This window comes from Candoia aspera, chromosome 10 (genome assembly GCF_035149785.1).
Source record: "Candoia aspera isolate rCanAsp1 chromosome 10, rCanAsp1.hap2, whole genome shotgun sequence".
NCBI lineage: Eukaryota > Metazoa > Chordata > Lepidosauria > Squamata > Boidae > Candoia > Candoia aspera.
Window position 1 is genome coordinate 9,031,214 of NC_086162.1, and position 72,089 is coordinate 9,103,302.

At 43.7% G+C, this 72,089-nt stretch overlaps 1 protein-coding gene across 2 annotated transcripts; it reads left to right on the top strand.

The window, feature by feature from the left end:
* The first annotated feature begins 18,496 nt into the window (after positions 1 to 18,496).
* Positions 18,497 to 53,526, top strand: MFSD2A (MFSD2 lysolipid transporter A, lysophospholipid). 2 transcript variants are annotated; one of them, XM_063312379.1, is made up of 15 exons: positions 18,497 to 18,625; positions 20,553 to 20,560; positions 20,707 to 20,830; positions 23,057 to 23,181; positions 32,279 to 32,402; positions 33,190 to 33,268; positions 35,359 to 35,531; positions 37,059 to 37,149; positions 40,209 to 40,330; positions 41,268 to 41,351; positions 48,069 to 48,152; positions 49,191 to 49,303; positions 50,614 to 50,757; positions 52,329 to 52,505; positions 53,140 to 53,526. In XM_063312379.1, exons 1-15 carry the CDS (start codon positions 18,536 to 18,538, stop codon positions 53,198 to 53,200), a joined length of 1,599 nt encoding a protein of 532 aa, XP_063168449.1. In that variant the 5' UTR covers positions 18,497 to 18,535; the 3' UTR covers positions 53,201 to 53,526. The 2 variants fall into 2 exon arrangements, with proteins under 2 accessions (XP_063168449.1, XP_063168448.1); XM_063312378.1 differs by lacking the exons at positions 18,497 to 18,625; positions 20,553 to 20,560 and having other exon boundaries at positions 20,679 to 20,830.
* The last annotated feature ends 18,563 nt before the right edge of the window (positions 53,527 to 72,089 follow it).

The window sequence follows — 72,089 nt, forward strand, 5'->3', positions numbered from 1 at the left end:
TTTTAAGTATTTAGATTTTTTAAATATTGTTTGATTTCTCATACAGTATTCCTCTAGAAAACGCTTGGGTATCTAAATCACAGCCTTGTAATCCTTTTATAAAACCTGTTAAAAAAGCTAGGTCACTACAGTGATACAACTCCAGTGCCAGCATAAGCTTTCCTCACCCTTATTAAATGGTGCAGAAGCTGGGACATCTAACCCTCAGAAAAGGAACTTGAGCTACTGTGGTGGAGAAGTTTCCCAGAGGAGATATGGTGGCTCGGTGTCGGAATCAAGCACAGATCTGAAGATGAAGCAAGACATTTCAGTTGACTATGCCAGCACTTAAAGCTTGCTTAAGGATAAAGGAGAATCATAAGTCAAGGTTCCTTCAAGCTTTTGATGGCCATGTGGACATTCCATGCCACTTCCTTGACAACAACATGCACTGGAGTGCCATTGCTTTCTTCTGGAATGTTTTTCAAGGTGGTGTATAAATCAGTTCAGTAAATGAGCTTCCTCCAACCCGTCTCACCCAGCATTCTTTAGTGAAGCAGTACAGCAACTTCATGACATTAATCCAAGTTTATGGTTCCATGTGTTGAGTGAACCTCCTCAGTCAATCAGCACCTGAGAAAAGGGGCTTAGGACTCCTTGATCCCTGCTGTCATACCTTTCCTTGGCCCCATTTTCCTTCTGTGTTGTGTCTTCTTTCATTGTAAAAACTGCAGACAGGGATTATCCATTTTAGATTATTATATAAACTGCTCTGGAAGGCTGAAGAATGGGATATAAATACTCTAAAGCAGAGCAAACAAACAAACATTTGGGGCCAGTGGGTATACTTGGCATTTGTGGAGCATATTGTGGGTGCTCTTACAAAAAGATTGCCATGGGGTTGTGGGCACAAACTCCCACTTATTTTAGGAAAAACTGGTGAGGTGCCCTCTCCCACAACTTCCTGAAGATCCCATCCCAGGATACCTCCTATCCTTCTTTTTCCAGCTCACCTTTCTTCTGAATGGGTGAACTCAGGAGTATCCTTTTTTGACATGATGGCAGCCACAATTATGCAATCAAAACCTGTCCCCTCTCTTATACGCACTGCATGTCCAACACATGTAAAATAAGAGGCAAGCTTCAATTGCATAGTCATGGCAGCTATCTTGATTTTTTTGACCCCTAGGTGGGGTGGTCCTTTATCTTCAGTCACATCGTTGTCAACAGGAATCACATTTCTTAATCCCTCTTCACATCCATCCATCCATCCAGCTGTTCAAGCAGAATGAAGACATTGAACCATTTGAAACAAAGTATGTACATCTGAAAGGGAGATGGGAAAAAAATCACCATCATCCAGAGCGTTTGCTCAACATTTTGAAGCTTTCTTTGAAGGTTTCTGTGACGGTCATCATAATTCACCCTTCACAGTAAGCCATAATGTGGCTTATTTTGCTTTGGCTTAATGAAGCTGGTGAACTCAGAAATTGTGGATGGGGAATTGTGGTTTTTGGCTTAACATGCTGGGGTGAACCCAGCCAGGTATGACATACAGTATTCAACAAGCCATGGAGTTGGACAGACCATGGCTTAGCACAATGTAGACATTCTGGGTTGCTCCGAATGAGGATAGCCATCTGTCTCCTTTCATGTGTTTTCTGGTCATTTGACTCCAGGGATGGCTTTGTCCTCACAGTAGAAAAGCTGTCTTCTTCAGCTCACACTGTGTTCAACCCGTCCTGTTCCAGAAAAAGTTAACAGGTCAAAGTCAGGTTTTAACCCTTGTCTCCAAGGCACTAGTTTTCAAGATGCAGGGATGCATTCTGTCCTTTCAAACCTTCACTTACCATCATAGCTCCAAGAGAAAGAGGCTACCAAAGCAGCTTTTCTGAGGCACAGGGAAGCAAGGGATCATTGGGGGTGCAGTTCACAGCAAGACATGGGGTAAATTCCCAAGCCGAGGCAAAGGCAGCTGAGCTGGTTCCTCAGGTTTGCAACGCAGAACGACGACTGCCAGCAGACACCTCATTGACCTCCATATTCTAATGCTTACCATTTTGGCAGGAGGATTAAAGGCAATATTTGATAATGGGATTGAAGGGCCTGGAGCACAAATCCTCACTCAGATATGGAGCTCCTTAAGAGATCCTAAACAGGTAGGTAACTCATCCTGATCCACTTCGCAAGATGGTTAGGAGGACAAAATTGAGGCACGGGAGTCAAAATGTGATGCCTCTCTGGAGTCAAGACAGATTCCTAGTGACTACCTGGATATATTCATGTCTTTTGCTTGGCTGCAGCACAGAAACAACCTTCTTCTGGAATGCTATTTTGATTTCCCAGTCTAGCCAACAACCCTGGGATTTCCTGGTGGTGTCCCATCCAAATACCAATCAAGACAAACCCTGCTGAGCATTTAAAAAAAAATCAATAGGAGGGAGAACCATGTAACTCACCTTGAACTCACTGAAGGAAATGTGAGACGTAAATATATTTTAAAAATAGGCCTCCAGACTAGGGGACTCTGTGCCAGGGTTTAAATCTTGCTTCTTCTGTCTGCGGGGCTGTTTTGAGAGCCTCCCTGTGTCTTTAGCCTTGGTGTCTTAAGCCAAATGATGCAACTGCCTTCTCTGCAGGAACAGAAAATGATTCTTTAAAATGAGTGCAGTAATTACAGATAGTCCTCACTTAATGACCATTCATTTAGTGATGGTTCAGACTTATGACAGTGCTGAAAAAAACTACCTACAACACTTATGACCCTCGATTTGTGCACTTGGCAACTCATTCACATTTATGATCATCACAGCATTCTGTGGTCACATGATCGCCATTTTTGACCTTCCCAGCCAGCTTCTGGCAAGCAAACTCAATGGGGAACCACATGATTTGCTTAAGGACCACGTGTTTTGCTTAACAACCACAGTGATTCCCTTAACGACCGCTGCAAAAAAGGTCGCAAAATCAGGTCAGATTCGCTTAATGACCATTTTGCTTAGCAACCGAAATTCCAGTCCCAATTGTGGTCATTAAGTGAGCACTACCTGTCATGCTATTAAGCACATTGCAATGTGAGAGAAAATAGCCCAAGATATTGGTTTCTCAACAGGCCAGGCCAGATCATGTTTTTGCAGTTTGTCTGCAGCCTTAACCACATTCCCCATCTTAACTGGGGGAGGGGAGCAGTCATGGAGGAGGAAGACAATAAAATTGGTAACTTCAGATGGCTTAGAGCAGTATTTTTCAATCTTGGCAACTTTAAGATGTGTGGATTTCAACTCCCAGCAAGGCTGGCTGGGGAGTTCTGGGAGTTGAAGGTCACACATCTTAAAATTGCCAAAGTTGAAAGACACTGGCATTAAAGGGTTTAGGACTTGGTTTGTTATCACCCCCCAAAAATTGGACTCTGCAATTAGGGTACCGTGATATGCTAAGTGCCAATGCAGCCTGCCATTATTTTTCCTTTCTGTTGGATTCTCTTGACCACCCACCACGCAAATGCCCTGGATTCCCTGACCCCCACCCCACCCCACCCCACCCAAATCTCATGGCAAATCTTATGCCCCACCTCAAAAGGGTAATTCACGATTGCAATGCGTATCGGAGGGCTCAGTTCCCAAAAAAAGCCACAATGATTCCGTCACATTAACAGTTTGTTTCAAAACGGTCCTATGATTCATCCATGGGATGTATCCGTGCTTGAACTTTTGTTTCTTTCAAAATAAGCACCACAACCAGTGACTGCTTCAGCGGCAACTTCTTTTGAATTGCTCCTCCGAGTTCATTCGTTGGCCGTTTGACCAGGAGCTTCTGTATGTAAGGGCTTGTGCGGCAGAACACGTTGGACAAGCCACTCGGTTCCTCATTTTCAGACTGGGTCGGCTGAGATTCTTCTCCATTTTTCATTTCTGCACATGTATCCGATTCCGTTCATTGCGCCTGAGAATTTTTCTAAAAAGTTGTTCTAAAATTTATATGCATTGTGGTAACATTTCTCCAAAACTAGGCAAGTTTTGCTGACAATTTTCTCTAATGTACGTAGGTTTCACAGCCATTAATCCTAACATAATGCATTTTTCATGTATCATTCTCAAGAATATATTTATTTGTGAACAGACTTTTCCCTAAGATAGATAGATAGATAGATAGATAGATAGATAGATGATAGATAGATAGATAGATAGATAGATAGATAGATAGATAGATTTTGAATAATTATTGTGAACTATGTTGTAAAATTTGGAGAACTGCAAATCTGAATGATAATTATATTTTGGTGGGTGAGGTGCTCCAAAAATGCAAATTTCCTTACACTGGGAAACTACTTTGCATTGTTTATATTTCTGTAGGGTCATCTTGAAGATTTCAAGACACAAGTGAGTGGGAAAGGCAGGTGCGCAGAGCATGCCTGGCTCATTTCCAAGTGCCCTCCCCATGGGAATCCTGTAAAATCTCCTTCCTTAACCTGGTGTCCTCCAGTTGTGTTGGCTGACTGCAGATTATGAGAATTGTTCAACACATCTGGATTGCACCAGCCTGGAGGAAGCTGCTTCACAGCACTGTGCAACCCTAACCCTAACCCTGTGATGGATTTTGAAGCTGCTGCTTATTTTCAGGAAGGAGGGAGTGCATTGCAGGGAGATAAGAGGACTTGCAGTCTGGAAAGCCTTGGCAGAGAAACAAAGAAAGTTAGAGTAGCCCTGCCGCAGAGTCTCTTAGGTTATTTCCCTTTAGGTTAGTTAGGATAGCTTTAGTCTGGCAAGATTCTGTCTGTATGGTGGAAGCAATAAAGAACTGGAGATTGGAATACACTGACTCAGTACTGTTCTTGGGCTGGCCTGACACCCTAACCCCAACCCCAACCCCAACCCTCTCCCTTTCTCCTTCCCTTCCCTTTCCTTCCCATAAATCAATGGGAAGCTTATTCTCCCCATTTTTTTTCATTGATTTCCCATCACAAAATGGCAGGAGATCAAATTTCAGCAGTGCAGCTGAAGGGGGCTCTGAGGCCACCGAAAAGGGTCCAGGGGTCTACAGGCAGGTTGCCCATTCTTGATCTATACCATCTGAACTGAGGGATCTGATGGACCTTCACACGTGCCAAATTTACTTCACAAAACCAAAGAAAAGTCCCTTGAAACAGTCATAAAAACAACAAAGCATGTTCTGCTCCCTTCTATAACTTGTGCAATAGCAGTTCCCATAATCATGTTGTATGACTTTGTCCCAGCTGAACATCACAGTCATTTACAGTCAAGGCAGATGTTGCCCAGCACAACTGGGAGGGAAGCTGTGTTGCCATTTGGCTGGAAGACACTGGAGCCTTGCTTATCAACTTTCCCTTATTATCCCCACCAACAGCACTGTGATCTTCCTGAAAGAAAGCCATCTCAATGGGCAGTTGCCTCTGCCCAGAGCCTTCACGTGCCAGGACCTTTGCACCCCTTGACGGTTGCCTGATTAGAGCAAAGGTTGAAAGCAGGCATAGATAATGGCTCCCTCCCACTTAAGGAAGGAGAAATGTCTTTCTTCTTTCTTCTTTCAAAAGCAAGAACTCACATGTTTGATTTCAGAAACCGGCAGCAAAAAATGAGCAGCAGCCAACCATGATTTGAAGATGCCTCCTTGTCTGGATTTGCTAATTCGACCCTGGGGCATCCATGGGTGGTGGGTTTGAAGTTTATTTGCAATCCAAGACTAAGTATCAATTACAGCAGTTAAAACACATACCTATAATTTTTTTTTAAAAAAGTGTACAATAAGCCCAAAACTATTCATAATATGAAGAGGGCATCAGACAGCTTCTGTAAGCTATAGCTGTTGATAAAAAATTTGCAAGCATCTTGGAGGTATCTAAAAATTGGTCACAAAGGAGGAGAATGGTCACAGTGTCATAAAGGAACCAAGTTTTCTGACAATAGGCTGTATAAGGTCTGTTCACCATTGTGTACAGAGGAGGCTGTGGGTTAGCAAAACAGTGGCAGCACCGGGCCAGCCTTGCTAGTCCTTGGGTAAAAGACCACAGGAAACTCCAAGGGTGTAGACTAGAATGGGAAGTTAAATATCTCTTTCTCTCTCTCTCCCTTCCTCCCTCTCTCCATCCATCCATCCATCCATCCATCCATCCATCTCCTGGCAGAATTCAGTGGCAGATGACTTCTGCACTGCTGTCATGAAAAATGGATGTGTTCTTGAAGTCAACAGGAGTCACACCTGACTTGAAGGAGACTTTACATTGACAAAGCAAAAAGGAGCATTGTATGGGCATGAGATATGCAGTTTGCTTCTTTTGTGACTAAACTGATATCAAAGTTTTGCATATCCTCTAGACAGACAGGGGGTTCACCTGCACATTTGATGGCACTTCACTCCAAAGTTGCGTATGACAGTTGCAGGTGGCTGCTAATAACACAGGAGATGGAATTCTGTGGGATCCCCTGACTCAAACATATGAAGCCAAGCAGTGATCCCCAGAAGTAATCTGCAATCAGCCCTCCAGCTGGAATGCTATCTCTACACCACAGTGTTCATTTCCACCCCTATACTGAGAAACCCCCAAAGTACTGTTCAGTTCTCCCTTTGGATGATGAGAAGTTGGCAGGGCTGAAGAACATACTCAGTTTGTTATCCACCAAAAGGCAGTCATAGGTGACTTGTGACATTTTACAATATTCGTGTTTACTTAGAAGTATATTGGTTGAGTATATGAAGATGTACTTGTCACGCTCCCCAATCAAATGTTCCCATAACATCTTATCGGACTCGCATCCATCTTCGTGCAACCCATGTCAACCAATGAGTCGCCATCCAGGAGGGGGAGATGGACAGGAGTGTGAATTTTGTTGTTTGGGCTAGATGCCCCACGACCCAAGGTCATCAAGAGAGAAACCGTTCTGGCCATCTGCTGGCACGGGGAGGAGGGGCACATTCCTAAGAGGGTAGTAGGGGGGGATCGAAAGTTTGTGATTTTAAATCGTTGAACGCACGGGAAACGCTATTCACAACTTTTAACTTGTACTGGACGCTTCACTTCATTAAACAGATTTATAAGTAACCACTTATGGGTCATAACTGAATGAAAGCTCAAGCAGACAGTAACTGACAGTACTGACCATCTAACACCAGATCTTCAGAGAAAGGCAGCGACCACAGCTTGCTGTGTTTACGGTGCTCAGAACTGCCCTCTCTGCCACGACTTCTGTATCTCACTGAGTAAATACAGCCTGCCCTCTTCCTTTCTTCTCCTTAGCTGGGGTCAACAGAGGTTCTGTCTCCTTCAAAAGATTAAGACTCGACATCTGCCTAAGAAAAACGCACCTGGCAACTTTGCCACCAATTAGCAGTAGGGCACTTCTGACTCTGTTAAGCCTCTCCTGGCCAGATGCTTCAGTCTTACAATCAGGGCTGGTCCTAACATTGGAGCTAGTAACAAGGTTTCCTTGGGTTGCTGGCTGTGATGGCATGAACAAACAACAAAGGAATCATTAGATGATTGGTTATAGTCGCATTTCAACAGCTAGGGGAAAGGAATTGGATCTTCTTTCTCAAGCACCGAAGTATTTGGCACACTGCGGGTACTGCTCCCTCTGACTTTAAAGAAGGGCATTTGCCCTTCTGCTCAAGCAGCAAAATATTTTGGGCAACACACCTGTGTCTGTGCTGTGGCTGATGGTATCAAGTCACTGAGCATTCCAGATTTGGCAAGATTGAATTCTCTCAAACCTCCCAGTGTGGGTCACCTGTCATGTACTTTCCATGACCAAGCTGTTTTCAAACCAAACTGGAATGGAGCTGTGCTATTTGTTTCATCCCAGAGTGCCTACACCTTATTCATCCAACCCACCACCCATTTTGCCCAGGGCAGGAGTACTTTGGAATCAACAATATTTGTCACAGATCTGGAAGTCCAGAAAATTTTTGAGGAGCCATCTCTCCTGTGGGCTTCTAGTCCTGGTCAAGACTGGACTTAGGTGCCCACCACCCCAAAATGTGGCAGGACTAGCTTTCTGCATTTGGAAGGAATACATCTTCCTGTGCATTACTATTTAAAACACACGTAAGATAATTAAGTGTAGGATTTTAAATGTTTTTGCTACACCACTGTTGCCCAGCCTTGTGTCTTCCAGGTGGTCCAGCTGGCTGGGTTGAGGGTAGTCCCACATCCCTGAAGAAAGTTGCACAGGGGTAAGATTGACTTGGAAAATGTTTGGTTGGATCCTTCTCATCTCCTTCAGAAGGTCGAAACTGAGATGGGCTTATTTACCTTAGTTATAAATTGAGCCAATCAGTCATACCTCCTGGAAAAAACACATAAAGAGGAAGATGGCTGAACAGCCTTCAAAGAAAAAAAGTTTGCTTGAAGCGTCTAGAGAATTTCTTCGTTTTTGCTGGCATCAAGGATACCTTTAGACACACAGATGCAGAACGTATTATTCCTTGGCAAGGGGGACATTATTTTGAATGCTGTTTTGACCTTAGAAAGACTGTGCAATTGTTCCTGTTGCTTTATCATTACCAGAAATGCTGAATTTCTTTAAAACTATTGTCCAGCTGTGATACATCCAAAGACAGAGAGAGAAAGAGGGGTTTCTAATTTGAATATCTATTCCACGCCCCACTTGGAGGAGAAATATGGAATGAGGCTGTTATGGGGAACCGCCTCACTCTATTGTTGGTTTCTTCCTGTTGCCAAGGAAAAGGATTTTTTTTGTAGGTTTAGTTCTCCAGGCTCCTGGGCTGCTGGGATGATGTCTTTCTTGTGCTTGTCATTGTTCCTGGGAAAAAGGAACAGGCAGTCATGTACAGGCAACACCCCAACTCTTTCCCTGATGGGCATAGACCAGGAAAACAGCTGAGAGATCTTAACCCAAGTCGCAAGGAGGAAAGAATTAAGCAGCTCCTCCTCCCAGCCTCGCTACTCTCCAAATTATCAAACACAAATGGGGAGAAGCAAAGGCAATTCTTCAGGTTTTAAGCAGGAGTTCGCCGTATAGTGTACTCATTCACTTGCTCTCTGGGACACTCATTAGCTAACTCCAAGAAACTGATTGGCTAGGTCTCTGAGACACTAATTGGCTAGCTCTAAAAAACTGATTGGCTAGCTTCCAGGGAGCCCTCCCCTCCATCCCGTGACCAGTGTTACACTGTGTAAGAATAATTTTCCTTTGTTGTATATAAGGTGCTGAATGAAAAACTGACAAACACCGAGGTAGCATTTTAGGCCATTAAATAAGATTAAGAACATATCTGAAGGAGGAAAGGAGAGATGGTAAGAGGCTGAGAACTGAGCTAGAACTTGGTTTGCAAGCAATGCATGTTTCAGTTGCAGAGCAGCTAGGCAGCCAGGCTCACAGCTTTGCTACACTCTTAATTTGAGAATATCAGAGAACAAATTTTCCAATAGGCATAATGCTGTTGATACAATTAATTAACACACTGGATAAGTTGGCTGTCATGATGCCTGTGATCCAGACTCCCTGTCCTACACGACTTCCTTTTATCCTAATTTTTTTTAATTTTAGAATAAATTCATATATTGGAAGCTGGCCTTCTGCAAAGCAAAATGCAACAAAATTGTTTCCCAAAATGCCTCTGGGTTTACATGAGCCTCCGGGGCAATTTTAGGGAGTAAAAATTGTAGGTGGCTACAGCCCAGTCCAAGAGACCAAGCAGAAGAGTACATTCCCAAAAGAGAAAGGGCGGCTGAGAACATCACATCACACACAGAAAACAACCTCTGCAATTTACCTTTGGTAAGTAAGTGTTTAGGTGTGAGCAATGGAGAGAGAGAGAAAAACAGAGGGGACCGCACCCACCATGGCAGCCATTTTGTGAGAGTACCGGTGATACAGTATAGCAGCCTTTCTCAACCTTTTGACCCTGGAGGAACCCTTGAAATATTTTTCAGGCCTTGGGGAATTCCTGCACATTCAGGCTTAAATAGAGGCCAGAAGTTACAAAATGATTATATTTGTTTCATGGGTAGGCCTGTACATATGCATCAACAGTGTTCCTAAAGTAAAAAATAAAGAATGAAAGTTACCTCTTTAATGTGAAGTTGCCCAAATTTGAAATAATTTTTTAAATAAATCGTGATCTCCCAGGGAACCCCTAGTGACCTTTCATGGAACCCTGGTTGGGAAACCCTGTTCTAGTGAATCAGGGAAGTGTCTCCTTGACGGCTTCCAGATATTATCTTGCTTGCCAGGGCTTAAAGAATGTTCCATCCCTCTTTGCCTAGGTAATAGTTCTTGCCTCTTTCAGTCAAGGTTCCTTCCTCACTCTCTGCAGGTGGGCTGAGTCTCCCCTGCCTCTTGTCAGTTTCATCCTGCTTCATTAGGGTGACTAATATTCCTTTCTTTCTGGTCAGAAAAGATTACGGCGGGGGGAGGGGGGTTGTTTAAGGGCAGAAATAATGTATTTGGGTCTGACAGGATTATGTAAGGTGGGGGAACCCTGGTTGAGAAACTCTGCAGGATAGCCTCTACTTTCCACTTGCATCTGTTCCTCAAGGGTGGCGGTTCAAAGGTTCTTGTTTTCCTGAATAAGGCTGTGAAAAATTCCCTTGAAAAATCAGCTTATATTCCCTCACCATTCAGCTGGAATTCAGCCTGCAGCTCAAATTCAGACACTGTTCTTCTATCTTGCCTCCCCTATCTGGCATCTAATGCCCATCCACCCTCTAGACCAGTGTTTCTCAAGCTTGGTGACTTTAAGATAGGTGGACATCAACTCCCAGAATTCCCCAGCCAGCACAGCACAGCACAGCACAGCTGGCAGGGGAATTCTGGGAGTTGAAGTCCACCTATCTTAAAGTCGCCAAGGTTGAGAAACAGTGCTCTCAACCAGTACGCCCCACTCTTGAGAAGCGTCACCTGTCCCACTACGGGTCACCCAATCGCAAACACTGTCCTCTTCCCCTGGGCTAGTACATAAAAGTTTTCCAAAAGGGATGCAATAAACAAACAAACAAAGCGTTCTTTTTATCTGTGCTTCTGTGTAGCAATCTGCACGGAAACAGATTTTTGCATCTTTACTTTCAGTGCCGTGAATGTGAGAGATCTGTTGTAACAATATTCTTATTTCCTGCATTATGACAATTGGACGCAAGTTGTGTAAAGCTAAAACTTCTTCCCTCGGATGACGTCGGTGCTCAATCTCCACTCAGCAGGAAATGATTGAAATATTCCATCATAGGGAGGAAGAGATTTCTGATTTAGATCTTCCTGCCCTTGTTCCTTCTTTTCCTCTTGTTTCTTTGATGTCTCCACCTAGCAACATATTCTGATTTCTGCATCAAATGCCCACTTGGAGAGAGTGCCTTTTTTTTTTCATGCAGAAATTGTGCCTTCCCGTCTCCTCAAATCCAACAACCCGGAGAAAAAACCCGAAGGTCAGCTGAAGGAACAACTGCTAGGAAAGAGAAGCGTGGTGCTGGGTGACACCAAGGTCAAATGGAAACTCAGATTCCATAAGGGAGGTGACATGTCCGTATGCGAAAAGGCATTTGCTCCCTAAGCCCAGACAGGTGGAAGGGGCGTAGATAGGATCACCAACTTCCAGAGAACTATGGCCCAAAGATACCCCCAATCAAGTTCTTCTTAAGAAACTCTCTCCCAAATTCCTGTGCTCTGGTCCAGCTGTCAGTGTTCAACATTTTCCCTATAGAATTCTGATGCTTAGTTCCTTGGAAGGGGAGGCACAGGGTTTCTTCCAATTAAGAATATGTTAAATGAAGATGTTAGTAACCAGTGCAGAATAAATAAGCTGCCTGTAGTGGCTGGAATTGTAAGGGTGGGTCAGACGTGAATCCCCGTTAAAGGAGTGTACATGTTCATGTGCAATAATGGTATGTGGGAAAGACCTTGGGAGATGGAGTGAAGAGATGCTGCCTAGGGAATGGTCAGATAAGAGAGGGCATAGCCCACAGCTGCATAACGGGTGGAGAAAGAGGCTCAGAAGGGACCCTCCTTAATTTCTCAGGCTGTAAAGGAGACGGTGGGAGAACTGTACTTTCAGACTTGCAAGATTGTGTTAATGTGGGTTTACAATAAAGTAGAATTAGCTCATCTGGCCGTGTTTCCTGTCTGATCCACCTGGTAAGACTGACACCATCCCATTAGCATTCAAGTACAGTAGATGGAGATGTGGCTGAATTGGCTATCATGTCCAAAGCCCTCCAGCCCTAGACATGTGCCTTCTACTTTCTGATTGTTGCTTGAATGCATTTTGAATTTGCATTAATGGTGCCTGAAAGGACTCCTCTGGAACAAGGCATTTTAAACTTGTTTAATGGTCACGGCACACAGCTGGGGGTTTTCGCATTGCTTTCTCAGTAGGACCTGGATTAAGGATACTTTTCAACTCAACCGTATGAAAATGAATGGTTTTGTGTTTAAGTAACCAATAAAACGTGCAGTTTCCAAAGGACATCATGTCACTTTGTATGACAGGTGGTAATTGAAAATTGAATTTCTGAAAGGGCTGTTGCAGAAAGAATACCTGCACATGTTCAGAAGCACATTGCTTAATGGAGTTTTTTTTAAAAAATACTCAAGGCAAGTAGTCTCTGCACACTCAACGGTACTCTGCCTGATAGATGTATTAATTGTTTGTCTTTCTATCGAAATGAAAAATTGATGTATTATTGTTTGTCTAGGGCCCTTGTCCTGTTTGATTTTGTTTATATGTAAGATTATTTCAGTCTGGGCTGTCCATTTGGTTAACATTTTTATCGCCCCGAGTCCATTAGAGTTGGGCAGCTTATAAATTCAAATAAATAAATAAATAATAAAGTGATAGACACATCTCAACACAAAACTTCCTTTTTTAATATATAATTTTATTAAAGATGATTGAAAGTGTTAACAGACTAAAATCAGTTTCCAGACTTCCTGGTGTCCGCCGTCGAATGGACTGCTGTTGGACCAGAAAGGAGGGGCAAGTGTCATTTTCTTGCATATGAATAAAAACAAACCTATCATGCTAAGCCATGGTTTTCTTAATGTCAGTTCTGCAGATGAAATCATATGTGCTGTGTTCCTCTGAGATGCTTCTATAGGATTAACGGAATCAAGTTGTACTCTAGTTGCACAACACAGAGAATCAACCATACCAGACGCTGAAATGGGGTTGGTTTAGTTTCTTGGTCCCTCTGAATTGGGTGATTGTGAGTTAGCAGGCTGTATGAACTGAGCCACAGGATGAAAGAGCAATTACTGTGCAATTACTATATGTAGAGATCGATATATCGATACCTACCCAGGAATGATTGTCGTATCATGAGGCTCTGAAGATGCTATCACAAGTCAGAAAGCATTTACAACTGTTTAGAACAGTGTTTCTCAACGTTGGCAACTTTAAGATGTGTGGACTTCAACTCTCAGAATTCCCCAGCCAGCCTTGCTGGAAGACTGACCAAGCCAACCCTGGAATCTCCCTAACTTTGGGAAGCAAACTTTCTCCAACTTTCCAGGAGTTTTCTTTCTACAAATTCCTCCTGTTCCAGGTGCCCCACATCACAGGGTGTCCCAAGACTTGCCTTCTTGCTTGATCAAATTTCACCTGCATGGAAATGGATAGCAAAGAATTAATGTTCAGAAACTTGACTGGATCCTTTGCAAGGGTGCTCAGCTGAAATGTAACCACCAATCCCAGTTCAGCAGGTAAGGGCAGCAGGTAGAGTGGCTGTATCTGCTCCAGCTAGAGGGAGATGGGTTACTGAAAGGCAGTCTGGGTGCTCTTGGGTGCCCTCAGGGGACATGTGTCATCTTGCACGCCATGATATCATCCTACAAATGACACGGTCGTGTAATCTGTGTAATGACATAATGATGTATGCAACTTTCACTGTAGTATCTACCACACGTCTGAGACTGGGTTGATAGACACAGCCTGACATAACCCATTCATTCAACATTCTTCCAGGAAAGACTTGGGTGATGAGAGAGTTCCAGAGTCTAGATGTCCCTAGGGAGAAGATGGTCTGTGAGCAACACCAGACAACAAGCTGCAGTTCTTGGCAACCCACCAAGATCTTCTGGCACCTCAGTGATCAGCCACAAAAAGCAATTTCTTAAGGACATTGACCTCACATTGTTTAGCGTCTTGTGCATCACAAGCAAACCCTGAAGTTGACTTGGTCATTGGCATTGTGCAACTCGTGCAATGGCCAGGTGCCCCAGGCTGCCATATTGTTGGCAGACCATCCAGACCAAGCACAAGGGCAGCCCCACACAGAGCGTAGAGGTTAACTATGTGCCACTGCATCAGGACTGAGCAACTGCACCGTGAAATGCCCACCATCTTGCCCTTTCTTCTCTGATCCTCAATTCTGTGAAGCAGAGTTGTTCCTTCAAGTCTATCATCTGCTCACATCACATGCCCCAAGAATGCAGCCTGCTGATCACCGCCTCATGGAAAAGACAGCCCTTATTTGCTCTAGGACTGAGTTCTGGGTTCTTCTTCCAGATCACGGGGCTCTTAGTAACTCTCTCCAGATTCATAATTCAAAGGTATCTTTTTCCTTCTTGCACTTTCTTAGTCTCTAGCTTGGATAGCTCTACATTAACAGTGGAAAAACTATTCTTTTAACTATTCTGATGGTTGCTGTCATAAAAATAATCCATTTCCTTCATGAGCTTGTCTAATCTGCCATCTCTCCTTTATCCTCCATTACAGAATACCCTCCCACTTTATCTATTCTTCATCCCAAGAAAACAAAACTATCTACTATCTTTGCTTCTTCACCATCAACTTAAGGTTTTACTTTTATCGTCTTTACATTTAAATAACCCTGATTGTTTTGCTTTCCATTTTTACTCCCATCATGGCTGTTGGGGCTTTCCAGCTAAAAAAGTACTGTCATCTACCTTATCTCAAATTTCTAGGATTCTGGCCTCCAATTCTGAGTAGCTGTCATCTCTTCCTCTCTTCTTATTGTTGTATTTGCTGAAGAAATTAGAGACAACATGCCATTCTTATCTACCTTCCATCTTGAACTGCTCTGTTCCTCTCAATTCTGTCCTGTACATTGTGAAGGTTCCTCAAAAGAATAATCAGGAGTTCTGTCACCAGCCTTAATATATCTCAAATTCTAGCATGATCTACACGATCAAAGGCCTTGCTGTGGTCAATGAAGCCAAGGGAAATCTTCTATTCTCTTGTTTTTTCAATTATCCATCTTACATTAGTTCTGATCTTGAGTTCTGCCTTCAAATCTTGGAATATAATGAATTGAAGGTGACCTCATAGGTCATCTAATCCAACTCCTTACCCAGGGTAGGAATCCAAGACCACAGCAGCAGCCTCTGTTCAAGCACCACCATTTCCTGAGACAGAATGTTCCACCGCTACACAACTCTTACCATTAGCTGATTTTTCCTCAAATCCAATCATACCTTGTAACTGAAACCCCTTATTTCTTATACCAAAATGATTCTGGACAATTCAACTCTTCTACATGACACCCTTCAGATACCTGAAGCCAGTGATCATACCTCCCTGTAGTCATCTCTTCTCCAGACTAAATGTAATCAATGTTTTCAACTGTTCCTCATATAGTTTTTCCTTCCACGCCCCTTATGATTTTGATTGCTTTCCTCTGAACGTGCTCCAGTTTGTTAGCGTTCTTCCCAAAACGGGGTGCCTAGAACCGGATGCAAAATTCTAGATGTGGCTGGACTGCTGCAGAATAGAGAGGATCAGTGACTCTCTTGATCTTGAGACTATACTTCTGTTGATGCAGCCTAGGATTCCATTCCTTTTTTGTAGATAATCATCCTGTTGGCTTAGGTTCAGCTGGTGATCCACAAAAAACACCCAGATCCTTTCTTCACAGATTGGAATCCAGTTTGGTCAACCACCACCCCCATCTATACTAATGCATTTGATTTTTCCTACCCAGACATAGGACTTTGCATTGTCCTTGTTGAATTTCACCTTGCTAGTGTCTGTCCAATGTTCCAGCTTGTCAAGATTCTCCTGAATCTTGATAGTGTCCTCTAAGGTTTTTCTTTTCCTTGCAAATTTCATAATCATATCTTTCTAATTCCTCACCCAAGTCATTTATAAATACACTGGAACAGCAAAAGGCTTCACTCTATGATGTACATGCAACACTTCCTTCCAGCTTGACGCAGAGCCACTGATGGGTATAATTATGCAACCAGCTCTGTATCCATTTAAAGGTAGCATAATCCAGCCCACATTTTACTATGTTCTCTTCTGGGATCTCACAGGAGACTATCCTGAATGCTTTGCTGAAATCAAGGTATGCTATGTCCACTGCACCATACTGGTCATCCATTCTGTTTACTCTATCCAACAAGAATATCAGGTTTGTTTGTCTAAAACCTGCCTGCTCATATGGCATTTCTGTTTTCTAACATTTCTTCAGGAAAAGTAATTTGTTTGAGGAATTAGTGCAAAGTTTGGCAATTTGCACATTGGCTTGCCTTGTCAGAATAGGTACATATGCCAATCTAGACCACAATCTTGTTCCATATTTGTTAACAGAGATTTGTTAGCACTTTAACTGTCTGTTTCCTTTAGTTTTCATGAGGCTACTAGCACACGGTCAATGGTGGACTGGCTGCCTCCATCCATGGAATGATGATGAATGCTTACACCATGGAATTTATTATCACAACATCCACTAAACTGAAGGGCTTTTAAAAAGGAATGTGGCCAATTTATGGAGGAGAGTCTGCTAGTCAGTTATGGAAGGGCTGGTTTACAAATAACGCTAAGTCAGATTTTTTTTAAACCATCATTTGTTGTGTTTCTTTTTTAATCCATTCAGTCATGTCCAATTCTTGGCAACTGCCTGGACAAGTCCCTGCAGTTTTCCTGGCAAGGTTTTTCTGAAGTGGTTTGCCATTGCCTCCTTCCCAGGGCTGAGAGGGAGTGACTGGCCCAAAGTCACCCAGCTGGCTTTGTGCCCAAGGCAGGACTAGAACTCTCGGTCTCCCAGTTTCTAGCCCGGTGCCTTCACCACGACACCACACTGGCTCTCTATCATTTGTTGAAAAATCTATTATAGCCTGCAAGGACACTTTATACAAAGCCCAAAACAAATGAAGTTCAGGATTTAGCCTGAAGGCCAACAGTTCAACACCCACAGGCATAACAGCATTCACTAACTTCCAACCTTACTTTGAAGTTTTTTTTTTAATTGAAAATTCCCAAAATCTCACATTGAAGCTCTCTCTGTTCTCAGAAATCCCTGGTTTAAAACTGGGATCCTTAATCCAACCAGACATTGCTACTGCTCTTAAACCCCATATATGGGCTTCTCAGAGGGATAACTAACTCATCTAGCAAGGTGTTTCTTGGCCATTTCATAACATGATTAACAGAGATAAGATTTACTCAACCCATTTGGGGGAGTTGCCTAATCCACTGAACCACAGACAGACCAAACTGACTAGGTGTTCACACAACAGGCTTGCTTAAAATATCCATAAGCTAGTTTGTGCTTCAGCGGTCTTTTTTTGTACAACATGCTTAATCAGGTGAGTGAAAAACTTAGCAGCTGTAACTTGCAACCTTGGTTAGTTTTAGTCTTGGTTTGATTGCAGCTTCATGGGTTGATTCAACCACCAGATTAAGCATGATGGGTGAACGCATTTCAGGATTAAAGTGATGGTCAAACTCAGACCCTACCCTAGGGTTAGTTTACTCACTTTGGGTGAAAATCCAGAATATGATATTAATTGCATTAATGAACAAGTAAGCATGCAGTACAAACACAGTATCTCAAAGAAGTCTGCATTATTTGGGTTTAAATACACAACGTGTAAGAGAGCCAGTATGTTGTAGTGGTTAAAGGCAGCAGGCTAGAAACCGGGAGACCAAGAGTTCTAGTCCTGCCTTAGGCACAAAGCCAGCTGGGTGTCCTTGGGCCAGTCACTCCCTCTCAGCCCTGGGAAGGAGGCAATGGCAAACCACTTCTGAAAAACCTTGCCAGGAAAATTGCAGCGCCTTGTCCAGGCGGTCTGCGAGAATCGGACACGATTGAACGGTTGATTAAAAAAAGAATACAACGCGGACAGACGGAAGGAAGAAGTCATTTTTCGCAGCCCGCTTGGCCCGGACAGAGGCTGCCTCGGAAGGCGAGAGTGGACAGCTGCCTCGCCCGGAGTGGGAAAGGCGAGGGTGTTTTCAGAGGCGCGGCTCCGGATTGGCTCCCTCGGTGCAGAATTTGGATAGCTGTACTCTAATTCCGGGAGAAGTTGGTGGGCTGGGCAAGGGACGCCCTCCCCCCCCCCGCCCCTGGGAGGAGCCGCGGCTGGCGGCCCGCGAAGTAAACTCCGTCCGCCGGAGACAGGGTCGCATTCATTCATTCTCCTCCGCTCGAGGCGCGCAGTTTGGAGCGCGCACGTCAGCCGTTCGACGCGCCCCTGAGCCCGAGACGCGTCTTTTCCCGCCCCGGGAAGCAAGCGGGGCAGAGACGTCTGAAAGCGCACTGAGCGGCGAAGAATCGAGGAGGAAAGGCTCTGGAGCAAGGAGGAGATCAAGTGGATTTATAGGAGCCGTTCAGCTGGGTTTGCCAATGGCCAAAGGAGAAGGAGCTGAAAGTGTCTCGACGGCTGGCCTGTTACAACCCAGCATCTTAAAACCAGAGGAGCTGCTCTATTCCAAGGTAACGCGAAAGTCAACTGCCGAGCGGGAGGGCGAACGCTGAACAGACGGGGGAAAAGAGTCGCTAAGGCAGGAAGGGACTGGAAGCCGCGCGCGCCGCTGGTTCTGCTTGGGAGCCAGTGAGATTTACTCCCGAGGAAGCACGGCTAAAAATAGCGGGGATCACTATCCCCCAGGCTGTTGGGGGACCTAGAGCGGCCGGAACGCCTGTGGGCGCGCTGCTCGCTCGCTCCCCGCTCCTCCCGGGCAGAGTCGGGGGAGCATGAAGCGCCCCACCACTACCACCACGCAGAAGCGGGTCCTGGGAGTAAAGAGTCCGGTGGCCCGTCCGGATCGGGGCTGGGGTGAGCGGGCGATCCTTCCTTATAAGGCTTGGAGCCTTCAAATTAGGGCCCGGGCGATCCGTCCTGGCTCTGTTGCAGACGCTGGCTGGCCCCTTGCGTTTTGTCAAGGTTAGCCATTCCGGGTAGGACGTGCGGACGGGTTTGGGAGGCAAGGGGACGGCGCGGGGAGGGGGAGCAAAGGGGACCGGGGGGAAGGGAGGTTGAGTTGCACCCCGAGGAAGCCAGCCGCCCGCCTCGCCTCGCTTAAAAGAGCGCCTCGCTGTGCTGTGAGTCGCCCGCGGAGCTGTAATGAAATCGTTACGCGGCCTCGTGCAGTTCAAGTTCATTCATAAAGTGGCCAGAAGGCGCGTCCCTTTTTTGGGGGGGTGTGACTTCCTCTTCGGGAAATAAATGAAAAAAAGCACTCTTTCATGCCTTGCAGCCAACGAGACGCAGTTGGCTTCTTTCCTCTTTTCTTTTTTTCATTTAATGGGGCGGGGGGTGGAAATCAGAGGACAGACTTTCACCTTGAAGCGTTTTTTCAAAGCTGGGCGGGGCGGAGCTTTAAGAAACAACTGCGGGACGCTACGAAAAGGCTGTCCGAATTGCAACGTGCCTGTTCCCTACTAAAAACTCAGCTGAGAGGTGCTTCCAGAGAGAAAGCCTGGTTAAACCTAAACAAACTCTATTAAAACAATCCATGAGAGCAGGGATGGAGTGTTGCAAATGGACTAAAAGATTTTCTCTAAAGAAAACTCACGTGCTTTCAGACAGTACGTTTACCCTGATCCTTCTGAGTTTACACCACTTGCATTTACCAATCTGCTGGATTGGGTGTGGGATTACCAAAATTTTTTGGAGATGATGCCCATTTGCTACGTTCAGCCAACCCAACATCATCAGCTCTGGTAAAAATCCAGCGGTGTGCAAAACTCAGCTTTAACTTCTATGATTGGGTTGAGCAGGGTGGGAGGACCTCAGAGCTGCATAATTTAACGCCCCATCTCAACTGTTTCACCTGTAATAATTATGGATGGCGCTTCCAGAGTCTGTTTGGGTGAATGGGGAGGATGATATGGTGTTCTACTCTGCTGGCAGTGTGGGAAAGTGTTAAACTGGTTTTCTACCCCAACTGGGGTTGAAAGCATGAACAAGCACAAGGCAAGCAATGCTGCTTCTGAGCCAGCTTCTGTTATCTGTTCTTGGTGAGATTTATTGCCCATTTGAGCCTGAATATTTGCAAAGAGTGAACAAAGCAAATTGTTGCTCAAAAGTAGGGGTTGATAAATACCTTGGGCAGACACATGCAGATGTTGCTAAAGTTTCTAGAAGGTTATGCAAAATCCTCCCTTTCCAAAATCGAGTACAAACCAAACCATTTGGCAAATTTCTTGTTCAGTGAATTGCGTGAATCCAGAAAATAAGTTAATTCCATAAACAGATTACTGTGTTGGGTGAACTTAGCAATGGATTGAATTCATAGACTATAGAGCAGTGTTTCTCAACCTTGGCCACTTGTAGATGTGTGGACTTCAGCTCCCAGAATTCCCCAGCCAGTACAGCTGGCTAGGGAATTCTGGGAGTTGAAGTCCACACATCTTCAAGTCGCCAAAGTGGAGAAACATTGCTATAGAGTCTTCCAAGGAGTCTTTCTGCACTGTGTGGACTCAGCCAAAGTGCTGTTTGATCTTCAGGGTGGAGCTTTGACCATTGCTTCCAAGCGAAGTGGGCTAATTCCCTTGCCTCCTCTTTTCCAGAGAGAAAGCAAAGCAAAGCTATCGATATGCAGCAAAGTGTGTTATGCCATTGGTGGGGCACCCTATCAGATCACTGGTTGTGCCTTGGGATTCTTTCTGCAGATTTACTTACTGGATGTGGTTCAGGTAAGTCTTAACTGGCTTGGGTGGTGGTGGTCAAATCAAAGACCTATGTGGGACCTGTGTTGGATTCGACTCCAGGCCAAGCTACTTCCTCAGATTTGCACCCAATATAGATTTTCTTTAAGGGCTGTTTTCTTTGGTCTCATGTTCCCCAAGAGCTTTGATGGAATGCATTTCCAAGCAAAATTTCTTACACGCCCCACTCTGTGTAGAAACCTAGCTTTTCAAGGAGGCTTCTTGCCTTGCCTTCTGCTTGATGTGCTAGCTTTCTGTATGGAGCAGCCTTTCTCCACTTTTTGACCCTGGAGGAGCTCTTGAAATATTTTCCAGGCCTTGGGGAACCCCTGAACATTCAGGCTCAAATAGAGGCCAGAAGTTACGAAATGATTATATTCGTTTCACGGGTGGGCCTGGATATATGCATTAACTGTGTTCTTAAACTAAAAATAAAGAATGAAACTGACCTCTTTAATGTGGAGTTGCCCAAATTGGAAATAATTTTTTAAATAAATTGGGATCTCCCAGGGAACCCTGAGCGACCTCTCACAGAACCCAAAGGTGCCACAGAACCCTGACTGAGAAACGCTGGTATGGAGAAACCTCTTCATTGCCCTTTCAGATCTGATGTCAGTGTTGTGTCTAGTCCCCACCTTACAGGCAGCCCTCCTTCTTGCAACCCCCCTATTGAGCTCAAGATCCAAGGGCTTCTGCAGGGCTGTGGATGCCAATGATGTCAACATGGTGGACGTGACTGGACAATTGAAGTTGTGCCCCTTTTTAATGTGTGTCGCAAGCATCAGACACAGGTCACAATGGGCATGATTTCAGTCACCTGATCAATTTGACACTGTTGACACTCGTCTCCATAGGCACGTCCGACAGGATTTCTGGATGGGGGCATTGTGAAATGCCCTGAGCCAATGCCAGTGTTGGATTAGTGTTTTATAGTTCAACAAGTCAGTGCAGCCTTCAAACCCTACCTAGCCAGGAAAGTAAGTAGGAGGTAGAGTTACTTTCGCCAGAATTCTCCTATAGCAGGTTTGCACAGCTCAGCTTTCTCCCATCCAGCATCTTCAAGATGTGGTGAAATTGCAATTCCCGAAATTCCTAGCAGCACAGCGATTACTGATGTTGTTTGGGAATTCCAGGAGGTCCTAAGCAATTGCAGATGTGCTGCCCCATTCATCCCGAGGGCACCAGTTGGGGAAAGCTGCAGCACCAAAACCTCTCCTACTGGGAGGGAGGGGACTTTTCTGCCTTGCTGGAGCTTCGTGCTCCCCACTCATGTCTTCCTGGGGCACCGAATGCTTCTAGAGTCACTGACCTAATGTGAACTGAAGCAGGGCTGAGATCCAGTGCCTCACCCCACTTGTAGTCTTGATAATACAACCACACTGTTGAATGCATTGCTCAGTCAATTTTACATGCTCCTGGCAAGTGTTCTCAAATTAAGAACATCTTGCTTCCTCATGCTGCATTGCTTGCCCTGGATTATAAGTTCTGGGTGGCATTTCACTTTCAGTAAATAACTCCTGCTGGGAAGAGCAGCATGTTTGCTATTGCTTGGGAATCACTGACTGAGTTCACACATCCCACAAAGCCCTGGCTTGCTTTAACTGTAGTTTGTGGAATAAGCCACAGTGGCTTGGTTCACCAGTCACCAAGAGACCAGCCAACTGATTTTATGTACAACGGGTGAACTCTGCTGACATGTGGCTCCATCTGTTTTGGGGCCCATCTTCCCTGGAAGCCTGCATAGCATGTAGAAGCTCTTAGCTTTGGGTAAAGAATTCAACGTGCCTGGAGTCTCAAAACTCAGAGGTTGCAAACCTGAAGATGCAATCCATGTGACTTCACCATCTGATAAAGCATCTCCAGGCTTCAGCTAGAAGCAGGACTCAAACCACTTAGAGAAGCTCAGGAGAAAATATCAGAACTACAGAATAAGCCATATTTATTGGAACAGATAGAAAGCTGCTACCAAGAGAATTTCAGCAGCTGCAGCTGCTCAAGAAATTGGCTTGGGTTTATAAGATTTGGTTCAAATATTGAGTTTTCTAGTTTACAGCTCATGGATTTCTTGAGCTCCGCTTTCCAGTGGATTGGCTTGTTTCTACTTGTCCTTTGTTTCTGCAATAGGCAGATTTGCTTTTCTCTCATTTATTACTTACAATGGGAGAATGAGCTCTCACACTTGAATTGAATGGAGGTTCTTCTTTTATTTAACAGATGGACCCCTTCAATGCATCCATCATCCTTTTCGTGGGCCGTGCTTGGGATGCCATAACTGATCCCCTGGTGGGTTTCTTCATCAGTAAAAGCTCCTGGACTTGCTGTGGACGCCTGATGCCCTGGTAAGCATGCACTGATGTGGAGGGGGGAAGATAAAGCCATTTTCAAGCAGAGTTTCATGATGTATGGTGACATCTGTGGAATTTTCTTGGCACAAAACAGGAGTGGTTTGCCATCACTTTCTTCTGAGATGTTTTTAAAAACTATTTTCTTATCCAATGCCGTGATGTTTCTTGGTGTCTTCCCATGCAAGAATCAGCCTGGTCCAACCTTGCTTAGCTTTCTGAAGATCAGCCAAGGTTGGGTAGGTGCTGTGTAGGTGCTTGGTGGCAGAAGAGAAGTGGTTTGCCATTAGCGTATGAGATATTTTTTCAAATATCCAAGGTGGTCTTCAGATGGGAAAACTAGAAGGAGATGCTCCTGTAGTCACTAGAAGTTAAGCTCCTTTCAAAAGAGACTTTACCTGACTTACCAAAAGATGCTGGGAATTAAACTTTTGGACAGTATTGTAACCCTGTTATTTGCAGTTCTTGTTTGGAGAACGTCAAAAACAGCAGGAGGGTTCTGATCCCCAGTGACCACAGGTGGACAAGCTGGATTGTTGGGCTAGCTGCAGGTCTCTTTCTCTGTTGGGGTCGTAGGAGAAGCTACTAACAGTGGAGGAAGTTGGTTGGTGTTTATCATAGTCAAGTGGGGAAAATTCAAGAGGTGCATTTGAGGGTAGCAGGAATATTGGCAGCTCATTATGTCCCCTTCCTTTGTGACTGCAGCACTGTGGATCCATTCTGCTCCTTCCCCACTCTGGGTGGTATTTCTGGGTCCTTGTAGAGGATAGGATGAAAGTGACTTGATGAAACCGAGACAGCTTGCATGATGTGAGTGTGGGAAGCAAGACCTGCCAGTTTCATGGGCCCCGAGGGAGGGGTCAACTTGCACTTGGGGCAGGAGGGAGCCCAGCTCAGACTGGCTGGTCCTTGAAGGGTTTTGCAAGTGTAGGTATAAAACAATGGGTATCATGCTTGTTCAAGCTAAGCCTTCTTTCTGGACATTCCATTTTCCTTCTTTTTGCCTCCTTCCCCCATTTCAGCAGTTGGTGAGCATTTTAGAGATAGCACACCCCAGGTGGCTTGGAAAACACCTGTTCTCTTAATTTATAGCAGGCACGGGCAGAAGACTTTTAGGGATGGTTCCAGGTCTTGCGGTCCATCATTGTTGACCATACTAGTGCTGATGGGAATTCAGCAACTGCAAGGCACTGGATTGCCTACAAGGACAAGGCACTTCTAAACATACAGTGTGTTTGCCTAGGAGTGACAGGAAAATGCTTCCCTAATCCAACACCCTGTGAGTGTGCTTTGGCCACTTCCCCAAACTCCCAGCCAATGTGGCCAACAGGAAATCTGGGTAGCATAGACTTTGCTCCCTGGAAGACATCAGGGCAGAGAATTGTGGACTGTAGATCTGCTTAGGCTTTGCGGTTATATTAGTTCAATGCCTCTGTGATGGACTGGAGGGGACCTGGTGTATATATCGAGGAAGATTCCTTCAAGAATCCAGGTTGCTCCTCCTAATACGTTGGTCTATTCCTCTTCCCTATCCCCAGTCACAGTGCAGGATCCTTTTTAGACCAGGCTGATAGTGGTCATCCAAACCCAAGCCAAGCCCCCAGTGATAGAAGTATAGAGCCTGTCATTGATGTCCTTGTAACATTTTCCCTGGGAACAGGGAAATAATACATTTTAAGTTCACATTTTATTCTGAAGAAGGCTTGTGTTATCCAGTGGGTAATGCCCCGAAACTACCATTGCCTTCTCCCATCTCTCTCAAAAAGCAAATTCTTAAACAAAACCTGTGAAAGCTTATTTCATAGAATCCAGGAATCATGGAGTTGGAAGGGTTCTTAGAGAGGTCATCTAGCCTAACCACCTTTTCAGGTCAGGATCTACGAGAGCAGTGTTTCTCAGCCTTGGCTGCTTTAAGACGTGTAGACTTCAACTCCCAGAATTCCGCAGCCAGCATGTTTGAACCCGTCTAGGGAAAGAGAATTCTCACGGGACAGCCTTCCACTGACTGACAATTCATACAAGTCAGGAAGTTTGTTCTGATGTCTAGCCTGAAAAGTCTGTAAAAGATCTAAAGATTATGAATCCAAGGAAGAGCATGAAAACCTCAGCAAGATACAATAAAATAGGACTGGACAGGGTTTTCTAGGTTATATATGAATTTTAGTCATTCCCTAGGGCTGCAGCCAAAAAAAATGGTTGCTTGATGCCAAGACAGTCAAAATTTGGGTTGATTTAATTCATTTTATAGGAAATTAAAACTGACAGTTCAGAACAATTGGCAGTTGGAGCCCATTCAGCCTGTGGATTTAGCTATCAGTCAAACAGTCAGATTTTTTTCAGGACTGGGATGGTTTCAGAAACATGAGGTTTCCACTGCTAGGCCAATGAATCAGGAAATTTTAATAACTGGCTGGAATTATTCAGTCCTCTGGGTAAAGTCATGTGTGCCCTCCATGTGTAGATTGGCTCTTAAAAGGAAAAGATTATTAGAGCAAAGAGGAATGGTATATGAATAAAAGACTTTACTCAGCCAAGCTTTAGGGAACCTTTTGAAAGAGGTTCTTGTAAATGCTTTTCCTGACTTTGGGTTCAGATAATCACAGTAAGCCCACGTGAATAAAACACAGTATCTGGGTTCTCATAATATACAACCCTCCCCTAACAAAAAATATATTATGTTTCACCATGATGGTCTAGTTCAGTGTTTCTCAACTGTAGCAACTTGAAGATGTGTGGACTTGAACTCCCAGAATTCCCCAGCCAGCCATTCAGTTCAGATAATCTACCAAAATAATCGTTGGGTTGCCACAACATGGTAAATCACAAATACCTTGAACCTATTTTAGCCTAGCCTAGCTTGCATGTGGTGTGGACCAGGCAGAGAATCTCTTAAATCTGCTTTGCCCAGTGCCTTCCAGATATCTTAGTTGGCAGCTGCCTTCACATTTACCCAGCAAATCTCTGGGCATGCTGGCTAGGATTGATAGGAGCTGCACAGAAGGCCCCAGGAATGTGGGAGAGGCTACATTAGTAACAAGCAAGAATATATTTTATTGCACCCTTGGTAGCTTTGCTGAGCTGAAATTGTTGGGAGCACTGTGCTAGAGGAAGGCAGGTGTATTGAGTCGGGCTGAAGTGCCCTCCTGCACCAATTGTTTCTCCGCTTGGCGTCCGCCCAGGGCAGTTGCTGGCCTAGTTACTTCCTCTGGAAGGCCCGAAACAGCCCCCTTATCAGCAGCTAAGTTTAGCGTCCCCTGATGCAAGCAGCAGCTGGGGTTTAGGAGGTCATGTCCTCATGCCTCTGATTATGTGCCTGTCCTTCGCTCTGCAGTACACCCCGATGCACGTTGATTCAGAAGCAGATCCCCATGTAGGATGTGCTCTGTGGGGGCTGCCTCCCTGCCAGATGCACGTTGCCACCCATAGCTTTTGGAAAGGCACCCCCCAGCTCAGTTTTTCTCCTTCGCTTTCTGCAATCAAGCCATGGGAAGTTTTGCAGCCATTTCAGATGGACATTTTTTTTTCATACTTAAGATTTCTTTTTTTTTTTTTTAATTTTTCAAGATATAATTAAGACACATAATGCAGAATATAGGACTGATAGAACAGAAGTCTAAAAAAGAAACAGGAAAAACTAAAATGGTGCACAAATAAGGAAAAGAGCCTATCAGACCAGTGGCTTCTGACCTTTTCCAGCACAGGTATAAACAGTACATAAAAGTTAATCTTTTACTATTAATTAAGCATTTAGTAACACTGTATTACTAAAATCAAACCATTCAGTCATCAAAACCTAAAATCAAGACTTTATTCTTTTGCGTTACAAATGAGTAGTCGAAGAGCAGCTTCCAGGTGGAAACAGATCTAGTTACAGTGTTTTCTCTTATCAGCGCTGTCAGTTTAGCCATTTGCACCAATTCCATCAATTTATCATCCAGTCCTCCATTGAGGGAAATTGCATCCTTCCACCTTTGAGCACCTTTGAGTCTTGCTGCTGTTATCATTTATAAGAACAGAGTCCCATGTTGCTTCTCAAGCTGTTGGTCCATCAAACCCAAGAGCAACAGCTTCGGTTTCAGTTGTAAGTCCCCTTTAAGAATCTTTTGAGTAATGCTACATATTTGATTCCAGAATTTCTGGAAAGTTGGTCTGCCCCTCCGTTATGCATGTTCTTTCTGAGATACTTGATGTAAAAGATCACCAGGCCCACGAGGCTCAGTGGGCAGGCCAACAGAGCATGCGATCAGTATATTTCACGTTCTTTTGTGGCTGCAAGAATTGCACAACAGTTGTAAGAAAGCCCGTGACACTTGCTACTTTGTCAGACTAGGATGGGGGAGACAGCCAGCCTGTGGAAACTCAGGGGTGACATTTGCACAATCTGCTAAACTTGGTCAGGGTTTTGTGGGTGGACATGCACTTAGTTGAGTGGAGTCCTTGGTGCTCTCTGAGCCTTGGTTGTTTTCTTGCAGATGTTTCATTGCCAGACTAGGCAACATCTTCAGTGCGAAGAGGGAGGGGGCCTTGCTCTAGTTGAGTGTTCAGGCCATTGAGTAGTGTAGGGCTCAAGATATTGTGTGTGGTGCAAACCCAGAAAATGGGCTAATTGAGTACAGTAACCCCATTCAGCATGTTGTATGAATCTGGTTATTGGTCCGGCCATTCTCACCGGCAGATTGTGGTGGGGGGTTGAAACTGGAGGTTGCAGCGTTAGGGGCCTGGAGCTCCTGAAGGAAAGGCACAAAGTAAATCTACCCAGTGAATCACAGGCAGCTGCTCTTCTTTTCCCATCGGTTTCTAGGTGGGAGGCTTTAGTATAAAAAGTTTCCAAGCTGTTGTTATGCTAGCCGTGGAGCCTGCAGCATTTTCAGCTCTTTCATTCCCTGAGCTTTCATGCATTATAGTCCACTTCGTCAGATGCAGGAGAAAAGGGCGCTTGCTGGGTGTGGGGAGGAGGGGGAAGGGAGGACGGGCATCTCTGGGGGAAAATTGACCCAACGTGTGCCCCAACTTCCCAGTGCAAATTCTGTGACTTAGGTCCTTGCATCCCATCTCGGAATGTAAGTACGAAAGCCGGGATTGGCACTGTGAGATCGCGACGCCCGTTTTGTCATTTTTGCGTCATTGTGGTTTGTCCTGGATGCCCATTGAAAAAAGATGATTTGCCATCCCTTTACCTTCTCTTCTCTCCCGCCTTCCCCACCCACAACATTTTCTCTGGCGTTTCTTCCCATGTATTTAACAGAAGTGCCTTGGCATCGCCCAAAGCCAAGGCTGCAATTAATGCTCATCAGGGCAAGAAGCGGATTCACAAGCCAGCAGCAGAGACCGGGTGCCTTTTCAGTTTTTTCCTTGACAGGTTTGCATTGCGCTCAGACCACTGGCCAGCTTGGGTTCCCTCTTGACTGGTTCTCCTTTGAGGCCAAGCAAACGGCTGATGGGCGTCCTTCCTCTTCCCAAGAAGAGAAACGGTTAAAGCCGGTTATGCAATGGGAGGGGGGTGGAGGAAGAAGTGTGGCATGGGAGAGGAGACGTGTGCATGGAACACACCATCCTCGCTCGGCCAATGGGGAGGCAGGGCGTGTGTGCTTGCTAACATTCCATCTGGCTCCCTCCCACCATCTGGTCTGATGGCCACGCCTTGGACTGGAGGTTACTCCAAGTCAAAGAGTCACCCTTGTGGGGTGAGTGGGATGTGAGACCGGCTGGGCTGGGGCTTGCTTGTGAACTGCTCCGCTCGGCTCCTGCTCTTGCCAAGAGAGTCCCTGGCCGGAGGGATTCCTGAAAGGGCATTTCCCCCTCCTTCCCCTAAGAGAACCAGATTTGCACCGCTGGCCACGTCAGTTTCCTTGCCAATCTAGTAACAGTTTGTAAAGATAAGCCAGCTGGGAAGACCATGGAAACACTGAGTAACTAGCAATCCCTGCGTATATCAGAAGCAACAGGAAGAAGGGAGCTGCTCTGGGTTGCAAGAAGCCCACCTGAGCCACCTGGGGTTGCTTCACCGTTTGGGACACGTCATTATTGTGTTCCACAGCACTGCAGAGAACTAGCCAGGAGGCAAACCCACATGTCCAGGATCTTCCTCTTTCACTTCCTGCTTTCAGCCTTACCTTTTTGGGCAGGATGCAAAAGAAATGAGAAAAAGGAATCTGTTTTTGTGGGACATAAAATTATCTCTGAGGCCCTCAGTGCAGAAATAGAAATGACTCTTAATGTCAGAAATCTGTTTGAAATCTTCTTTCCTTCTTTCCTTCCTTCCTCCTTCCTTCCTTTCTTCCTTCCTTCTTCTTCCTTCCTTCCTTCCTTCCTTCCTTCCTTCCTTCCTTCCTTCCTTCCTTCCTCCCTCCCACCCTCCTTCCTTCCTTCCTTCCTCCCTCCCTCCCTCCCTCCTTCCTTCCTTCCTTCCTTCCTTCCTTCCTTCCTTCCTTCCCTCCCTCCTTCCTTCCTTCCTTCCTCCCTCCCACCCTCCTTCCTTCCTTCCTCCCTCCCTCCCTCCCTCCCTCCTTCCTTCCTTCCTTCCTTCCTTCCTTCCTTCCTTCCTTCCTTCCTTCCTTCCTTCTTCTTCCCTCCCTCCTTCCTTCCTTCCTTCCTCCTTCCTTCCTTCCTCCCTCCTTCCTTCCTTCCTTCCTTCCTTCCCTCCCTCCTTCCTTCCTTCCTCCCTCCCACCCTCCTTCCTTCCTCCCTCCCTCCTTCCTTCCTTCCTTCCTTCCTTCCTTCCTTCCTTCCTTCCCTCCCTCCTTCCTTCCTTCCTCCCTCCCACCCTTCCTCCCTCCCTCCCTCCCTCCCTCCCTCCTTCCTTCCTTCCTTCCTTCCTTCCTTCCTTCCTTCCTTCCTTCCTTCTTCTTCCCTCCCTCCTTCCTTCCTTCCTTCCTCCTTCCTTCCTTCTGTCCTTCTTCCCTCCATCCCTCCTTCCTTCCTTCCTTCCTTCCTTCGATAGACCATTGTCTGACCATTGTCCTGGCACTCATAAAATATATCTCAAGCTAAAATGGATCTGCTTCCTCCCATGTGGTAACTTCTCATGGTAACAATGCTTAGAGAAGTTAAACTATGCATGTCTGTGTGTGATGGGTAAAATTTGCTCCCATGTGACTAAAAAAAAGACGTAGATTTGTAAACATTCTACTAGCAAGCAAGTAGTGTGCATCTGAAGAAGTGGATTGTGATCTACCGAAACTTACACGGTCATTCATTTATTTGTTATGAAAATGCCCCAAAACAGTTGCTTCGGCTGCAGAAATTTCACTTCCTGGATACTCTTATCTGAACGTGCAGTCCTGCAGGGAAGTGAAGTCAGCTAAACATATTCAGTCCTTCTAGTCACTTGAATGGAAGGCTTGGTTCCTCTCTTCCCTGTTCCCGTTTTGCACATCAGGCATGCACACTTGTTCTCGCTCTTCTTTCTCCCAGTCTTGAGGAGACCAACTTGGCTTTTTCCTGTCACTTGCAAGTGGTGTTTAAACTCCTCTAGTCCTCTTCTGTGGCTCTTCTGGAGAAACAGAATCTTTGCAAAACTTAGCTCTGCTTTTGGTACTTTCTGGTAACTTGCCCCACCAACCTAGCCAGCCAGCCAGCCTCCCCTGCCTTCCCTGTAGGTCCTGGGATATGTTAACTCAACGTCACCTTTAAATCTTAGAACCCTTAGAAATTTACAAGAGCATTACAGCCATTGACTGGAGAGAATCATGCTTAGCTGCATTTCCTGTCTGGATCCCAGCAATATGGTTTAGCTTAGAGATAAAAGGCCAATCTTACTCCTTTTAGTTCATATTTGAGGCTGGAAGATCATGCCTCCCCAACTATATTTAGGACAGATGTAAATTTACTGTTTAAATTAACAGTAGGCGTCTTGACATCCTCCAGATGTTTGGGTATGTCTCTCCTACAGTCTTTTTCTGTTGGCCATGCTAGCTGAGACTGGGAGGAGCTGAAGGCCACGGCGTCTGCCGAACAACAGATACTGTACGGCTTGGGAAGGAGTCTAACCAGGATTTGACATTTATCTTGGGTGGGTTCTTTGAACAAGCTGCAGTGGCTTGGCTGGAGAGTGGCTAAGCGGTAGTTCGTGATTCAGACCGATGACTGGAATCCTGCAGGGCACTAAGCCAGGGGTTCCGTGCCTTCCAGCAGTTTGATGTCATCCCGGGTCTTGTGAGCCATGCTGAGAGCTGCACTCAAAACTGAGAGCTGCAGTCAAAAGAGGGGCAGGGTCTCTTCTGAGTGCACAAGGAGCTTCAAGGGGTGCAGTGGATGCCTGAGGCCCCTAGAAGTCTTAAGACGTTCATTCTGCAATTAAAAAAAAAAAAGGCCTCACTTCTAGGGCAGTGTTTCTCAGCCTCAGCGACTTTAAGCTGTGTGGACTGCCAGAATGCTGGCTGGGGAATTCTGGGAGTTGAAGTCCACACAGCTTAAAGTCACTGAGGCTGAGAAACACTGTTCTAGGGGCACCAAAAGGGATGCTCACAGACCATCCTCTTGTTTATTCCTGCATTAGGCCAGAAAGAAGCAAGCCGCTTTATGTGTTTGAGACTCATGAGAGAGAGAGAGAGAGAAAGGCTGGATTAGGCCAAATAGGGTTGGCTGGTTTGTGGTTCAGCAGTTTGTGGGCACTCAGCTGTTGTTTAGCATGCTGGATGAATTAAGTCATCATATTAAGCCACAAGATGGTGTATTTCTGTGGCTTTGCACAGTGAAGCCGTTATATTGGGTTGAGTTGGGCATTGTGAGAACCTGGCCAGAAAATTGGCATTGGGTAGAAACACAAGAGAGTTTGTTGTGTTAGTGGTTTTTCTTAAATCTGGTGCTGTCTTTGCTTGTTCTCAATGAAACACTCCATAACTGCTGTTAAGTCTGGGTTTCCAGCTGGGGTTACCCAGCTAGAGATGCAGCCAATGGGATTGGAGCAGAGCTATGAGGACTGTACCCCACATGGGTTGCAATTTTGCAGAGATGGTGCTGATCCGTCCACCTGGGACCTTAAACCAACTTAACGTATGTCAGAATGGTGTGACATATCAACCCTGCCTTTTTTTGACTTTTCTCCAAGCACCCAAATATATTAATCCTTTCATTTTGCTTGAACCCCCAACAGGATTGTCTTTTCCACTCCCTTTGCTGTGATCTCCTACTTCATGATATGGTTCGTGCCCGACATCTCTCAAGGGCAAGTGATGTGGTACATTTTCTTCTACTGCATTTTTCAGACCCTTGTGACGGTGAGTCTGTCCTTTTGAGATACAGATTGAACTTGGATTTTGGTCCTTCTTCTTTGCTGTGTTCCCTTCCTCCTTTCCCTTTCCCTGCCCTTGTTTGCTTTGATCTTCTGCTCCATACAGCACCTTCACTGGCCATCTTAAGACCAGCATGTAGGTAAAATGCTGGATTTAAGATTGTAAAGATGGGGGGGGGGGAGCTGAAATAAGCAAGAAATGAACATTTTAGCAATGAAAAGCAGCCTTGAATTGACCATGCTGTGTACTGTATATTCTGCTATAGAACACGAATCTCTGATAACCTGTTTCTAAAATAAGATTTTAGTCCTCATTGTTCTATTGCAGGCACATCCCACTCTAATCCCACTGCACGGAATCTCTTGGCTTAATTTTTCCAATCTTGGGAATCTTTTCTAGTCCTTGTAATTGTGTGGGGTGGGGGGGAGGTGGCATTTTTGCCATAGAAGGATCCCAATCAATTCAGTCAGCATAGCCTGCTTCAATCTGAACCAGATTTTGCACGCTGAATATGTTCTCCCAACATATTTTTAGAATTAAGTTTGTCCTGTTGGGCTCTGCGCTCATAAGGTCCCAAAGTTTGTCCAGCTGGTTCCTCTCCCATCCCAAAATTATTTCTTCCAAAAATATTATGTACTTTGCATCTGCCACATCAAATCAAATCTTTATGACGATTGTGGCCCAGCATCTTGTGCCACATCCTTTTATATTTTGCACTTAAATGCTGAATTTGTATGTGCAAGCTCAGTGTCTTTTTTCTTCTCCTTTGCAGTGCTTCCATGTTCCTTATTCTGCCCTCACCATGTTCATCAGCAGAGAGCAGAGTGAAAGGGATTCTGCCACAGCCTACCGTAAGAAGCCCACCATCTCCGTTTATGCAAAACTAAGATCAAAAGGCTTCCACCTTTCTAACTTTGGAAGCTGGCTCTTCCCCATCTGACCCACTGGACTGTGAAACACCATGATTTGTGTGTGTGTGTGCGTGCGTGTGTGTGTGTGATGGCCCTTCCTGATACATATACAGGCTTGGGAATCTATTTCTCAACCTCAGCAACTGTTTCTCAACCTCAGCAAGTTTAAGCTGTGTGGACTTCAACTCCCAAAATTCCCCAGCCAGCCATGCTGGCTGGGGAATTCTGGGAGTTGAGGTCCACACAGCTTAAACTTGCTGAGGTTGAGAAACACTGCCCTAGACTCTCGTGGCTTCATGGGAGGTCTATTAGCCCACTGATGATTAGTTGTTAATGTCAGTGTTTGCAGAAACATGCACAAAAGTGCATGGTTGAACCCAAGGAAGATGGCAGGAAATTACAAGGTTTTCCAGTCTACCTTTTCTTTCCATTTTTCAAGGGCTGTTCCTAATATTTGCCCCAGTGATCTGAAGAAATGTAAAGGACAGGGCAGCTTGATCCTGTTGCACTGAGGTCATTTTTGCAACAAAAAGTGTGGATGTTTACTTCCTTATGTACCAAGTTTGTATTGAGTGGAAGCGATAGAAAGAAGCTTGTTTATAGAGTTCTCCAATAGCTGCCTTCAGTTTCCAATGTGGTGGCCTCTTCCTCCGTGCAAAAACCCAGGGAGTAATACATAGCGTATTTAAGGTAGCCCTTATTTTGGTGTGCTAGCTTGAATCCTTTATTCTGGTAATCCACTCCACTCACCTAATGTGTAAAGAGTAGCTCACTGTTGTCCCAGGAACTTTCAGACCACAGTCAAAACATGACCTCCATCAACAGTGACATAACCCAGTAGTAAAGGATTAACTAGGAATCCTATCTCTTCCCCTCTTTTGTAATTCACAGCTCAGATCTCATTTTCCCCTGTTTGGGGAAAGAATATGACCTAATAGCTAGGAAATACAGGTGCATTTTTTTCTCTGAGAGATACAGGTGCATTTTTTTCTCTGACGTTTGGGAAACCCATCTTCAATAGCTGCTTACTTGAACATGGCTCCCCTGGAAGCTTTCAGATGAATGGGTATTGCTTGGAGCACATTGAGTGGCTTAGAGATTCGGCATTGCCCACCACGGAGGGATGGTTGGTGAAACTGACAGAACTTGCTGAGATGGACAAATTGACTTCTTCGATTAGAGAAAGGTCATTACTGACCTTCATCAGTGACTGGAAACCCCTTATGGACTTTTCGCCTGAGAAAGAAAATGATTTTGTGGTTTATGGTTTTGAGGATTAGAAAAAATAGGTTATAGAAAGAAGGGAATTAAGATGAAATTGGAGAGAGTGGTTTGATTAGAATGGTATGTATAACTGCCGAGAGGGATATCAGAAGCCATTTCTTTATATTTGTCTTTATATATTTGTTATATATCTGTCTTTTTATTTTCTTTTTCTTTTTTCAATCTTCTTTTCTCTCTGTTTTTTCTTTTTTTTTCTTTTTCATGCTTTCTTTGCTATATTTTTTCTTTTTTCTTTTCTTTCTTTGAATGTTTTTCTTATTACCTACGTAAAACCTTTTAATAAAAATTATTTTTTTAGAAAAGGAACACATAGACTGGGTTCGCCCAACATGCTAAACCACAGACCCTGGTTAACAAAACATAGTGTCTGCATTCACATAACATTCTATCCCCCCTCCCCACCAAAGAAGCACATTATAGGTTAACAGGATGGCTTGGCTGAAGCTGGTGTTCACCAGGTGATGAACCAGAAACTCCACTGTGGCTCAGTTGAGCATGTTGGACAACCCTTAGGAGTTTATGAACCCAGCCTTGCCATGTGTAAATTATGCTTCATGGCCTGGTGTTGTAAGTGAAATGGACTGGATGAAACTGCAGTTAACTTAAAGCATGGTTTAGCTTGAACTGTGAGCGCTGATATTCAGGTGCTAAATGTGTTAAAACCAGCATCTACTGCTACCTGTGAAAGGTGCCTCAAACCTGCATTTTATTAGTCTAATCACAGCCTCTATCCCGTTTTTCCACAGGCATGACAGTAGAAGTGCTTGGGACTGTCCTAGGAACAGCCATCCAAGGGCAGATTGTGGGCAAAGCAGATACACCGTGTATTTCCGACCCACCCTTCTTGAACACGAACAACTCATCAGTGGTCTTAGAGGAAGTCAACATCACCCATGACACTGGTTCGCTCTCTGACACGGTATGGACCCTTTTGGAGAACTCTGTGTTCTCGCTACAGTGGGGTAAAGGGTCTGGCTGAAGCCCATGACTCAAGGCTGAGTTGAAAAAAAACCAATCCTTATTTTTGTGGCTGCTTTGTGTGGATGACCAAAGAGAACAGACTGATGCTCTGGCTTCAGAGCTGGGATGTCACTGAGTATCTTCTCCTAGGGAGCAAAAATGGGACAGAGCTGTTGTCCAACTTCTTGTTTATTCCCAGAGGTAATTGGGAACAGATCAAAGTAACATAAGAGATCAAATATTCTTTGATTCTAAGGGGGCAGAGCTGTTCTGATAAGCTGCATTCATATAAGATGCTTCAACGGATTATTAAATAATACTCTTATTTTGGGTTTCCACACTACATTGAATACTGAGTAAATTAAATAGGCTGGATTTGCACAACATGCTAAGCCACAACAAGGTAACCCCCATTAAAACAAACTAAGCTTAAAGGCTTGCTCTGAAGGTATAGCCGTCAGGTGTGTCACTGACCTGGTTAAAAGTTTAGAATCTTTGGTCCGTCCGTCTTTCATTTCCCAAAGAAATGGAATTTGTGTCAGAAGAAAAAGGAAAACACCGTAATTTACTCTAGTATATCAAAAAATATGCATGTAGGGTGTAAATCCCTTTGACTCTGTAGAGAAACAATATTATAGACACACAGTTTCTCAGACCTAGCTACTAATCTGCAAATCTTGTATCATCCTCACCAGGATGTATATTGTAATCAGTGTTTGATTTTATCTGGAAGAATGTTTGGGATTCTGGGATTATTGATGTTGATTAATAGTTTGACTTGGTGTTTCTTAACCTTAGCAACTTTAAGATGTGTGGACTTCAACTCCCAGAATTCCCCAGCCAGCAGTGTTGAGAAACACTGGTTTAACTTGTAAAACACTAGAACAAGATGAAAAATCCACCCTCTTAATGGTTCTGAGGACCATCATTTAGCTAAAAGAGCCAGTATGTTGTATGGTCTAACATGGTGAGAGACTTAGAGCTAGGTTCTGGCAATCAAATACGGTCTATTGGCTTTTGGCTTACCATCCCAAACCATGCCATACGAATTGTGGAACCAGTCATGTTTAAAAGAAGCCATGGTTTACTGCAGTGTGTGAAGCCAGCCGGGATGTTTGATATGTTGCTGAACTTTTATACTGTGCCCCAGTCAAATTCTCAGGGTGCTTTTATTTAAGAAACCGCTTTTAACTGAATTTGTTTTGGGGGGGAGGGGTGTTGCTGGTTAAAGGCCATAATAAATTGAAATTGCTTTGGGAAGGATTAATAATACAACACAATACAATATTGTTATTTTTAATATAACAATAATGACAATTGAAGGCTGTTCTCCTTTCCTGGAGCAGATCCTAAAACTTTTAATTCTTCATGGCCAATAAGTATCCAATGATGCTTTTCGGCACAGATGTCCTGCTTGAAGTATTGCATCTCATCTGGAGTATTTTGTTCTTTTTTTTTTTTCACCAACCTTTCCATCCTTTTACAGAGAAATGCCTACATGATTGCAGCCGGTGTCATCGGTGGGATTTATATTCTTTGTGCTACCGTTCTGTCTGTAGGCGTGCGAGAAAGGCAAGGTAAGGCAAGCGAATCAACTAACACCATGTATTATTATGCATTATGTATGGCGACTTCTACATGTGTGGACTTCAATTCCCAAAATTCCTCAGCTGGCATGGTCCTTGCTTAGAATTCTGGGTGTTGAAGTTCACACAAGTTGCCAAGGTTGGGATAAACTGGCTTCGATACCTGTCTCTAGAGCAGGGTTTCTCAACCTTGGCAACTTTAAGACGTGTGGACTTCAACTCCCAGAATTCCCCAGCCAGCATGCTGGCTAGGGAATTCTGGGAGTTGAAGTCCACACGTCTTAAAGTTGCCAAGGTTGAGAAACATTGCTCTAGAGGGCAGGGGTCTTGGAAGTGAAAGGCCCAGCCTAATTTGTCCAGACAGTCACTGAGATCAAAACAGATGTGAATCCATAATCAGGGTGGAATAATCTGATGAAATAATATATTGCATCAGAGAGGGACATTGTGGTATACATGGACACCTCTGTTGAAGCCTACAAGGCCCTGACCATCTGACTTTAATGTTTTGTTAAATATGCTTTTACTTTAAAATAATTAAATCAATAGGAAGATAGTCGGCCACATGCCAGCCTTTATTCATTTCAGTCCTGCCTTTTCACTGAGTGTGCAAGGCGTCTGACATAGGAGGTGCCCCTAAGTGTATTTCCACAACTACAATCCTGGAAAGTAGATTGGACTGAGAGAGAGAGGAAGATTGGCTCAGAGTCATCCAAGAGGCCCATGGTTTAATGGGGACTTGAACTTGCCAAATGGAGGGCTCCAACTTCCTCACCACTACCCTCCCTTAATCCGGGCCAACTCCTGCAACCTTTTTGTAAGCAGGCAAGCTCCTTCAGGACAGCCACTTTACGAAGACCTCTACATCATCCTTTCAGAAGTGTTCACTGGCCCCAGAGATTGCTACCCTGAGACATGCCAGCACCCCCATGACACCCTTTGATTAAGCGTGGATTTTTTCTCTTGCTGGATACAGGAGGCATGTTCAGTATTGCTGCCTCCTATTGATTATGTAAGCAGACCCCTCGGAGGGTTACAAAAGCCTCTTGCTTGCCCCTTGCGACATCCTTATTGTAACTTTTTCTCCAGTGGCCACCCCTGTTTAATGCCTGGGTAGACGCTGAGGGAGAAAATGGCAGTCTTGGGCAAGAACTGTTGATTGCATAAACCTGCCCTGCCTGGCTCAAGTTTCTCATGGGGAAACCCCACATTCTGGTTTGAACCAGCCATTGGGGAGCGGACGTTGGCTCACTCCCTGGACCTATTCTCTGCTTTTTCTTCAGTGGGACGTGACGTTCTCTTCAACCTTCTGACAGAAAGCCCTCCCAAACCCAAGGTCACTTGGAGGCCTTGTCTAGAGGATGCTTATCAAAAGAGCCACTCCTCTTCAGCAAATATTACTTTATGCCTCACCCTTGTCCAGAGGCTTCACGTCTGAGGAACCTTCCTTGGTGTCTGTTGAAGGGAAAGTCCTAGGTCAATATTAAGATTAGCCAGGAGAGGAAGTTTCATGGGCAAACTTCCAATGATGGCACTGGCGTGATGACGTCATCAGGGACAGGGCTGGAACATTTGACTCACTTGTGGTATTAACTGAAGGCATCACACATTTATCCCACTACCTACTTTGTCCAAGGTCTTCTTCCATTGATTTGGCAGCTTGTCACTCAATTTTGGTACAGTGACCTTCGCTGGGGGGGAGAGCACCAATAAAATGGTTGGGAAGCAGCCTATGGACTGCCATTGTTTCCCCCTGAGCTAGAGAAGGGGATGGGCTAAAGGAAACGCACGCTAATCGTGAGATGGCCGCTACAGAAATCAAATAAATCAAATGAAGAAATATGCAGTTAAGGAAATAGGTCCTCTTGAACAACCGTGCTGCTTGTGGCGTAAGGGGAATTTGCATCATCTTCAGATTGCCTACCCTGCATTTTTAGGGAAAACGATGAAGGTTTCTACATTTCACTGGAGATACTTGAAAAGGAAATTCTCCCAGGAAACTGCTGATTCGAGCTCATTACTGTGAAGGAGGAATGGCTTGCTCAAGGCGGTTGTCCTTTGAAATTTTCTTGGACATCTCGCGTGGTGCATTTGATACAACTTTTGTTTAGAATTTGTGACCACTGCAAGTCAGTCGTGCTGACTTTTATTTAGATCTTTTATCTTGGGCCTTACAATTTGCGTTATTCTTATCGTGTGACATGCCTGTCTCTGGCACTGCGTGTAAAATCTATATGCATATATGATGCACACATAAAACCAGGCACACAAGTCAGCGTATAAAAACTCAACCACCATCATCTCTCTGGGGGAAAAACGCACAAGGTAAGACAAAGCTTCAGGAGGGAAGAAAAGCAAAACAATATGGCAATAATAATGGAATTTAGTTCTTTGAAATGTCCATCTTCAAAACGGTAGGTAGGGTGGGAAAGGGCTGTCCTTTCTCCTACAGTAGTCCTTGACTTACAACCATTTGTTTAGCGACCGTTTGAAGTTACAACGGCACTGGAAAAAGTGACTTGCACTCGGTCCTTGCACTTACGACCGTCGCAGCATCCCCATGGTCACGTGATCAAAATTCAGGCACCTGGCAACCAGTATGTACTTATGACAGTTGCAGCATCCCAGGATCACATGATTGCCATTTGCGACCTTCCCAGCCAGCTTCTGACAAGCAAAATCAATGGGGAACCATGTGATTCACTTAACCACGTAATTTGCTTAATGACCACATGATTCAGTTAATGATTTGCTTAATGACTGCTGCAAAAAATGTAAAATCAGGTGTGGTCATGTGATGCTTTGCTTAATGACTGCACCATTTAACAACGAATTTTCTGGTCGTAAGTTGAGGACTACCTGTAATTGTCTTCTCCTACTCTGGCTGGCAAAACTAGGATAAATCATGCAAATGGGAAAAATTTTGGAATTGCACAGAACATGAGAAATAACACATGGTATGTCCCAACAACGAGGTGGCCAAATACCTGTGATGCAGAACGTCCACAGAAGAGAAGGGAGTCACCTGCTCCTTGTGCTTTGTTCCACAGAGTCTTCTGAACTCCAGCCTGCTAAGCCAGTTTCCTTCTTCCAGGGTTTGAAGTTGGTGATGAAACACGGACCCTACATCAAGCTGATTGCAGCTTTCCTGTTCACCTCCCTGGCTTTCATGGTGAGAAAACAGCTAGTCTTTCCCATCACACCTTCTAGGCTTTTTCATCATCAGGCTTCCATCCATGTGAATTTTTTTAACTACAACAAAAACTGAACCCACATTCACCCAGAGCTTGAATCTACCTGGAACACATTTGCGAGAATATCTTGAGTGCTTCCTAAATGGGCCCCAATCCCAGATCCTTTCTCCTAAATGTTTAACCTAGTGAGGACCAAGCTCTCGTTTATAAACTCATTTTGCTTGTCTGGTTCTTGGGCAGAGTTGAAGGACCTTACACGTTCCAAATGCCGGATGCTTTCTAAGAATGCCCACAGCCTCAGCGTTTTTGAGAATGTACTGCCCAGACAGCAGGAATGATGCTGAGGTCACTGCTTGGCTGAATACTCTGCTCTGTTTTTTGCTTCCACTTCAATAATGGACAATGAATTCCACTCCCCCACTTCAAACCTCCAGGAATGTCATGAATGTTTGTTGCCCCTACCTCTTCCCTTCCTGGTGGCCATTATCCAGTGGCCTTCTCTTCTTTGCATCCCTACCCTTAACTAGTCAAAACAAAGGAGTATTCCTACAGACTTTTGCTTCTGGGATTTCATAGAGGAACTTTATCCTGGCAAGGTGTATTTTTCAGGTCAACATCTTTTTTTAAACAAATTCTCATTTCATGCCTGGAAGAAACAATCTGTATGTGGACCTCCTGTTTACTTCTTGCAACTATCCAAGAACACAGAAACTTAGGGGTTAAGGCAGACCTTGGTTTTGTGAAAACTGGGACAAATACCTATGTTAAGCTTCCTTTGGGCTTTTCATACTTCCTTTAAATTAACTGCCCCTGCCTTAGCTCGGTGCAGAAGTCTTACAGTTATCTTGACGAATCAGATCTTTCCTTTCCAAAATGCGCCTGCTTTTTCCACTGACACCTCTTGTTTCTTCCCAGCTGTTGGAAGGCAACTTTGCCTTGTTCTGCACTTACACCTTGGGATTCCGCAACGAGTTCCAGAACATTCTGCTCGCCATCATGGTACGTGTTCTGCAGGGCATGCGATGACCTCCCTCCCTCTCTCTCTCTCCCATTTTCTACATGGGCTCAACTCTCTCTGGCATGGAGGGTGGGAGTTACGAGGGAGGTTGGATGGTGGTCTGGATTCCAAAGAGAGCTGGAGAATCCGTTTTCTTAGTCTGTCCACCACATTTTGCAATGTGAGAACACAATGCTGCTTTGCCTCAAAGGACTCTTATATACAGGTAGTCCTCACTTAACAACCACAATCAGGACTGGAATTTCAGTTGCTAAGCAATGTGGCCATTAAGCAAATCCGACCTGATTTTACGAGCATTTTTGCAATGGCCGTTAAGCAAATCGCACGGTTCCCCACTGATTTTGCTTGCCAGAAGCTGGCTGGACAGGTTGCAAATGGCGATCATATGACTGTGGGATGCTGCGACAGTCGCAAATGCAAACTGATTGCCAAGCACCCAAATCAAGATCACTTGACCGCAGGGATGCTATGATGGTCACAAGTGTGAGGACCAGTCATAAGTCAGGTTTTTAGTGCCGTTGTAAGTCTGAGCTGTCACTGAATAAATGGTCGCTAAACAAGGAGTACCTGTACTACCACAAGACTGCATTGACGCAACAGGCATAGCTGGATCAGTTGTAAGCCTCACAGCTGGTTTTATATCACTTACTAAGCTTGCTTGGTTAGTTTTCATGTGCCTTAATCTGTTGGATGAACTTAGGCCATCTGGTTAGTTTATGGTTCAATATACTTTCCAAACCCCAAAGTTGGGTTATTTATTTATTGCCCAATATTTATCCTGGTGGACCTTGGGTGGGCCACAATATGATAAAACATGATACAAGAAAACAAGAATGAAATGAAGACCCCACAATGAGGCGCCTAAGGAAAACTAATGGCCCAAAGGAAATTCAAATAGACCTGTTTAAACATGTTTGCAAAACACCAGCAAGGTTCAGACCATCCATATTTCCAGGGGGAGAATATTCCAAAGAGTGGGGGTCTTATCCTTACCCCATGAATCTCATGAAGATGGGGAATCTCAACAGGTCCTCTCTAGAGGACATCTGGACCGGAGGGTAGGGCCTTTCCTGACAAGGCATTGCCCAATGTATCCCAGTGCTGGTCTGCTCAGTAGTCAGGTTAGAAGTGTTGTGTGAATGCACCCAGAAGTATTTCAGTTGTCAGATTCTGCAAGGGAACTGGAGGACATTACGGGGAATGCAACCTTACAGAAGGCCTGGGCAGTTAACCGTGTTCCTGGAAAGACAGAGTCGGTGATCGCAAACAAGGCTTTCTTTGTGTGCTTTTTAGAGCTGTCCTGAAAAGAGATGAAAACCAAAAACCAGGCTAGTCTTTTGTCCGAAGCCTGCCATTTTTCCCCCCCTGCCTGCCCTTAATCATGAGGGAAAAAGGAGGCTTGAGTGTTTATCAGGGAGAGGCTCTGAATGAAAGTCTTGGAGCCAGTTTGTCTGAGAAGGCCTTTCCAGGCTGATGAATGGAAGGAGGGGAAGGAGAGATCAGGCTGTCTGCCAAGTGAGAAATGGGTAGAAACCCCCTCTCTTTCCAAGTACTGAGGAAATTCGCCTATGTGGGGGGGAATCTGCCGAATGCGCTGGATCGTAAACTAATCAAACCCTCTGGGGGAACCCAATATCCAAAGCCATCAAAACGTAAAACGTGCCAACCCCCCCCACCCACAAACTCTGCAAGTCATTTCACCAGACTTAGCACTGCAAACTCCCACCCATAATCCGCTACTCAGAAATTACTTTCCTTTTTTGCATTCTCAAAAAACGACCCTCCAGTTGAACAGGGAATAGAGGAAAATGTTAACATCATAGCCCCCACCTGGACAGACACACGCCCACTCCTGGCTTTACCAAGTCAATTATAAACCTAGGATCTGCATACGCAAAACTTGCAGAGTTTGTTTTGAGCTTACTTTGTGTTTTTGATGGCCTTAGAGACTGCATTTACCCAGCCTATTTGGTTAATTTATGGTCTGGTACATTCTGCAGATCCCCAAAGTAGGTTTAACTCAAGAACCAGGTTCAGTGGGTTGTTGGAACACTACCAGCAGGTACTTATGTCCCTCTGATGCACAAGCAGTGAGGGATGTCAATGAAGGGGAAGTAGCATGGGATGTATGGGCACTGATGTGTTCCAACCACTATTAGTGTCTGTGATAATCCTTATTTCAACCAATTCACTAGCCAGGTTAAGTGTGTTGTGTGAAAAATGCACCAGACTGAAAACATGCAGATTAAACTGTGATGACCACTCGCTTCCTCTGTTGTGTGCCACCACCAAGCCTGCTCTTGATTCCCAGAGCAGAAATGTCTTCCTGCACCCCCTTCCTATTCCTAAACATCTGGACAGGTACGGCTAGTTAGGCAGCCTTACCTGAAGCAAAAGCACACTTTCAAAGCAGACTTCAGATTTCTTTAATGGCAATCAATGGAGCACAACCCTCTTTAGGGCTGGACTGGCGGTCATGCTGAAGACACACTGGCTTTGAGATTTGAAGTATCTAGCTAAGGATGAAGGACCCTGCACTGATGCTGTTTCTTGCTTTGACCTCTCCTGTCTAGTTCTTAACAAGCAGGACAATTGCAACAAAATTTAGAAGCTGTGAAATGCTTTATAGAGTGGCCCAAACTGCATTTCAATACAAGTGTGAGTAAGGTTAGTTTGGTGATGTGCATAGGAAAAGGAAAGACACTTGGGGTGGGAAAGGTGAAGCTTCAAAGCAGGGAAAAACATAATTTGAGAGTCTTTTCCCTGCAGATAATTTAAACAGGCCGCTTAATCCTAATGATTTGTAATTACTGGTTATCTGTGACATTCTGACGTTTTAATTGTAACAAGCACCAGTTCAAAAGACACTGTGCCTTACCGAAACAATGATTGTTAGTAGTAGTGATAGTATTGCTATTGTTATTACTTTGGTAGTATTATTATTCCAACAAAAATGCTAGGGGTTTTTTGGAGTTCTTGCAAGTCTTAAGCAAATTCTCATCACAAAGGATTCACACAGTGCCCAAGAGGAAGAGGAAATAAGGAGCAGAAAAAAGTGATGGACCAAACTTACCATTATGGCATGGTTTTACATCTAAGGGCTGGTTTGTGGAACCATTCCTCTAAATGCTGTAGAAAAGATCACAGAAGCAAGTATGTTACACACACATATATATGATATAAAGTTAACATTTATTTTTAATCTGCTCGATCATGTCTGGTTCTCAGAGGTTGCCTGGAGAAGTCCCTGCAGTTTTCTTGGCAGGGTTTTTCAGAAGTGGCTTGCCATTGCCTCCTTCCTAGGGCTGAGAGGAAGTGACTGGCCCAAGGTCACCCAGCTGGCTTTGTGCCTAAGGCAGAACTAGAACTCACGGTCTCCTGGTTTCTAGCCTGTTGCCTTCTTCACTAGACCAACTGGCTCTCAGAGTTGACATACATAAACCTTATATACTGAATTAGTCTATTCCCATAGCATTGGCTCTGAATGTAAGATCTTCTCTAGGACCACAAACAAAAGCCATGTTGTTCTAAGATTAAGCTGAAATGGGTTCAGCAGGGTCCTGTTCACATGTGCTCTGCCTTATTCCTTCATTTTGACCAGCGATTAAATTTCACACGGCCATTATAATAGCACATACCGTTTTTTAGCAACTAATTTTGATTCCCAATAGGGTTTTTTTCTTGCTTGGACAGTCCATTTTGGCCAAACCTTTCCAGCAAAACCTGCTAGCAAACCAAACTCAGATCCATCCCAGAAACAGAGAATGTGAAAAGGAGGGTTGTCCCTCCAAGGTGGTGGTAATACCCTTGTGAATCTTTAGAAGTAGGTCGGGATAGAAACAGTGGGGTGTATAAAGGTTGTTGTTGTTAATTCGTTCAGTCACTTCGACTCTTCGTGACCTCATGGACCAGCCCATGCCAGAGCTTCCTGTCGGTCGTCAACACCCCAGCTCCCCCAGGGACAAGTCTGTCACCTCTAGAATATCACCCATCCACCTTGCCCTTGGTCGGCCCCTCTTCCTTTTGCCTTCCACTCTCCCTAGCATCAGCATCTTCTCCAGGGTGTCCTGTCTTCTCATGATGTGGCCAGAGTATTTCAGTTTTGCCTTTAATATCATTCCCTCAAGTGAGCAGTCTGGCTTTATTTCCTGGAGGATGGACTGGCTTGATCTTCTTGCAGTCCAAGGCACTCTCAGGATTTTCCTCCAGCACCACAGTTCCAAAGCATCGATCTTCCTTCTCTCAGCCTTCCTTATGGTCCAGCTCTCGCAGCCATATGTTACTACGGGGAACACCATTGCTTTAACTATGCGGACCTTTGTTGTCAGTGTGATGTCTCTGCTCTTAACTATTTTATTGAGATTTGCCATTGCTCTTCTCCCAAGGATTAAGCGTCTTCTGATTTCCTGACTGGACTATAGCAAAAATATCCATAAACTGCTAGTCTCCTCTGCTTTTTATTCCAAATGCAGTTGGGAGTGTTACCACTCCAGGCAGGAAGAGTGGATTCAATTTCCCACATTAAAAGAACATCTCCCCATCTGTAGTAGACCAGAATGTCACAAAAGAGAGATGCTAATATGCTAGTTTTCTGTATGCAAAGCTGCTGCCACCTTCCCATCTGAATCCTTGCTGTCCAAAATTCTGAGATGCCATTAATATGTAGAGCAGCCATTGGGGAAAGCCAAACTGAATGGGAATCGAAACTTCAAAGCAGCCATTTATAGCTCACTCCTATGGAGGTCAGGGGCTAAACTTTATATTTTAGGAAGTCTGGTCATGAACGTAAGAGAAGCGGCTGGGGAAAGTTTAAGCTGTTTCAGTCAAAGAGCCATTGCCGTCCCCAGCCGCCCGTGCCCCCCTTCCCCAGAAGATTAAGAATCGGTCTGGGCCGCCGCAGCAGGAGAATGAAAAGGCCTGGTCTGTCATCGGAAGCAGTCTTGCATTATTCAAAGAGTAGAGGGCAAATCTCTTCTCGCGCTTTGCTTTTTTCCCTGGATGTGCTTCCAAACAAAGCTCTGGTTGGCTGACAGCTGCTATTTATATTTTCTAAGAATGCGAATGTCGGTCCAAGGGCATTATTGAATACAAAGATGACGCTAGACTTAAGAGGGGGTGGACTTTGATTTGAAGCATGCCAATTTCTCTGTTTCTTTTACATCAGAGAAAACTTTTTGCAAACGGCAGGTGGGGCAGGGAGTTTGGCAGGCACAAAGGGAGGGTGGAATATTTGAATGTCCAGAGGGCCCACATCGCTTTCAGCCTACAGCCCTGGTTGCTTTTTCATACAGGATATAAAGCACATTCTTGCTGTGTTCACATAGCATGCTTAACCTGGTTACTGAATTAGTCCATTTCGTGAGTTGCCACAATATACTGAACATAAACCAACCAGAGGGCCTGAACATTCAAAGCCACAAGAAAAACGGACTAAGGAAAAAACTAACCACGAATCTCTGGCTCCCACATGTCATCTAGCTTAAATTCCTTCTTTGGAACCAAAACCTTCTGCCAGTCTGGTCAATGGATGCAACCTGTTTCTCTTCTTTTCAACTGAGTAGGAAGAGAAGGCAGATTATTTTATTGTAATTTTAAAAAAAAGTTCTGACTAGACTAGGTCAAAGAGTTAGAATGAGCCTCCCATGGGTGTGGGAAAATTAATATTAGCCTATTCATCTGGGAGAACCTGATTCCTTGTGTGTGCGTGTGGGGTTTTGTAGTGAATTGTTTTGTTGTATTATAAGATGCAAATAAGATAGTAGCTGGGTGCAGCAATATTTGTACAATATAAGGTAGAAACAGTTAAACATTGTACTAATTTAGATAACTTGAACCTTTAAAGATAAGGAGAAAATAAGTTTATATCAATGTTAATTATAATTCTGAGATGTTAATGAACCAAAGGTTGCTTGAATTGTGCAATTAAAACTAAGTGTGGCATTGATAGCCTATTGCAAAATGCATTGAATTATTTGTAACATAATAAGGATTTGTATCTTGAGCTTGATACTTAATATTGAGGTCTCCGCTGTATTATTATTTACTGTTGTTTAGGAATATTAAAAAGAGGAGGGGAAAGAATGAAAGAAAGGAAAAGGAAAGGAAAAGGAAAAAAATGCTGGGAAAAATAGATAACTTCCCTTTCATTATTTTATTTTATTATTATTTTTTAATTATGTATTTATTTTTGGTGCCTTCGAGTCAGTTTTTGACTCCTCGCAACTGCCTGGAGAAGTCCCTGCAGTTTTCTTAGCAAGATTTTTCAGAAGTGGTTTGCCATTGCCTCCTTCCTAGGGCTGAGAGAGAATGACTGGCCCAGCTAGCTTTGTACCTAAGGCGGGACTAGAACTCATGGTCGCCCGTTTCTAGCCTTAACCATTGCACCAAACGGGATGTCTCTCCTTCTTTATACTCCAACTGATTTATAAACAAGGAGCTGAAGGCCTGCAGAAAACATACGTGATTAAAACATAGATGGAAAGAGTTTCCACTGTCTGTACATTTTTATGGATGAAGCATGACTGCAATCCACCTACACAAAAAATTATGGAATCAGTGGGCATTGTTGCAAGATCATTAGAGCAGAAGATTTTCCACACATGGCATTGTAAACTGTCACAAAATCCATTGCAAAGTCTTCTTCTGGTTAACTCAAGTAACAAACTTTCTTTCCTTTCTGTTTTGTTGCTGTCTTGCAGCTCTCAGCCACATTGACCATCCCCTTCTGGCAGTGGTTTCTCAGTCGTTTTGGGAAGAAAACTGCTGTTTACTTTGGCATCTCGGTGAGTACATCTCGGTGAGACTAACGCAGCCCTATTACCTGCTGAGACAGCTTCTGAATGAGGCCTCCATGAAAACCATTCAAATAAAACACATGCAGAAGTGATAGGAAAGCCTCATCCAGGTGGTGCCGCAGAAACTGAAAATTTATTTCAGAGACATCAGTTTTTGGACAGGGCTAAGACCTGTGGCAGGACCATCCTGGCCACATGTGTGTCCTACTTATATTTTCAGAGAACAAATCCTGAGGGCCTGGCTGTGACAATCTTGGACATGATGGGGTTGAAATTGTGCCCATTTCTTTCTTTCTGGTGGACACAATAGCTTTGCTTGCACACCAGGCTAAGAGATAAGGTGGTTTGTTTCATTTTGCTAGGTCTTAGCAGTATATGTGAACAGGGCCGCAACTAGGGTCTGTGCCACCTGGGGCAAACGTGGATTCCGCACCCATTTTGGCGCCAACCCCAGTGCTCATTTTGGCACGCACACCCCCAGCGTGGCACCCGGGGCATATGCCCCGCTTCCCCCCGCCCCAGCTGCAACCCTGTATGTGAACCCAGCTGTGCTATATATAGTTGTGGTTTAGAATGATGTATGAAACCAGCCAACTATGGCTTATTCAGTGAACCACGGTGAGTGTAAATATGATTTAGCATAACCAGTTCGAAGTCTGCTATCTGAGTCAAGTTAAATGTATTGCCATAACTAGACTGACAAATATTTTGAGAAGTTTCTTCTCAGCCCATGGTTGTATCTGAGAAAGTATAAGCACAACTGCTCTTAACTATAGCTAGGTTCTCATTGGCAGCCACGGTATAGAGGGGGAAGCAGCATATGAGCCAGAAAAAGAAGACGTCTTCAAGAAGTCTCCCCTGATGACCAAGCCATTCTTAGCTCTCAGCCTAGCCCAACTCTCCAGAGACCCCGTTGTGCCCAAAGTCCCATTTCTACTAGGATGTGTTATAGTGCAGTTGTATAAGTTCATTCACGTTTTAAGCAAAGTGATCTTCTTGACCACCTCTTCTCTTCTCATTCTTCAGTCTGCCGCTCCTTTCCTCATTTTGGTTGTGATTTTGGAAAGTAACCTCATTGTGACCTACGTGGTGGCCATTGCAGCTGGAATGAGTGTAGCTGCTGCTTTCCTCTTGCCTTGGTGAGTTCATTTCTAGTATAATTTCCCTGTTTTCAGAACTCCTATAATATTATATTGCAGTGTCCAGTGTCTGTGAGGAAAATGCGGTGAGGAAATGATAGGGTTCCTTCTAAACATGTTTTTCTGGTCCTCGAAGCCTCCCGGCTTTCACCGCTTCATATTTAGTTTTTTATGCCTCCATTCTTAAAAGATACAGAAGACTGGCATTTAACTTGCATTGTAGCTCGTGACACTTCCTTATTCCGGGCAGAGCATTTTTTTCATAAAGGATCTAAAGATAGGGAGATGGTCATATAAAGATGGTCATATAAAGGTAGATTTTCAGGATTAATCCCAGGTTTTCTAACAGTTGGATTTTCACTCAGCGCAGAGCCTTTTCAAGGTACGAGTGAGGAGATCCTGATAAAGTGCCCCAAAGTAACATCCACTCCTTTCTTCGTTCTTTTTCAAACAAATGCCCAACTTTTGGAGAGGGGAGGATTGCCTTTCAGCAGCATTCTGGAACTCCTAAAAAGGAGGCATCATCAGGCTTAAAAATCAGGCAGGACCAGAACAAAAACTAGATTGGATTGAATTTTGTGTAAGTTATGAGTTATGGACACAACCCAATTTGTCATTGTGACACCTCTACTTCAAGAGCTGCACTAATTGCCAGTTAGCTTTTGGGCGCAATTCAAGGTGTTGATTGTCACCTTTAAAGTCCTATGTTGTTCAGGACATGGGTATCTTTGAGGTGGCCTGTTTGAAGACAGCTGAAAGGGAGGGCTCACTCAGCTTGCAATCCCCAGGGATTGTTGACATCAGGAATTGCAGGGCAGGATACTTCCATTCCTGTCCCCCTTCTCTGGAGTGGCCTCCAAAGGAGGACAGGGATCACTCCTGGAGATCAAAGTAGCCCCAACCCTGTTAGGATTTTGGAATGCTATTAAGACTTGGCTCTTCCAAAGGGTCTTTGGGAATGATGTGGATTTTGGTTCCCCGTGGATATGTGGCTTCTGTTGATTGTTGGGTATCTGATTTGCCAGTTGGTTGTTATATCCTATTTCAACTCTATTACTATACATTGAAGTATAAGCTGCTCAGTCATTTTTGACTGGAAAGGAAAGGAAAAGGAAAAGAAAAAAATAGAGTTGTGAAGCAATTAAAAACAGTTACAATAATCATTACCTGTGTGATTTCCCTTTCTTTTGCATTAAAAAAAATAGTTTGGTGGCAGCTTTTGGGAAGGATCTGGTTCCTGCCTTATTCTTTTGTGAACCTCCTTGTGGCTAAACTGATTAGTTGGCTTCTGCCTTGTCTCCCTTGATTAGGTCTATGTTGCCAGACGTTGTGGATGATTTCAACCTCCAGCACCCAGATTCCAGAGGCCATGAAGCTATTTTCTTCTCTTTCTACGTCTTCTTCACCAAGTTTGCTTCTGGAGTGTCTCTGGGGATCTCCACACTCAGTTTAGAGTAAGGTTTCACCATCACCCTGTTTGCTAATAGAATTCAGCATCCCAGCTCTTTCAGGATCTAGGAATCACAATCATCTGGAAGTGTTTGTCTTTTCAAAAGAAATCTCTCTTCTGACATGTCTGGCCATCAATTATTTCCAGTTGATACACAAGTTGCTAATAATTTAGGAGGAATCCAGGAAGCTAGGATAGGGTCCGAGAAGAGTACTGGGAAGGTCCAGGAGGAGAAAGTGGGGGGACCAGATTTGTTTGCCATTGGGGAAAAAACGAAGGATATGTCAGCAGGTTGTCCTGTGGAAGAAGGCTATAGCCTAGTCCAGCGTTTCTCAACCTTGACAAGTTTAAGATATGTGGACTTCAACTCCCAGAATTCCCCAGCCAACATAGCTGGCTGGGGAATTCTGGGAGTTGAAGTCCACACATCTTAAAGTTGCCAAGGTTGAGAAACATTGGCCTAGCCTATCATCCGGTAGTGCAGTACCCAGAATAACGGTCAGCAGTTCAGAAAGACAGACTCCAGTTGAATGCTAGGAAAAACTTCCTAACAGTAAAAATTAGGAGCCAATTCCCGAAGAAAAGAGCGATCTGTCCATTGCTAAATGCATTCAGGCAGAATCTGAATAGCCATTTGTCAGGGTTAGGGTTGGGCATTCTGGCTCTGAGCAGGGGTTTGGACTTGGCAGCCTAGGATCTATGATACGATTGGAGTCTAGACTTGGAAGACTTGGGCTCAAGCAGCCATGATTCTTACTCACTTGTGAATCATTCGTGACGGTTTATTCCATCTTGATTTTGATTTCTTATCTCTAAGCTTGAAGGAGTGCCATAATTCACTGGTAGTTTGGATGCACACTTCCTGTTCTAGCAGATCTCTGCCTGCTTTGGCTGAAACATCATGATTCATACCTGTCAAATTTTACCTGTCAAATTTCTCTGCCGCCCATCTTGTATACAACAACTCTGGGCAGCCAACAGTGAAAATATTACCCCAAGCAAAAGCTCTGAGTTTAAACTCTATATACAGCATTTTCCACCTTGAGCCAACTTAGATCGTTGTTCTTCCCCTTGCATTGTTTATACTACAGGTAATCCTAGTTTAACAACCATTCGTTTAGCGACAGTTCGGACTTACCATGGTGCTGAAAAAAACTACTTGTGACCATCCCTCCCATTTATGACCTTCGTGGTGTCCCCATGGTCACATGATCACAATTTGGGCACTTGGCAACCGGTTTACATTTATGACCGTCGCAGCGTCCGACATTTATGGTCATGTGATTTTTGACCTTCCCGGCCGGCTTCTGGCAAGCAAAAACAATGGGGAATGGCTTGATTTGCTTAACGACCACATGGTTTGCTTCATGCCTGTGGTGATTTGCTTAATGACCACCACAAAAAAGGTCATAAAATCGGGTCGGATTTGCTTAATGGCCACTTCACTTAACAACTGAAATTCTGGTCCCAATTGTCATTAAGCGAGGACTACCTGTAATTTTGTTATCACTATGAAGTGGTCAGAACCCTGGCCTCCAGTAATGTCATTCAAACCCTCTGCTTAACGTGTTGCAGCTTTGCAGGATACAAGACTCGAGGCTGCTCCCAACCAGAGGAGGTGAACCTGACCCTGAAAATGCTCGTGTCTGCTGCGCCAGTGGCATTGATCATCTTCGGCCTGCTCCTTTTTAAGCTGTACCCCATTGATGAGGAGAGGCGGCGGAAAAACAAGAAAGCTCTGCAGAATCTAAGGTGAGGGGTCTGCCACAGGCAACCAGAGAGAAGGGAAGAAGGTGTCTCCTCAGGCTGAGCACCTGACAAAGAGGGAAGGTGGGCTGGGCTTTGCCTTTCATGGGCCAGCAGCTTGGATGTCCACAGGGGAGCAAAGGACATCACTCATGTCATTGTGTTATCACACCAACATCCAAGAAATATGTATCACTCCTTGTGCGATGATGTCATAACACAAGTGATGTCCTTTGTGGCTTCTACTAACCACCAGTGGCTGGCACAGTGCGAGGAGCAGTCGTAAGTCGGTTTTCTCAGCACTGTCGTAAGTCCAAACTGTCACTGGATGAACGGTTGTTAAGCGAGGACTACCGGTACTGGCACAAAAGCGATCCCCAGTTTTAGCTTGGTCTTATATTACACACTATCTTCCTTCTCTCTCCCCAAAACTGACTTGGATCACATGCTGCATCATAGACTAAGCCATAGTTTGTTTAATCATCTTTTGTAGAATAAACCAGAGTTGGCTGGGCCAAAATCAAGGAGACCACTTGATGGCATAAGGCAACATGTGAACCCAGTCCCTGAATCTCTGCTAAAGAGACAATTTTGCCCACTAAACCGTTGCGCTTCCTTTTCTATACTTTGGCTCCTCCAGAGATGAAGAGAGCAACAGTAGCACCGAATCAGATTCTACAGAATTAGCCAGCATCGTGTGACCCCACCTTGTCTTGGTTTACCCCCGGGATCCTTAGAAGATGGGGCCACCATGACGTCTACTGTGAAGGAGATGCTGACTTGCTCCCATGGGGAAGAGCCTGTGATGCCTTAAAGTCTGCTCTGGAAATCAACTATTGGCTGATGTTGTTCCTTAGGAGGGATCCATGGATCACCAGCTGTCAAAGATACTTGACCATTTGGTACTCAAGAAGATACCTCTAATGAGAATACGCATCATCTCAGTCTGTCTTTTGCCAAAATCAGTTCGCAAAATTCTGTTGAATTATGACATCCTTTAGACCCATGTTCCTCAACCTTGGCAACTTCAAGACATGTGGACTTCGACTCCCTGAACCCCCCAGCCAGCAAAGCTTCTAGGAGTTGAAGTCCACAAGTCTTAAAGTTGCCGTGGTTGAGGAACATTGCTTTAGACATATGCTATTTATCACTCATCCACCCACTGAACTGGTGCAAATCTCTAAAGTACTGTTAAATGTATTTTGGTATGTTTTTTTCTAGTCAATATTGTATTATGTATTATATTATCATGGACTCAGATGGTCCTTTCTTGGTGTATATTACACTGGTGGCTTGACCTTGCCAAAACATGACCTTATGCCTTTTTTCCCCCTGTAAATAAGATGCAACTAATGCAGAACCATCCTATGGTGTTCCTGTTTATATATAAATATACATATATATATATATATATATTTCTGTATATCAAGAACCTAATTAAAATAACTTAATGTTGTACATATAAAGATGTCATGTTTTCCTATTTGTATATATATGTTCAGAAAGAAAACTGTGGATTTGTTAATAATTTACATTAAAATTGAAAAAAGTCACTAGCATGGCTGTTTTTCTTTAATACTTTTTAAAATGTATTAGTGAAGTATAACAAACAAGATGATAATAAGAAACAACATACATTACAGATAGTCCTCACTTAACGACCACAGGTGAGACGGATTTCAGTTGCTAAGCAAAGTGGCCATTAAGTGAATCCAACCCAATTTTACAGCCTTTTCTGCAGTGGTCATTAAGCAAACCACATGGTTGTTAAGCAAATCATATGGTTCCCCATTGATTTTGCTTGCCAGAAACCGGCCAGGAGGATCGAAAATGGCAATCACATGACCACGGGATACTGCAACAGTCATAAATGTGAACCAGTTGCCAAGTGCCCAAATCATAATCACGTGACTGCAGGGATGCTGCAACAGTCGTAAACGTGAGCACTGGTTGTAAATCCGTTTTTTCAGCACGTCATAAGTCCGAACCATCACTAAACAAATGGTCATTAAGTGAGGACTTCCTGTACAGTGATTAAAATAAACTAAACCAAAAGGGAGAAGCAAAAGAACTTAGGAAAAAAGTAAAAAAAAAATAAGATCTATGCCATGTAGGCATAAAGTTAATTTGATCCTTAAAGTGATTATTAAATCTACACCACAGGGAAACGTTTTGCCCCATCACCTCATTTTTAGAATATTACATTTGTCATTAGCACTGGTGTGATTTCTGTTCTTCCCCCGGGAAAAAAAAAAAGCACAATGTTATATAAAGGGAGGACTTTTGTGCCAGGTGTGCAAAACAATCTGTCAGGGAATGTTTCAGTCTCAAAACAAGATGTTCAGAGTAGTCTGGAAAGAGCCCAACCTTGTAATGGACTGTGATTCTGGCGAATGAAAAGCCAAAGTGATTCTGGCAGCTCCAGAAGGATTTTCTTAAGCCAGGTAAGTGGTCAACCAAAGAGCAGAGCGGTTTAAGAAGGGTCAAGCGATGTACTCTGGGCAGCCCTCCCCTCTCCCAGCTTTGCATGTACTCTGCTGGGGTCACAGCTACCTGAAATTCATTGGGAAAAGATTGTGGGGTCGTTAGGAGGGTGCTCAGGGAGGAAATTGGCTCAGTGCACAGCAGCAATGAGAAGGGCAAATTCCATATTAGGGTAATTAGTTAATGCAGGGTTCCTCAACCTTGGCAACTCTAAGTTGTGTGGACTTCAACTCCCAGAATTCTGGGAGTTGAAGTCCGCACAGCTTAGAGTTGCCACGGTTGAGGAACCCTGAGTTAATGGACCAAAAATAATACTGTAATGTGTACATCCTATGGTACATCCGTCTCTGGGGTATTGTATACAGCTCTGGTTGCCACATTGGAAAAGATACAATAGAGCTGGGAAAAGTGCAAAAGACACAACCAAAATGATCAGGGGCCTAGAATACCTGCCGTATTTGAAGAACATAGAATATCTGGGGCACTTTAGCTTAGTTTTGTTTAGAAGAAAGAGCGACTGAGGGAGAGTATGATTAAGGTGTACAAAATCATCAGCTTTTCTCCCTCAGATACGAGGACTAGAGACCATCCAATCTGCCTGACTGAAAGGACATTTAGGACCAGCAAATAAAAACATTTCTTAACACAGTGTGTAAACTACCTGTGGAATTCATTTCCATAGGATATTGTGATGGCCATTAACGTGGAAGGCTTTATAAAGTTATTGGATAAATTCATGGAGGACAGGTATGTCAAGGGCTACTATTCTTCAAGATTTAATGCAACCTCAAGACTGGACCAGCTGAAAGGAACAGTGTTAGGAAAGGGTCATGTCTGTGTCTCCTGCTTGCCAGAACTCCAGAAGAACCTGGTTGGTCACAGTGAAAAACAACACATTGGACTAGGATGGGCCTTGACCTGATCCAGCAGAGCTATTCTTACATTCTTTGAGGATGGAATGTTTGAACACCCATATTTTGTATAATTTTATGTGAAGTGCCTCTTTCTCACAAAATATTTGTGCTACGGAGCTACACTACAAAAATAAAAAGTGCAGCTGATAGACTCCAGGATGCAGAGACCAACAGAACGACTATCCCTCTCCTAAAAATAAATTCCAATGTTGCACAAGAAGAAATGGCAAGACTCAAAGTTCAGTCTGAAGTTTTCAAGATTTCGACCTTCTCTTTGGTCTCTAAGAGAAAAGGATCACTGAATGATGGAGCATATGTCAAAGAGGACCAGCTTTATCTGCTGTACTGGAAAACTACCATTTACTGTAGCCTATTTCAGCCCATAAAGTTGTGTCCCAAGCTACAGAATAAATGTTTTTATCCAATTTTACCAAAAGTTTTATTCTAATGTTCAGATAATTGCCTCCCAAACTGAGTCATATTGGTTGTAAAAAGGGGCACAAGCAAGATCTGTATCAGGCTTACAAACTCAAGAGAAAACCTGAAGAATGGAGGAAGAAGAGAGATGAGGCGGTGTTTCCAAGGCCAGAATTGGCATGGAAAAGCATTTGGGGCAATGTTGATCTTTCCTTACTGTGGCATTCTTTCCCTTGAGCCAAAGGATGAGGCCAAGATGTTCTTTCCCCTCGTTTTTGAGTTCCAGAACAAGGTGCAGTTGGAGGATCTGCCTGTTTCTGCCTTTGCAGCTCCTCCTTCTCAGGCCAAGAGGGCACGACGGACTCTTGTTTGGTGTGATGGTCCTGCTGGGAGGTAGTGTGTGCAGGCTTTTGGCGACCTTCCCCAATTCAGGCACCTTCCACATGCAAGGACCAGCTCCCAGAATTCCCAGCCATAGTGGTGCTGACTGGGCAATTCTGGGAGTTGAATTGCACATCTAGAGGGCCTCCAGCCCAGCGGAAGCTATCCTGAAGATCTTCTCTCTAGTGCAAGGAATGTCGTTCTCTGCAGAAATAACCCATGAGGCGGCATCTTCTTCTTCCACAACCGGCGCTACATCCTGCTCTGTGTCTTGGTTCCCTGGGGTCCAAGCAGAGATTAAGGGAGGTTGAGTATTGACAAAGTTGATCTCATTGACTTTTCATACCTTTCATGTTCCCCCCTACTTCGGCATTAGTCTGCAAAAATCCATAACCATGTTCTGTGTGATTTTTTGCACACATTAATATTAGTATGATCTTTTTCCTCCTGAGGCCGGCTCTGAGGTGTGCCATTTCTTATGGGACTACATTGCAATTCAGAAGATTTGGGGGTTTGGCTCTATATTAACTTGCACCTCCCTCTAATGTCTCCCACACTCCTATTTTTTTTAATACGGATTACAGGGACTTAATCCATATGCACGGCATATGTGCTATATCATTGTACTACATCCCTATCACTCTAAGATTTTAAAAGATGCTTGCCAGGGGAAGGGGCCTTGCCCTATTCCCTCTTCATGCTGCACATTGTCTTTGGGTAATGGAATGTCTTAATCCAAAGCTCCCATTAATGTGCTGTTGTGTTAATTTAACCTTTTGACTTTACTGCTGCATAGGCCTCCAGAAATCCAACAAAGGTCCCATTCTTTGAGATATTCCCCCCCACCCCAAAAGAAAAGCCTGAGAAAAATCTAGTTGCTGAGTTGTCTGCTAGAAACTGGAGAAATGCAAAAGATGGGGGGAAGTGACATTAAGACTCTTCTGCAGCTTTTGACCAAACTGTACGATGGCCCATCAGATCTAGTTCAACAGTCCCAAGGGGCAGCTTAGATCTACAGTCACCATTTTATGGCAACTGATAGAGAGACAGCTCAGTATTTTGGTAGATGAAGAAGATTAGAAATTGCTTTGAAACAGGAGAAGTCATTTGCATGCAGAACTGAATATAATTAAGTAGGAGAAGAGGCAATTGCTCAAGTTAAGCTAGAGACAGTGGATCAGTGGGTGGAATTAAATTAAAACACAGGCAACAGTCCTACTCACTGTCTGAGAAGACATGCTGTTGGTACCCTCCAAACATTAAAGCGAGGTCCTAAAAAAATCCCAATAAATTGCCATCATGCACCAAGCCAGAGGGTTAACATATCAGAACAGTTTTTCAGACCTCAGGCCATTTAACTTCATTCTGCTTTGGTCTATATCTAGTTCCTGCCACCACACTTTAAGAAGGATTCAGAGAAATGGAAACAGGTTTAAGGAAGATCAATAAGACAATGAGAGGATGAAAAACTAAGTCCTATGAAGTGAGACTGGAAAAGCTGGGCATGTTTAGCCTTGAGGAAAGGATTGGGGAGGGATACGATAGCACTCTTCAAAAACCAGAAGGAACATTGCATAAAGGTAAGTAAGACTTGTTCATTCTTCCAGATTGCATGGCAAGGAATAATGGATTTTAGCTACCGGAAATGATGTCCCAGTTGTTAAGAAATCGCCCTAAGATTATGAGCAATTCAACAGTGCAACTAATTCCCCAGAGAAGTGGTAGGAACATCCCTCACTGGATGTCTTCAAGTGGAAGTTAGACAGCCATCTGTCATGGATGCTTTAAGTTGGTTTCCTGGGACTGGACTCAGTAGTCCCAGTGGTCTCCAAAGTATTGTTGGTTTTATTGTATGGCCTCAAACTCATCTGCTTGTAAACTGCATTGGGCTCCTGTGGTAGAAAGGATTGTATGGAAATACGATAAAGTTCCTAGATTTAATGTCATCTGTAGGAGTCCAGGTGGAAGTGAAGGAAGAAGACTTTTTCCCATCAATTCTGGCCTGTCATCATCCACCACTCCTACCTCTCTTGATTTCTCCCTAATTCCAGAGACGTGGAAGGAAATTGGGACTAGTCACACAAGATAGAAGAGCATTCAAGGCATGTTCAAATTCATTCATTTCTCATCCAGATATTCTCAGCATTGTCCTATTATTTAAAGTAGATGTAAAGAGCCTCATGTCACATGAAAGCTAAGCTCAGCAGCCTTTTCAAGCAATGTGTGATTTGGACCACAGGTACCAAAACATGATTCTTTAAAAAACAAACAAATCTTGCATAATTGCACCTAACATTAACTTACCTGTGAGTTCACATGAATGAACATTGAAACTTATGACATACAAGGTAGTCCTCACTAACAACCAATCATTAACGATGGCCCAAAGTTACAATGGCCTCAGAAAAACGTGCTTTATGACCTGTACTTGCACTTATGACCGTTGCAAAACATTGGACCCCCCCTGCAGTCACATGATCGCAATTCAGGCACTTGGCAGCCAGCTCACCCTTATGACCAGCTGCAGTGTCCTGCAGTCATGTGATCACAGTTTATGACGTTTTTTGCTGGTTTCCGGCAAAAAAAGTCTATTAGGGAAGCTGGATTCACTTAACGACCTGTGGTTCACTTAACAACCATCGTAAAATGGTCATAAAATCAGGTCTGGTCACATGGTGACTCACTTAACAACTGCACCACAACAACCAGTTTTCCAGTCCCTATTGTGGTAGTTAAGTGAGGACTAGTACAGTGACCTCAGAAGATTCAGGCCATTTCAATTTTTTTTTAATTTAATATTGGGATTCTTTGAGTGCAGTTTCAAGTGATGCTACGGCGCTTGCTGCTGCTGTGGGGCTGACCTAGATATCCATGGTTTGTTTTCTTGCTCTTTAATAAGATCTCTAATTTTGGCTTGAAGTGAGCGTCTTGCTTTGCTGATGCTGGGAAGGACTCTGAAGTCAAGGGCTGTCCCTTCTTTGCAACCACCTTAGCATCGTTCTGGCACCCATTCAATGCACTTCCCAGGCCAAAAGTTCAAGAATTCAAGCGTCATTCTCAGAGGCGGGTGGATAGGAAGGCTGCACAACGAATGACTCAGGCACTGCTTGTCGACTCAAGAGAGCCAAAGGGCCAGGAGGAGGTGGTGGGCTGAAAATAACAAAAGGGATTATCCCTGTGATAGAAATGCTTTTCTACCCACCTAACAAAACAGTATGAAAAGCGGCTGGTGATCTGGAACCAAAGGGAGGTGAACTAAATTTATTTATTTATTAAATTTATACACTGCCCATCTCATTATAAAAGTGACTCTGGGTGGCGTACAAACTAAAAAAATCATAAAAAACTATATAAAAATACAAAAAGTACAAAAGATAGAAGAAGGTAAAAGAGGGCAACTAAAAGGCGGAAAGAGCATCTTTAAGCCACCAACCACCCCCAGGGCTGCCCATCACTCTTGGACCCCCACGCTGGTTGGCTGAGGCAGGTCTTGACGCTCTTCTGGAAGGCCAGAAGAATGTGGGCCAACCTCATCTCGGGGGGCAAGATGTTCCACAGGGCGGGGGCCACGGCAGAGAAGGCTCTCCTCCTCAACCCTGCCAGTCAAAAGTCTTTAGCCAGCGGGGTCCGCAACATGCCCTTCCTGCCAGACCAGGTGGGACGGGTCGATGTGACTGGGACAAGATGGTTCCTCAGGTAACCTGAGCCCATGCCATGATGGGCTTTGAAGGTCAAAACCAGCACCTTGAACTGGACCTGGAAGCACACCGGCACCCAATGCAGCTCGTGCAGCAGAGATGTTACATGCATAGCCCTAAAGGCGCCCATAACTGCCTGTGTCGCCTCATTCTGCACCAGCTGCAGCTTCCAGATGCTTTTCAAGGGTAGCTCCATGTACAGCGCATTGCAGTAGTCCATACAGGAGATGACTGGGGTGTGAGTGACTGATAAATGATGGGCTTATGCCAATCAAGAAGTGAAGTCAGTCTCCCTGAGCTTACTCTTCATCAGATGCGATCAGAGCCTGACAAACAGCCATCCAGCATAGTTCAGTGGTCCCGTTTTGTAAGGGGGACACGAACTATGGGTCTCATCATCCTTTAGGCGAAAAGCTGACTGACGTCCCAGATGCATGCGGCCTGGTTGTTTGGCTCAGCCGAGGCTCCTTTCTCACAAAAAAAGAAAAACCCAGTGGAAGTGAGGGAGCTACTAAGGAAAAGGGGTTTCTGGCGTGGGAAAAGAATCAAGGGGACCTATCTTGCTCTTCGGATGAATGGTTGAGCAGAAGCGAGCAGACAAAAGCATCTTAGATAATGTCTTCTTGAATAGGCCAAGGCAAGGCAGGCAGCTTCCAAATTAATGCCCGGGCCTGAAAAGGGGGGCAGAGTTTCTCCCCTACTCCCATGGAAGGAAAGGAACAACCACTCCATTCAAGCACAAGTAAATTATATCCTCTGGAGAAGAAATGGGGAAAGAGGTTGGGAAGTGGAGTGAATACACAGCAGTGCCATTGGATCCACAGCTGGCCACACGGAAGCAATGGTTCTTGTCGGTCTTGGGAGCCAAGGTATCTACAGAAGGTACATGTGCATTGCTCATGTTAGAACTTATCTCGGCCTCTCCCACGCTGGGACTCTCCTCTTCCTGGGTGGGACTTCAACTCCCAGAATTCTCTGTAATTGCATAATGCTTGGGGATCCTTGGCATTGAGGTCTATCACATCACAAGGACACTAGGCAGGAAAAGCATTTGATTTTCATTGTACCTTAATGTTTAGGCAAAACATATCCACATCAGCAGTAGATGTAGTTAAGTGTTGCTGGGAGCTATGAACTTCTTCAGTCTGGATGTCCAACTCTGATCACCTCAATCTGAATAAGGAACTCTGATCATAATATATTCCATTTGTTGACAAACTTTGTCATTCCTTTTCTCTCTTTTTTTCTGTACAAACCAGGAAAATAGAATTGGACAACAGGGATATAAAATTAACACAATTGCAACTTTGGCTTATAAAAATAGATTTTAAAAATAGCTCTGTATATTTTTAGGAAAGCAGTATTATGTGTTTCTTTTCTATGAAACTTTTCTGAAAACATGGAATTTAGAAAATTAAAAAAATAATCTGACTCACCCACCTATTTCTTGACGTCCACTGGCACTTTCCTACCTTTATTTCATCTGGGCACAGCTCTTTATTTTTGAGGGGCTAAATATAATCACAACAAGGAGGGTTAGTTAGCTTTGTGCTATCTATCTATCTATCTATCATCTATCTATCTACCTATTTATCTATCTGTCTATCTATCATCTATCTACCTACCTATCATCTATCTACCTACCTACCTACCTACCTATCTACCTATCTATCTATCTATCTATCATCTATCTATCTACCTTATCTATCTATCTATCTATCTATCTATCTATCTATCTATCTATCTATCTATCTATCTATCTATCATCTATCTATCTATCTATCTATCTATCTATCATCTATCTACCTATCTATCTATCTTCTACCTATCTATCTATCTGTCACCTATCATATATACACCCAACTCCAGGTGACTCCGGGTAATAAACAATAAAAACAACATATAAAGTACAGATGTAGGATTCAGTTCTAATTGGAAACCATTTTTGGACTATAATTTAATATAGGGGTTTGTACCATACCCCAAACTGAAGTTTTTCTGCATTTAGAGTCTATATTTCAGTTGCATGAGATACTTGATTTCCAGTGTTGATTTTAATTATTACAGTTTATTATTCTAGTTAGCAACAAGGTACTGTGTTAACCAGGTATTCTTACTTTAAAGTTTGAGAGTGATTTTTAGTTCTTCCTTTAACAAGTGATATAACATAGTTATATCACTGTCAACACAGTTGATAGTTGACATGATATATTGAACACCTATAATCTCTGTCATTTCAGATCCCATGTTAATTTACTTTTATCTTAATTGTATTTTACTTTTTATATGCCTCTATCCTTTGTGGCTCATATGCTTTTTAAAATTGTTAATTTAATTTTTTAAACAACAACAACAACAATAACAACAAACACAATGGAGGCAACAGCCCCCAACTAACCTCACTTATTCACTAACCTTCTGCTTACCCTAACTCTTTGAGGCTCAGTCGATAGCTCAGAAAATATTTTGAGATCTTTCAATTGACCTGAGAGCAACCCATCTGAAACTGCATCTGAAAATTATTTTTAGAGGGAAGAGTTCACACCTTGGCTCCTGACCACATATCGCATTATGCCAACACATTCCACTGGAGAGGAGAAATGCAATATTTTCTAGTGAAGTCATCTAATTACCAGGCATGACAGAAGTTAGTGTTGCATATCAGGTTACACTTTCTATTCCAGTTTGACTTCTATTCCTTCTATAGGCATAAAGGTAACCAGTCCATCCATACTGGGCTGAGGCAGGACTATTTCCAGCACTGGAAGAAGCGCGCCACCTGGTCTACGAGAAAAACGACATGATTTTAAACTCAGTCGTCAACTAATTTGAAGGCCCTTTAATTGAAATCCTCAATCGGGATGTCTTTGGAATATGATGGAATTATGAGGAGAATCAGCAGATTAGTAAAAACAATTGTTATTTGGTAAGAGAAGATACAGTTTATATTTCTTTTCTCAATTTTATATTACTGCAATAAAATCTAACAAAAATAACCCTGAAAACGAATCAAAACAAACATTCTCTAAGTTTTGTATGCAAATCTGCATATTAAAAGTGAGAATCTTCATACTGGGTTCTTGGATTTACTCCTTATGTCATTCATGATTTGGATTATATTGGTTCTGGGGGGAGGGAATGGTCTCTCCCTGTGAGTCAAGAAGCTAGCCTGATGTTTCTGGATCTTTTCCCTGTCAGCCTTTGAGGTCCTTGATTAGACAATACTCAAGATGATCTGTATAAAAGAATGGAAATAACTAAATACATGTATACATACATACATACTGTATCCCATACAACCTAGTTTGGCAGGGCATTTTAAAGCCATCTTCCCACATCTGATAATCCCTAGCTGCATTGTAGTACAAGTCCCAGGATGTTAAAATTAGCACTTTTGGAGCTTATAAACCACAATCAAAGAGTTGGGGGTTGGACTAGAAGATCTCCAAGGTCCCTTCCAACCCTATGATTCTATGATTCTATCAGTGGTCTGACTTCCAATTCTCAGCAGGAGTGTCCAAACATCCACCAAATCTAAAAGACTTACTCTAACACAGTGTTTTTCAAACTTGGCCACTTTAAGGTGTGTGGACTTCAATTTCCAGAATTCCCCAGCCAATTCCCCAGAACTCCCATGCTGGCTGGGGAATTCTGGGAGTTGAAGTCCACACATCTTAAAGCAGCCAAGTTTGAAAAACACTGCTCTAATGTCTTTGAGTTTTGCCCCTGTGGATGGTTACTGGTATAATACAATTCAGGAAGTGGAAGAGCCTATTTAGGCTTCCAAATCAAGCTCCTGCCCAGGAATTCAAATTAAAGCGGAGCCCACCACTTTTGGGGTCTCATTGGTTCTACTGCACACCTGCTGTTACTTTTAGGAATTATTATTATTATTTTCTTCCTAACACTTTCCTGCAAGTGCAGGGTCTGCTTTTTGGATCAACCAAATGTTGATCCATTGGTTGCATTCATAACCTGCTGTCCTCTCATTCTAATCTTTTACTCCATGTCTGGTACTCTGGAACAAGACAGAACAGATGACTTCTAAAGCGTGGCCTGACCTTGTACTACAATCAATTCATATGAGCATTCTGGAGGTATTGCTCCACTTTTCTTGAGCAAGACTGAGGTCTTGTCTTTATTTTTCCTTGCTTTTCAGACCTGATGCTACCCAGAAATTCTTCGGAAGGGTGAGGGTCAGAAGATTAGGAAGGGTGAGGGTGGAAAGATTAGCCAACCTTTGTTTTCTGAATGGTTCAGAAGGTAGGCTGTCATAAATTGCCCTTTTACAATGTGAAAAGCCCTGGAAGGTGTGATAACAATGGCTGCTTTTCTAGGCCCTGAATTGTTTTTGGAAAAGTCAGACCAGCACACCCCCAACTACTATAGGCTTTCTACCATTAAAGAGCAACTGATAACCACGGTGTGGTAGACCAGGCTCAAAGGCAGAAAACAAAAGTTGGAGCAATTGATAACTCTGGAGCAAATGACAGAGGTAGCTAGGCTTCCAGTGAGGAGAGCTGATAAAGATTATACAGTAGGTGATTGATGTGCAATAGAGACGCAAGAGCAAATCTGATTAAGAAATGCATACAAAAGGCTTTCGGTTCATCCCCCTGCCAAATGAAATCTGAAAACGATCACTGGAGAACAGAACATTTAGGGGGGGGGGGTAAATAATCCCCTTGTGGATAATGAGGGGATTCATATACACATACATATACAAAGGGACGTGGTGGCGCTGCGGGTTAAACCGCTGAGCTGCTGAGCTTGCCGATCAGAAGGTTGGCGGTTCGAATCCGCGTGACGGGGTGAGCTCCTGCTGCCAGTCCTGGCTCCTGCCAACCTAGCAGTTTGAAAACATGCCAATGTGAGTAGATTAATAGGTATCGCTTCAGCGGGCAGGTAACAGCGTCCGTTCAGTCATGCCGGCCACATGACCCGGAAGTGTCTACGGACAAACGCCGGCTCTTCGGCTTTGAAACGGAGATGAGCACCGCCCCCTAGAGTCAGACACGACTGGACTTCATGTCAAGGGAAACCTTTACCTTTACTTATATACATATATATAGACACACACATTCTGTGTGTGTGTGTATGCAAAATCCCCTTGTCAATAAAGAGTGGCCAAAGTCTCATTATTCACAAGGGGATTTTGTATACACATATATATATACTGTACATATTCTATACATATACATATACTAGATGTTCTAAATGAGACTAAAATTTCATTGAGCCACTTTAGTGTAGCAGTTAAGGCACCAGGCTGGAAACTAGGAGGCCATGAGTTCTAGTCCTGCCTTAGGCACAGAGGCAACTGGGTGATGTTGGGCCAGTCTGTCTCTCAACCCTAGGAAGGATACAATGGCAAACCATTTCTGAAATCTTGCCAGGAAAACTGCAGGGACTTGTCCAGGCAGTTGCCAGGAGTCAACCCTAATTCAAAGGCTGTCATGTTCATCGTTTCAATGTTCTGTATACATCGTAACGCTTCGCATGTCACTTTTCTAACCCGTGTTTGCGGGTTGGAAATTTCCAGCCGTGCCAGGCTGTAATCTTCTTCCTGCAACTGTGGAATGTATGTTTGGGTTAGTGACTCTGTTCAAGGTTACTTTCTCAGGCCGATGTGGGTAACGGTTGCTAACACCTGGGAGGGGGTGGTTGCTAGGAGGGAGGAAGGGCGGGACTGGTTTGAAAGCAAGGGTTTTTAGTTTGTATTTCGCGCGCTTTTGCTCATTCTCAGCTTTCTTTGTATTTGCATACTATTCTTTCAATAAATCAGTTTTCATAAAGAAACCCCTTGTGAGACTGAGTATGTCAGAATAGGCAATCATTACAAAGGCACACATACAAAAACTCTCATTGGTTGCAAAACTACTGGCAATCTCTGGAGGCTTTTGATGGGTGATGGGGAATTGGGGACAAAGCTTCGAGAATGCCTACAAATAAGATCTCCATGGCTGAATCCTAACTTCCTGATTGAAGGTGTTGGATCAGAGTCCCACTTCAAGTCCACCTGCAGCCATGAAGTTCACTGGGCAACTTTGGGTCAATGCCTTTCTCTCAGCCTCTGAGCCCAGTAAGTACAAACAAGGGGACTGTGCAAAGCTCCGAACAAGTGCTACAATCATATGCCCACACCCTCCTAACTACCTTTTCCCCTTCAAATCCAAAGCACTGCAAAGCCCTAAATCATCATCATCTATCAATAATAACAATCTATTAATAATAATAAACAATCTAGCAATAATAATGCATCAATAATAGCAATAATAATCATTACAAGAATAATACAGCCAAACCTCAATTTAGCGGATCTTGATAAAATGGATTTCACATCCAACTTATTTCCATGGCAGCTTATGACATTCTTTCTGCCATTCATGACACAAATCACAATCATTTGGCTCAATTTACAGTACAAATGGTATAATTTGCATCATTTCATTAATACCATCATCACGCAAATGGCGTACATTGCTGCAATGCTATACTTTCTTACTGAATGCACAGATGGGACTATCAGGCACCCTCTCCCCTCAGTGAAGCCAAGAAAATGAGGTTTCCCTGTAATACAATCTCAAATTCTGCTAAGCAAAGCATTAGCCCAAGAGCCTAGAATTACATCCATAAAATCATTTTGCTAATTGGCTCAGTGGCCTGAAAAAAGCTTACCAGCTCACAAATTCTCATCATCGAGAATTACTTGTTTATTTGACTTCTATCCCACCTTTATTTTATACAACTCAAGGCAATGTTTATAATGCTCTGTCCTCCTCTTTTCCCCACAACAGCCCTGTGAGGTGGGTTGGGCTGAGAGAGGGGCTGGCCCAAAGTCATCTGGCTGGCTTCCAGTTTCCAGTTTCTACTCCAAAACCTAAGCTGGTATTATGGTATTATATTATTGGTATTATATTATTGTTGTTGTTGTTGTTATGGTCATTCTGTATATAGAATGACCCTCACGTAGGCTACAATGAGCTTCATGAAGGAAGAGAAATATGAAATGTGGCCAATAATCCTTGCTATCCCGTTGACATGCACAGCTCAGATGTAAATGCGGGCAGACATTAACAGGACTGGAAAGAAATACATCCACATATTCAAAAAATCCTAAAAATAAAGTTTGAATGGAAACTCCAGATATTTTTATTAGATACAATTCCAGAACACATAACTGAAAAAATATCACAATTTATTAAGATATATGTTGAGAGCAGCAAGGATAAACTTGGCACAACTCTGGAAAAGAGATGCCTACAGGATTGGAAGACTAAAATTGAAGAATATGCAGCAATGGCAAAAACTGATGCGATATGCCCATAATAGAAGTTTAACCAAATTCCAGCAGGCACTTACAGATAACACATCACACAGCACAAGGGAAATTTAGACATTTGGAAGATGGTTTTTAGGACTTAAATAGAAACCAGCAACAATCTTTGACATTCTGTGTAAAATTTAAATATCTAAATTGCAGTCAGCAGTTGGGAGGACACATGGAAGGGAAGGGGAAAATGTTTCATAATGTTTTTAATCTATATTCAGTAGCAATTTTTAAATCTTATTTTCTTTCTTTTGTATTTCACTATTTCAACGATAAAAATATTTCTTTTTTTAAAAAGGGAGGATGTTAATGTGCCACCTTATCAGTCTTTAACTCAGGGAATAATTGACCAACACGTTACAGTATTGGGTAAATGCTACAAACAGTTTCAAAATACTATGTGTTAATTTTATTTATGTATTTACATCAGGGTCAGAGGAATCCTGCACCCTTCTAAGAATAAGAACAAGTTAACTATATCCACAGTAAAGATGATTGTTCCAGTGTGGTTGTATCATAAATACAGAGCATCCTACTAACCACAAATCACTAGCTGTTCTTGAACAAATGACTCTGATTTGAAGCACATCATTCCTCTTGAGGGCAGTAGATCTTCAAGGAAGAGAAGCTGGGGGGCGGGGGTGTGCTCGTAGGCTAAATGGAGGAAAGGAAATACATTACATTCTTTGCAGAAATTAAGTGCCTGTGAAATTACCTAAGAATGGATGGAAGGAATTTCTCTCTATTTGTCTACTGTCTCCTAGAATTAGGTATTTTAAGGATATCGTAAGTAATGGAACAAGTCCATCCTAAATCACACTGTTTGAATTTAATGTCTGTGCATGGAGTGAGACAATAGTCAAGTTAGTTTATAGCCGTCTCCCACAAACACAGATGTTTCGTTCTGCAGCTCCCAGGATTCCTAGCCAGCCAGTTGACCATGATACTTGGAATTCTGGGAGTTGAGAATTCTGGGAATTGACCCAGAATTCTGGAAGGTACATTTGGGGAAGGCTTGCTTACAAAGACCATTGTGGCCATCTTTTGGCAGAAGGAGAAGAATGAAATTGAATCTTTACAATGCCTTGAGCCTGATTAGCGGTCAGCATCTAGATCAGTGTTTATCAACCTTGGCAACTTTAAGCTGTGTGGACTTCAACTCCCAGAATTCCCCAGCCAGCAAGTTGTCTGGGGAACTCTGGGAATTGAAGTCTATGCATCTCAAAGCAACACCGATCTAGAGGGTATCAGCTGCCTGCTCCTGAGATAAAGCCCAAGTGGTCTTGCTGGAACTATCCAAGGTCCTTGAACTTCAGCCCAGCTGCTTAAGAGGCTTTGTAAAACCTTTCCCCACACCTAGATCAAAGAATTGCAGAAGAGAAGAATTGGGAAGAGCTTAGAAATCTAGCCCTACTCCTTTTCAAGTCAGGAATCCAGTCATCCAATCCAATGCTTTCTTGTAATTTAAATGTCTTGGTTCTTGTCTTGTCCTCCGGTACAGTTCTGAACAATTCTGCTCCATCTTCTACATAGCAGCCCTTCAAATACTCAACCACCATGTCTCTTCTCTTCTTTTAGTTAAACATATCCAACAGCTCCAATCCTCCCTCATCAGTTGTCTCTTCTAGGCCCCTTATCATCTTGGTGGCTGTCCTGAGGACATGTTCCAGCTTGTCAATGTCCTTCCCCAAAATTGGTGCTCAGAAGTGGATGCAGTAAAGATGTGTCGGGCTTATTCAGTTCCCAGATTCTGCCACATGTGTTCCAATGTAGATAGCACACTGCTAAATTACATAGTCCATTGCTATAAATAGGACAGTTACTATTTTTCCCAATGTGGCCTATGGAGCATCTATTCAAGGCACTGGAGGGAACTAGAAAGGTGACCAGATGCAAGTATCCGGTGTTACCTGGGTCCTGCTCAAAATGCTGCCTAAGCTTTTCCTCTCCCACCTCCAGATAGCTATAAGTGCCAGCAGAAAACTTTTTTTTTATTCAAAGCCGTTGAAAGCGACTGCAAATTAGGATGATTTCTTAGAGCTGGCCTGGTAGAAATGTTTCCATATATTTAAATGTACACATGTGCCTTTCCCAAAAGAATGTTCTTCAAATTATCTTCTAGTGAATAATACTGTATAATAACAAAGTCACCATAAAAGTGAAGCATATCCCATTAACTCAGAACTGTGGCATAGAGATAAACTAATCATTAAGCTCTGGAAACTTTAAAAGCCTGGAATCTGGAAAATAGTTTTTAGCAGTAGTGTGAGGCCAAGGGAGGGAATTCCCCAGGGACAGGCTTCGCACAGCATGCTAAACTTCAGTGCAGCTGCTTCTCTGTGACTTAGCATGCAATGCCAACCCAGGGATTCGGGTTTCTAAAACATTGGGCAGACTATGATGCCTGCTAGATTAGGGTTTACTCAGCAAACCGTAGGTTACACCAGCTATAGGTTAGCGTGTCCTGTGACCCAGCTGGTATTGCCTTCATCCCTGAAAACCCTTAGTTTTTGTAAAGATAACCTTCCCATCCATTTTTCCCCCTTTGATTATATTGTTATAAGTCTTGATACATTGTATTGTTCAATGCAGTGATATTTATATAAAATGATTAAAGATGATCGACATTTGATTGTTTAAAAAGCTTAAGGTATTGAAAATAGAGAAAGAAAGGTAAACATTCTGTCAATATTAATTATTATTTAGAAGATCAATATTTCAAGCATAAAATTATTTAGCTTTCCATCCAAAGTTAAGTATTAGACAAAGGAAAAAAACCACTGCAACTCACATCAAAGTATTAATTATATGGTAATAGTTTCGGTCTTAAGCTAATTACTCAATATTAAAATATCCATTGTATTGTTACTTTATAGATGGATAAAAAGGGAAGAGTAGAAGGTAACGGCGTTCCGTGTAGTCATGCCGGCCACATGACCACGGACGGGTCCTTACGGACAACGCCGGCTCCAAGGCTTAGAAACGGAGATGAGCACCGCCCCCTAGAGTCGGACTCGACTGGACTTAACGTCAAGGGAAACCTTTACCTTTACTTTAGAGGATAGATGAAGCAAGTTTAACAAAAGTTGAAATATCTGAGAAGTAGAAAAGAAAAAGAAAAAAGGAAGTAGTAGTATTAAAAAAAGAAAGAAAGAAAATTATTTGTTCCTGCTGACCTTCCCATCAATTTTTCAGTTTAATTCTTTCCAACCATTAGATGATATTACATAATTTGGCTTAACTGAGCTTTGTGCTTTTTAAGTCTGCATTTTTGGAAGTGGTTTTTCTTCCTAGGGCTGAGAGAGGGATTGGCCCAAGGTCACCCAGTTGGCTTCATGCCTATCGCAGGACTAGAACTCTCGGTCTCCCAGTTTCGAGCTTGATGCCTAAACCATGACACCAAACTGGCTCTCTCTTATCTAGTACCTTACCCCAAATTATTATCTTGGCATAAAGACTGTAATGTTTATTTTGCTCTCTACCAAGCCAAAAAGTAGAAATAGACTGTTTTCTGAATAGGAGAAAGCAATTCTTGAAGACGCCGACAGCATGAAAACTGACACTGCCTTCAGGCCAAGTCTCCATTATGAGATTGTGTTTGAATGGCAGATACTATCGCTTTAAAAAGAAAAGGAGACTCCTTGTGACTATATACCGTGTAGTTTTCCTGGCAACATGCTGGCTGGGGAATTCTGGGAGTTGAAGTCCACCCATCTTAAAGTTGCCAAGGTTGAGGAACACTGGTTTGGAAGTAAAGCTTTTTTCTGGACTGTTGTTCACCTTCTCAATCTTGTCTACAATGTAGGACTTCCTAGTGATCTTGCAAGCACTAATCAGGTCCAACCCCACTTAACTCTTCAAATTCAGCTAAGTGCTGCCGCCTCCCTGGGCATCAAGTCCCAGGCCAGTCAAGCTCGACTCCAGTTGACCACCTGGACACGGACATGGCATTTGCTTAGCTGCCATAGTCACATGGTTTGCTCCTGCCTCCTTCCGGAATGTCTTCTCAACATTTGCAGTCTGCCTTACAGCCCTGGGATCTCCTGGTGGTCTCCCGTCCAAGCCCTAACCAGGTCTGGCCCCACTTGTTGCTTTTTAAAGATTAGCTAGGTCTTCTATATATAATGTTCATCTGTTCCTGCTTCTTTCTTTCTTCTTTATTTATATGGCCACCCATCTCGCACAAGGCAACTCTGGGTGGCATCAAACAATGAGATAAAAACAATGAATTCATAAGAACAATCATTATAAAAAATAAAATGATCCCATGGTTATCCCATTTTTTTGGTAGCATTTCGCCTGATGTAGAATTCTGGAGAATCCAAAACGCTGCACACCCTTTTATTGCACCCCTGGACCAACACAG

What these genes read in the sequence shown, in the direction of transcription:
- MFSD2A (XM_063312379.1), top strand. Translation starts at nt 18,536, where the DNA reads ATGGCCAAAGGAGAAGGAGCTGAAAGTGTCTCGACGGCTGGCCTGTTA. An exon ending in CTGGTTCGCTCTCTGACACG is followed by an intron (nt 35,532 to 37,058) that starts GTATGGACCCTT and finishes ATCCTTTTACAG; the next exon opens with AGAAATGCCTACATGATTGC. An exon ending in GCTGCTTTCCTCTTGCCTTG is followed by an intron (nt 49,304 to 50,613) that starts GTGAGTTCATTT and finishes TCCCTTGATTAG; the next exon opens with GTCTATGTTGCCAGACGTTG.